General features: G+C 45.6%; 2 protein-coding genes across 2 annotated transcripts; both read right to left on the bottom strand.

Annotated features, from left to right (window-relative positions):
• Nucleotides 1-11,667: 11,667 nt before the first annotated feature.
• On the bottom strand, nt 11,668-12,339 carry LOC137824863 (uncharacterized). The gene has a single exon (XM_068630543.1). The coding sequence runs from the start codon at nt 12,337-12,339 to the stop codon at nt 11,668-11,670; it is 672 nt and encodes a 223-aa protein (XP_068486644.1).
• A 4,607-nt stretch (nt 12,340-16,946) lies between these two features.
• LOC137824861 (uncharacterized) lies at nt 16,947-30,298 on the bottom strand. The gene is made up of 2 exons (XM_068630541.1): nt 29,385-30,298; nt 16,947-17,091 (listed from the first exon to the last, which is right to left on the bottom strand). Exons 1-2 carry the CDS (start codon nt 30,296-30,298, stop codon nt 16,947-16,949), a joined length of 1,059 nt encoding a protein of 352 aa, XP_068486642.1.
• Between the last annotated feature and the right edge of the window lie 41,791 nt (nt 30,299-72,089).

The raw sequence follows: 72,089 nt of genomic DNA, 5'->3' as shown, positions 1-72,089 counted from the left end.
CTTCTCATTTTTCTCATGAAACTCAGCGAATCACAAAATGCAGCGGACAACACTTACTTCAGCGACGATTGAGTCAGCGATCAATCGGAAAAACTGTGCGAAACTCCGGGAGAAAACTCAAGAACACCATAAACCTTCAAAGAAATTTGTAACTTCACCAGCAACCACTGCTCTTTCCGCGGACAACCGAACGGATGAAAGAACTCAACTCCACCGAACAAATCGCGCGAAAACAGCAGGAAAACCCTCACTTCACCGATCGAAAACCCGAGCGAACGGTGTAAAACGCGAATTCACCGAACAAATTTCAAGCAAACAGCGAACGATGGTTGCACCAGCACACAACCACGCAGAAAACTTCGAAAACCTCCAAGAACTCACGCTGTGGATGGGAGCAAGTTTTACACGGCCCCACGGTGGGCGCCTGATGATCCTGCCTGTTGACCAGAACGCTGGAAACTGCCTCGTCAAAGGATCGACGTGTGCACCGCTTCACACCTCCGTTCCTCTTCGAGATCCACCTCAAGAACCTGCAAAGAAACAGAGCGGCGCCGCTGCGGCCGATCGCACTCCAACGCCCAAGTCAGTGACCGAATCACCAAATACTAAGAGAACAAGAACCGTGCAAATCCTCTCTCACAGTCAGCTCTATAACTCGCAAGCGTAAAGAGTATAATCTGAACGTGCGTACCTTAGAAAGTTCGTTGAGAACTCTTATATACCTGGTTACTTTCTCTCTCCTAGCAGTTACAGACTTGGACACGTGGCTCGTATCCAACTGTACATGTGCCATCATCTGGAGCCTCCTTGACTTGGGCGCTGCTTCTACTCTTGTTTTACTAAGTTACCTATGCATGGTACTGCCCAGTACATAGCCAACTTGGGAGTGCGATCTCTACTGGAACTGGCGAGTTAGGGTGCCTTCATATACCTTCCCTGTGGTCTCGCCGGCCGCCTTCATAATCTGCTTCTCCTTCATCTTCGGCGATGTGCTTTTTCTGGCGATCTCCAATCGCTTGGTCGCCTGAGTTTACATCTGGCGACTTCATCTTTAACCCGGTGATCGCCTATTCTGGTATGCTGGAGATCGGAACACGCCAACTTAATAACTGGCGACTTCACGAGCCCCCCGACTTCCTTCCCTTCTGCCAACCTGGCGCCTTGCCAACACGCCTATACTGTAGCGGGATGCCACGTCATCTCTCCCGACTACCAGGGCGGTACAGGTCTCCTCAGAACCAATTTTTTCCTTTCTGGGGCGGGTAGTACCCCAGAAGAAGTTGGACCTCGGGGAGGGGTCTTGCCTTGAGCAGCGGCGATCTCTACCACCGAGTTGGGCACAGTTTGGGAGCCTACCGCGAGCTTGTGAGATCGGGCGATCACCCTCAGTTCTGCCAGTTTCCCTTTGCCCAGCATGTTATCTGCACAAGGTAAAGAATAGGTGAGCAACCAAAACAGAAGCAGAAAATACAAGTATATTTATGCAGAAGAAACGCAAGTAGCACATGGATGAAAGATTAATGCCAATACAGAGTAATGGGATGCCAAAAATGGAGTGGTAAAAATTCTAAGTTAATTCTAATGCGAAGTGGGAGACTTGGTGTTGAGGTAGGGGCTGACCTATGTGAGCTTCGAGTTGGTCCTCAAGGAACTCGGAGGAAATTATTGAGGCGGTGGGGAAGGTGATGTTGGCAGCAGCCACACTCTTCCAGAAGAGACAGAGATCTTTGTCCAACTCCCCCATGTTGTCGGGACTTCTTGGCCTCCTGAAGCTTTCTTTAGAGTCTTTGTTCCCCTTGTTTACCCAATACAAGGGGAAGCCGTCGAGCAGGGAGGGGTCTTGGTCATTTTGGCACACCTTGATGAACTTTCCCTTCCAGTCTTTGTAAGATTGCTGAAAGATCGAGAGGATTGACCTTCCAGCAATCCCGTTCAAGCTGACCCACAGGCGATCTCCGGGATTCTTTGCCTCGAACAGAAAGAGGAAGACATCCACCGAAGCCGGTAGCCCCAAGTGTGCACAGATAATTTGGAACGCCCTCACGACGCCCAACTGTTGGGATGAAGCTGGGCAGGGGCGACGTTGAGCTCGGTCAGTAGCTCTCTCTCAAAGCGGGTAAAAGGAAGCCTAAGCTTCACTTTCTTGAAGAAGGTAGTGTAGATGAAGCAGAACAACTCGCCGTTGTTCCCCTTATTATCCGCGCAAATCGGTTCTCCCGGGAGGCAGGGCAGCACAATCATTTTGCTATCGTGCTCCTTGTGGAATGAGAGGTCGGATTGGTCTCCTTTCCTCAGTCGGTGCACGCCCAACTCAATATTTATAGAAGAGGTCTCTTTCAGAAGAGTTGGGGTGGCCCAGGGATAGAGTTCTTTATAGTCTTGTGGAAGAAGGGGGGCTCCTCCGGCGACTGGTGGAGTTGCCTGAGTAGGGTTGGCGTGAGAAGAGGTAGGCCTCTCAGCCTGATTAGAAGGAGCACCAGAGGCTTGTGAAGGGTTGCGCGCTGGTGGAGGATTTGTCCCAGGGGCAACCCTACGAGGCTTGAGTGAAGGGTTTCGCGATGAAGGAGGAGGGTTAGCAGTGGACTTCGTGTGAGCCATCGCAGGAACTGCAAAGGAAAGAGAAAGGGATGAAATGAGGATAACAGAGAACGACTCGATTGGGGACGAAGAAGACACAACGAACGAATAAGGGTTCGCTGGGATAGACACTATCAAGGGCGAAAACTTAGGTTACGAGAAAAAGAAAAACAGCCCACAACGTATGCTTCAGACAGATAATGCATGATGCAAATCGATTAAAATGCAACAAATACCCATGGGAGAAGTAAAAGGGTTACCTTTTTATGATCGGATGAGCGATGAAGAAAGTTGAAGATTGAGGAAGACGAAGAGCTTCGTGGTTCGCAGAGAAAACGTTCGGAATGCTTGAGAATGAAGGAAGATGATGGAACAGTGAAAAGCGCGAAAGAGTTTAAGGGTTTTCGAACGTTTTAGGAAGCGCAAACGTCGGTTAAAGACGACCGTTGATGAAGCCACGTGTCGTGTGATTGAAAAAGGGGTTGGTGGAGCGTCAGAAAGGCAGAGGGTACGAGCGTACGAAAATCTGTACCAGCGCCACGTAGATCGATGATGATGTGACCTCTTAGTCTTTTCGCTGGACAAGTCTCAGCTTAAGACTGGGGGGCTTGTGTACCGATCAGGTAATCGGAAGTGGTGACGTGGCAGCAAGCAATAATATAGGCGTGTTGAACGGGACACCTGGCTGACAGAAGGGAAGTACATCGGGAAGTTTGTGTAGTCGCCAATTGTTAGCTTGGCGTTCTCCGATCTCTAGCATGTATAACCGGTGGACACCAGGCTTGCGTCGTGGTCGCCGTATGAGAGTTTTAGGCGATCAAGTGGTTAGAGACCGCCTGAAGGGGACATCGCCGAAAGATCAGGAAGGCCTGCTCAAGGCTTTCAAGGGGTACGATTATGAAGGACGAGGTTATCAGATGATCATTCCCTAGCTAGAGGTCGAGGCAAGGGAACAGTTTACCAGAACATGCACAGTGTGCAAGTGAAGTAGATCGTGATAGCGGCAGGCAAGACCACAGAGAAGGTGTGCATGGTGACACCCCGTACTTGCCGCTTAAGGGGTCGCGCTCCAAGGAAGCTATGCACTGAGTTACTCCTCGCATGGACAACTTAGTCGAATAGCTTGAAGTGTAGAGGTGAAGCTCAAGTAGAAGGGGGCTCCAGATGGTGACACGTGTACAGCTGGATGCGAGCCACGTGTCCAGAGGTGTAACCATCAGGAGAGAGAAACGCTCAGGTATATAAGGAACTTTTAACAGATTTTGAGGTACGTTTTCCAGAACACTTGAGTACGCTGAGAGAATACTTGCACGGTTCCTTGAGTCAGATTTTCTCTCTTAGTATTTGGTGATTCCGTCACTGACTTGAGCGTCGGAGCGCGATCGGTCGTAGCGGCGCCACTCTGTCTTTTTCAGGTTCTTGCGGAGAATCGAGGTGTGAAGGACGGAAGCTAACGTGGTGCAAAGCTGATCCAGAAGGAGAAACCTTTGATGTGGCAAGGCTCTTGCACTCAGGTCAACCGGCAGGATTAGTTTGCATCCTTTCTCCTTGATGTCCATCATCAGCACTTGGTCCAGCATTTTGAAAATCTTTAGGTGGATTTTCATGTTGAACATCCATATCAGCAGCTTCATCTTGTTCAAGATTAGCAGCACCACTAGATGAGGCACCATGATCACCATCCTTGCTTATCCATTTTCCACCTACTTTTGTAAAACCCATCTTGCTGAGTGATCCATTGTTCAATTCTTGAGTTGACTTGACCAGCTCAGAAGTTTCATCTTCAAGATTAACTTCAAAATAGAGTAGAAATTTAGATATCAAAGCAGCATATGGATAGTTATAATCACCTAACCTCATGGCTTTTTGCATGTGTTCTTTGATTATATGAATCCAATTGATCTTTATTTTCTTGGTGATGCAGAAGATATAAACCAGATCTTCTTCAGTTAGCACAGGATGATTACTCCCCCTTGGAGTTAGAGTCCAAGTTATAATGAGAGCAAGCAATCTCTCATCAAGTTTCAAACCTCCAACCGAGCATGTACTAACTTGAGCATGATTATTCTTCAAGCAACTTTTGTAGAATTGGATTTTGTTAAAATCCTCCACCACACCAAGGTTTCCCTTGTTGATTCTTAGACCAGAGAACTTAAGTCCAGCAACAGCAGTCCATACTTCATGAGTTATCTCCATTTCTACACCTTTCACATGAGAAACTAAATTGTTTCCCTCAAACTTCAAGTTTGTGTAGAACACCCTCACCAAATATGGATAAATGTTTCCCTTCATCTCCAGGAACTTTCTGAGAGATTGATCCTTGAGCAGCCTTCTCACATTATCAAGCTTTTGACTTTTCAGCCAATCAAAACATACAACGTTGGGGTTGTTTATCTTCTTGATACTTGTTTCATACCTATACTTCTCAATGAGGTGGGAGGAGTTGATTCCATTACAGCAGAGACGAAAACAGAGGAGAGCACACTTCATAGATTTTTGCAAGAGATGTTGCAAGAGATATTGCAAGAGATGTTGCAATTGGTTGTTCTTGTGGAAGAAATCTGCACTAGATTTTATAGCAGTAAGAGAATCAATATGAATTTAATTTCATTAAATGGTACCTGATATTCAGAGAAAGGACTTGACTCTGCTCTGCACAGAAAATGTCAGAAAAAGCTGAAAATCACATGGTCTTCACATGTGATCTTTGACTAGTCATTAAGGCTCTTGAATTTTCAAGATTTTGGAATATATTCCTTTATAACTGTTGTAACTTCTTTCTGAACATAATCAGCTTTCAACACAAATCCTTTGACCAAGATTCTCTCTTTTAAATTTGATCCGATCGGTCATCGGTAGTCGATGACGTCAGCAGAGGACCACGTGGACCACTCGTAGGGTGACACGTGGACCAGGTGACAGATAGATCGGGGCGAACGTGATCGGTTGTCAGTAACCAAGTGACCACCGACAGATCAGGCGGCAGAGAAATCAGGGGACAGATCACCCAGAACGGTGATCGGTGGTCAGTAACCAAGTGGCCACCAACAGACCAGTTCCCAGATGAACGCCTGGGGGCAGAACGCGAGAAGCAATAGAGCACTGATCAGTCATCGGGTGCATGGTCATCGGGGTCTCGTGCTACACGCAGTTAAACTGGGTCTGAGGTTCCCAGCGAGAGCGTTACACATGAACCTCGCATGAGCACATCTCAGGGAGTCGTGCACGAGAGTGGCCTGAGGGAGCTAGTAAACCGGTCAATGATTGGTGATTCCCTCAACCCATTACGTGCGTGACACCGTGAAGGGTAAGTCGTTTACGCAGAGAGCAACGCTTGGTGAGTGTGCTTAGACCAGCCACACCTGGCGTTCTCCTAAGAGTGTGCGAGTTACCCAGAGGGAAGAAATATGCTAAGTTACTCCGCAAGGGAATAACTTAGGCACACAAAGAGAAGCGTTAGAGCCCTTCAAGTAGTGACACGTGTATGGTTAGATGTGAGTTGCATGCCTCCACGTGTCATCATCTGAGAAGGGCGCGGTCCAGATAAAGGTGCACTCCGTACCGCTAAGGGTACAGACAAGCGCAGCCAAGCGCAGACACGCACAGACACTCACACTCTACTGATTCTGGAGGTACGTTGTCGCAGAAAAGCATAACAGGGTTCTGACACATGCCAGAAAGCATAACAGAATTCTGTTAGGCCCAGATACAGGCAGTGGCATAAAACAGAATCAGGGGAGAAAAGAGAGAAAAGGGCAAGAGTTTTCACACACACTACTAGTTTTTCTCATTTGGTGGTTCTGTGATCTAACTTGATCGTCGGAGTGCAAACGGCCGCTAGAGGCGCCGTCTGTGTGTTTTGCAGGTCACGTTTGGAGATCCTAGAGAAGGTTCTGAGGGTGATTTTGCAGATAACACAGTCGCATAGACGGGGCAGAGAGAGCTGCGAAGCGATTTCTCCACGCTCGAGTTGTCGGCAGGATCAAAATTGATCTGGAACGGAGAGAAATTCAAAATAGCAATTAAAACAATTTCTTCATAGTGCTGTCAGACTCAAAACAATCGGTTGTTTCGAAGAAACAATCGGTTGTTTTTCTGCAGTAGTTAAAAACTTGATTTTGAATTTTTAACCATGAGCAAAAGCAGTTTAAAGTAGATGACATTGATTAAAAAAAAATTTAACCAAAAGAAAGAACTTTGAAACAGAAATTGGGAACAAATAAAGGAAAGTCTTATCCTTATGTTGAATTTTCAATGAGCCATGTGCTTTTTGATCAAGAAGCTTTTTTTCATTGTTGAGGACTTTTGCTTTGTATTGATTCAGCTTCAATGACTGCCTTTTTCTTCAACAGCTTGATCAGATGACTTAGTTCTTCTTTTTCTCTTTAATTTTCCTGCATAAACAGTTTCAAGTAGCAAGATTTGGTCCCCTTACAAATTTGGGTTCGTTTGACTTTTCTTTGCAGTTAGAAACATCACATCCCTTAGAAATCCATTTCATAAAACAACTTGGAACAGAATATTTTCTAATTTTACAGAACCTAACAGAGTGGCCTTTTTTCATGCAGTAAAAGCATGTAACAACCGGTTGTTTCGTCTCAACAATCGGTTGTTTTTCTGATTTTCTTGAAAAACTTTTTGAAAACCTATCTTGCTTGTTCTGTGGATTAAAGCCTAAACCAGCCTTTCCAAAAACACAGCTTTGAGATGCCAAGACATTCTCAAAGTTTGATTTCCCCTTTGAAAGCTTGTCCACAGTTTCAACAAGATAGTGAACATTTTCTCAAGATTTTCACAATTTGTGCAAATGAGAGTATCACACTTGCAAGAGGCATTTTTGAAATGATTTTCCAATTTTTCAAAATCACTTTTTGCTTTTTCCAGATCCTCTTCAAGTGATTTAACTTTCTTTTCAAGCCAACTGTTAAGATCTTTCAATCGGTTGTTTGAAAGAACCAATCTATTAGCTTCATCGTGTGTTTCTTGAAAAGCTTCAAGTAATTCACTATAATTTTGTTCATTTAAGGAAGCACATGAACTTACCTCACTTGAGCTGCAAGATTCATCATCATTTTCAGCTACCAAAAATATGTTTGCTTTTTCATCTTCACTTGATGAAGAACTTGATGATGACACCTCATTTTCATCCCAAGCTATGTAGGCTCTTTTTTTCTTGCCTTTCTTCTCCTTGTAACTAGTCTTTTTCTCTTTGCTCTTGTTGGGACAATCTGCCTTTATATGACCTTGCTCACCACAACCAAAACAAGAATAGTTATTTGAATTGAATTCATTATGATATGATTCCACTAGCACACTTAGAATGATTCTTGACATTCTTAGGAATCATCTTGAGTTGGATATGAGATAGGCACTTTATCATAGAATTGGATCAAGGTTCTATGAACAAGAACTCACCAAAACTAGTACCAAAACCCAAACTCATATTGAAGTTCCAATTATTGTCAAATTGAACCAATTAAAATGGAAGGGAAAACAAAAGCACCGAACAAAATGGAATAGAACTGAATTGAACCGAACATAAAGACTAGAAATGAAGAAGAAACAACATAAAACAACAAGGAAGCAAAAGAACCGAACCAAAACACATAAGAATTGAAACTGCCGAACAGAAAATTCAAGAGAAGCAAGCTAAGACATGAACAATTAAAAGAGAAGGAAGGAAGGAGAAGAGAAAGCTCATGAAGATGGAGGAATGGTTGGATGATCACGCCACTAGGAGGATGGAGACTCCAAGATAAGTGTGCAAGCCGCCACTTGAGGTAACCATTGAACTCTCAAGATAAGACTAGTGAAGAAGGCAGAAAGCTCTCCAATGCTCTCTCAAAAATTGAGTACAGTTTCTCTAATCAAAATTCAAATATGAAATGTACAAGGGCAACACCTTAATTTATAGCCTAGAGGTGCTGAAATGCAAGGCAAATTAAATTCAAAATTCCCCCCAAAAACTAATGAAAGTGGCGCCAACTATGGTCATGAAGAAGGTGTGACCTTCTCTCTCACTTTGGCACCTCCCTAGTTACTCCTACACCTATCTACTAACGCACCCCCCCTAATACTCCTAACTAAGGACCTAAAGATGCTTTAACAAAAGAGGTTTCTAATGTTTCCCTCTTAAGCACCTTCACACAAAGAAATTACAAAAAGAGAAAATAAACGTCCATTAGCTCCTAAAGCTTTGAACATGCTTCTTGTAAGCCTTTGAGGTGGGCTTTGACCTCCATGGGCGTCCTCCACTTGAGCCTCAACCTCTTCTTGCTCTTGATGATTGGCCTCCATGTCCACTTGAGCTTGATCTCCATTATACTCCCCGAGTTGGAGAGAATTCGACCACGAATTCTGGAGACCTACAGAAAAAGGAGTTAGATCGCTGACATTAAAAGTATGACTACCTAAGAATGTATCAGGCATATCTAACTCATAAGCATTGTCATTAATCCTTTTGAGGACTTGGAAAGGTCCATCCCCACGAGGCATTAGTTTGGACTTCCCTTGAGTAGGAAAACGATCCTTCCTCAAATGAAGCCAAACCCAATCGCCCTCATCAAACAACAATGCTTTTCTCCTTTTATTGGCAAGTTCAGCATACTTGCCAACCTTCTTCTCAATTCTCTTCTTGATGTCTTTATGCAAAGTTTTCACAAAAGAAGCTTTTTCATCCCCATCTTTGCACAAGACATCTCCAAGAAGGGGAATAGGAAGAAGATCAAGAGGTGTTAAGGGGTTAAACCCATAGACAACCTCAAAAGGAGAATGTGAGGTGGTAGAATTTACTACACGATTATATGCAAACTCAACATGGGGTAGTAAATTCTCCCACACTCTAGGATTCCCCGAAATAAAACATCTCAATAGTTGTCCCAAAGTTCTATTCACCACCTCGGTTTGACCATCAGTTTGTGGGTGGCAAGTGGTAGAAAATAAAAGCTTAGTCCCAAGCTTACCCCACAAGGTCTTCCAAAAGTGACTCAAGAACTTGGGATCTCTATCGGACACTATAGATCTAGGGATCCCATGCAAACGAACCACTTCTTGGAAGAAGAGGTTTGCAATGTGGCATGCGTCATCCACTTTATGGCAAGGAATAAAGTGAGCCATCTTTGAAAAACGATCCACTACCACAAAAATGGAGTCCTTTCCATTTGATATCTTGGGTAATCCTAAGATGAAATCCATAGATATATCATCCCAAGGCATTGAAGGGACAAGAAGAGGAGTATATAAACCATGGGGATGCATTTTAGACTTAGCTTTGCGGCAAGCTATGCATTTATCACACAAACTATTAACATGTTTATGCATATGAGGCCAAAAGAAATGTTCATGCAACATATCCAAAGTTTTAGCAACCCCAAAGTGACCCATTAAACCCTCCTCATGAGCTTCTCTAACAAGAGATAATCTAATAGAGCATTGAGGAACACAAAGACGTTTTCCTTTAAAAAGAAAGCCATCTTGTATAAAAAAGTCTTTGTGTCCTCCCTTAAGACACTCTTGATAGGTAAGAGAAAAATCAAGGTCATCATGATAAAGATCCTTAATGTGATCTAAACCAAAATATTGAGAGCTTAAAAGATTTAGCAAAGTGTATCTTCTAGAAAGTGCATCCGCAACAATGTTTACTTTGCCTTGCTTGTGTTTGATCACATAAGGAAATTGCTCAATGAATTCCACCCAATTAGCATGCCTCTTGTTAAGCTTGTTTTGGCTTTTCAAATACTTAAGAGATTCATGATCACTATGTATCACAAACTCTTTGGGAAAAAGATAGTGTTGCCAAGTAAACAAAGCCCTAACAAGTGCATATAATTCTTTATCATAAGTGGAATAATTGAGATGACTTCCTTTCAATTTCTCACTAAAATAGGCTATGGGGTGGCCCTCTTGAAGGAGAACAACCCCAATACCTATGCTTGAAGCATCACACTCAATCTCAAATGTCTTAGTGAAATTAGGAAGGGCCAAGATGGGAGCATTAGTCAATTTTACTTTCAAAGTTTCAAAAGCTTTTTGTTGTGCTTTCCCCCATTGAAAGACCACATTCTTTTCATTATGTCATTGAGAGGTGCGGCAATGGTACCAAAGTTTGGGACAAATCTTCTATAGAAAGAAGCAAGTCCATGGAAACTTCATACCTCATTCAAGGTTTTCGGTGTAGGCCAATTTTGAATGGCCATCACCTTTGTTTTGTCCACATGGACCCCTTTGTTCTCCAAGTGGTATGGGTGAGCTTTCCCCATAACTAGGTCGGCAACTTGGAACTGGCGGGGCTTTATCTTGGAGTTGTTATGGTGTTCCACCCTTCTCTTCACCGCTTCAGCTTTTATCCTCGCCTCCTCTCTGACCTCATCCAATAAGTCCAGGTTCACCTTTCTCTCCTCATTGGACTCCTCAGCCACAAAACTCTTGAAACGTGGCGATCTTTCTTGAATCTCAACTGGGATCATCGCATATGACCCATACACCAGGGTGAAGGGCGTGTCCTTCGTTGAGGACTGAGGTGTGGTGTGGTAAGCCCACACAATCCTGGGTACCTCTTATGCCCACGTTCCCTTAGCTTTCTCGAGCCTCCTCTTCAGTCCTCTGAGAAAAATTCTGTTGGCAGACTCCACCTACCCGTTCGTCTAGGGGTGCTCAACAGATGCGAACACCTGCTTTATGCCTACCTTCGCACATAGCTTACCCAACTGCTGATTTGCAAACTGCGTGCCATTGTCGGAGACAAGGCGCCTCGGCACACCGAAACGACACACGATGTTCTTCCACACAAAAGTGTTGTACTTTGTGGGCGGTGATCTACACCATCGGCTATGCTTCAATCCACTTCGTGAAGTACTCGATAGCAACTATCAAGTACTGTCTTATTGCCAACGGGATGGGAAGGGCCCCAGAATGTCAATTCCCCATGTGTGGAAAGGCCACGGGCTATAAATTGACCTCAACTCTTCTGGCGGCACCTTGTGTCAGTCGCCATGCAGTTGGCACTGCTTGCACCGCTGGGCGTATCTCACGCAGTCTTCTCTTAACGTTGGCCAGTAGTACCCTACGCGGAAAACCTTCAACGCCAAGTATCTACCACCATGACTCCCACCCACAGATCCCCTCGTGGAGCTCGGACATGATTTGGGTACACTGTTCTGCGCTCACGAACATCAAAATTGGGTGTGTGAACCCATGCCTGAACAGTTCTCCATCCATGAGGGTATATCTTGCAGAGTTCTTCTTTATCTTCTTGCCCTCCTCGGGCTCCACTGAAAGTATCCCATCGGCAAGGTAGCGCCTATAGGGCGTCATCCACGTGTCCCCCTTCTCCAGCACGCATACCTGCATGGGGTTTTCTCCTTCTAGTGAGTCCAGATATGCACTCACACTGGGCGCCCTCAACGTTTCCTGGGTTAGCGACTGATGACTCCTCACCCCTTTCCTTGACGAACCGACTTGGAGGACGCCTACCATATTATCCGCCACGAACGCTCGCGGGGTTTTGAGAGTTTCCTGTATAACTAACCTCTGCCTTCCCCCCTTGCCTGAGCTGGCGAGCTTGGCGAGCAGGTCAGCACGGGCATTCTGTTCCCCAGGGACATGTACTAGCTCAAACACTGCGAACACCCCTTTCAAAACCTGTTCCCCAGGGACATGCACTAGCTCAAACACTGCGAACACCCCTTTCAAAACCTGCACATAACTTAAGTACGCAACCATCTGTGGATCCTTGGCTTGGTACTCTCCGGTCACCTGACCCATCACTAGTTGAGAATCACTCTTTGCCAACAAAATTTGCGTACCCATCTCTTGGCCAAGAGCATCCTAACTATGAGGGCTTCATACTCCACCTGGTTGTTACTCGCCTTGAAGGCGAACCTTAGGGCTTGCGCGATCCACAACCCGTTCGGCACCTCCAAGATAATGCCAGCTCCGCTGCCCTGTTGATTGGAGGACCCATCAACAGAGAGCACCCACCTGAAGCTGATCTCCTCCTCAGACTGCTCATTCCCTGGGGAGATCTCTGCCACAAAGTCCGCATAAATTTGACCCTTTATGGGGCCCCGGGTCTCATACTGCACATCAAACTCAGAGAGCTCCACAGCCCAGCGCACCATTCTTCCAGCTACATCCGATTTCTGCAGCACTTTTCGGATGGGGAGGTCCGTCATTACTACCACTGTGAAGCTCTGGAAGTAATGGCGAACCCTCCTGGCCGAGAACACTACGGCCAAGGTCGCCTTCTCAATGACCTGATACCTTGCCTCTAGTCCTTGTAGCACCTTACTTACAAAGTAGATCGGTCTTTGTACCTGGTCATGCCGTTGGACGAGAACCAAGTTGATCGCCCGCTCCATTACAACAAAATACAACCGAAGCGGCACGCCAATTTGTGGCTTGCACAACACTGGGGGGCAGCCAGATACTCCTTCAACTTGAGGAACGCTGCCTCACACTCCTCGGTCCACACGAACCGGCTATTCCTTCGTAAGCACTGGAAGTAAGGATGACCCTTATCCCCTCCAGCAGACACAAACCTAGACAGGGCCGCCAACCACCCTGTCAGCTGTTGAACTTCCTTCACCGAGGCTGGGCTACTCAAGGCGAGGATTGCCGCACACTTGTCGGGATTTGCTTCTTTCCCACGCTCAATGAGTAGAAAACCCAAGAACTTACCCGCCTGGACCCCAAACACACATTTCTCAGGGTTCAACTTTAAACGGTATTTGGCTATCGTAAAGAATAGCTCCTACAAATCTGATACATGCTGACCCTTCCCCTGCGAGGTCACCACCATATCATCCACGTAGGCCTGCACATTCCTACCCAACATCGGTGCAAGGACCCTATCCATCAACCTCTGATAGGTGGCACTCGCGTTCTTCAACCGAACGACATCACCTTATAGCAATAACAGGTCGTCTCGGTCATAAACGCCGTTGTACACTCATCATGAGGGTGCATCTTGATCTGATTGTACCCCAAAAATGCATCCAAAAAGCTCAACACCTTGCACCCCGAGGCGTTGTCCACCAACGCGCTGATGCTGGGCAAGGGATATGAATCTTTCAGACACACATCCTCCATTTCCCATTGGCCTTCTTGATTAAGACCACGTTAGCCAACCACTCAGGGTATTGAATCTCCTTGATATGGCCGACATCCAACAACTTCTTGGTCTTTTCACGCACGACTTGTCGCCTTTCATCATTGAACTTCCTCCTACGCTGGCGGACAGGTCTTACCTTAGGATCCATGGTAAGGCGATGGCACAGGAAATCGGGGTCGATGCCTGGCATGTCCGAGGCGGACCATGCGAAGGCGTCCAAATGCTGGACGATCACCCCGGCCACTTGATCTTGCTCGAACGGGCCCAATGACTTTCCCAGCTTAAACGTTTTACCACCTATCTGTCTTTCCACGACATTCTCGGCTGGCTCGCGACACTTGTGAGGTCTTCCCTTTCCAGGAGTGGGCGTTCCAGCACCATGAACACCCTCCTCTGCATCTTGAGGCTGCTCTCATAGCACCTCTTAACTTCCTACTGATCGGACTTGATCACGATCACTTTCCCACTCAGGTTTGGGAACTTCATCTTCATGTGGCGGGTAGACGACACCTTAGCCGATTCAACACCGGTCTGCCCAACAAAATGTTGTACGCTGAATGGGCGTTCACCACCAGATACCTTATATTCTTTGTGCGAGACGCGGAGCCGTCCGTAAAAGTCGTTCTCAGCTCCAAATAGCCTCACACCTCTACTTGGTCTCCCGCAAAGCCATACAAACACCCCGTGTATGGCCTGAGTGAGTCAGGAGATAACTACAGCTTGTTGAACGTGGACCAGAACATAACATCCGCCAAACTCCCCTGGTCCACGAGCACTCTGTGCACTCTCCTCCCTACGGTTACAATAGAAATCACCACAGGGTCGTTGTCATGGGGGACGACGTCACGAAGGTCGTCCCTTGTAAACGTGAGGTCGACGTCGAGCAGATCATCTGCTGCTTGCTCCTCCACTGACAACACCGAACGCGCGTATCTCTTGCGCTGGGAGGAGGTGCAGGCTCCGCTTGACAATCCGCCCGCGATAGTGTGGATCTCCCCATGGATAGGCATCTCATGGGCTTCGTCGTTTGCTGGTGTAGCCGAGGCTTCAACACCTGCTGGCCCCGCCATGTAGTCTTTCAGGAAACTGGACTTCACTAGCTCATCCAGCTGATGCGCCAATGCCAAGCAGCTGTCGATCGTATGACTGAACCCCTGATGGAACTCGCATCATAAATCCTTACGCAGCCCCAAAACCCTGTCCGACTTAGCTGGCATCTTCAACCTGTCCGCTATGTTGGGCACGACATCAGGTCCTTCAACTCAACTACAAAGTTGTCCGTCACCGGCTTGTTGGCGATCGACCGTCCCTTAACCTGGGGCTTCCTCTGCTCGTAGGATTGCTTCCCTCCCTAACCCTTCTTTCCTATTGTTGTTTTGTTCACCCTCAAAGGGTATGAATGCGACGATGTTCTAGGGCGCGCTGGGATAACACTTGTGCGTTTCTCATTTACTTCGCATTCCGCTGCGATATGCGCTACCACACGATGCCTTATCTCAGCGAACGTCGTGGGGCGACTCCTGATAAGCGATTCGCTTAAAGGCCCAGGGCATATTCCCTTTCTGAAGGCATGGATGATCATCGAGTCATCCTTGGTGCTCAGTCTCACCACCTGAGCCCCAAAACGATTCACGAACTCCTTCAACATCTCCCCATGGTACTGCCTTACGTCGAAGAGATCGTAAAAATTGGGCGGGGGAGCACGATTTGCTATATACTGTTCCCTGAACAGTTTTGACAACTGTGCAAATGAGGTCACGTGGCCGTCTGGAAGGCTGATGAACCACTCCATTGCCGTCCCTACCAACGTGCTCATGAACAACTTGCACCTGACGCCATCAGAACCGCCAATCAGCATCATCTGAGTGTGGAATGTTGTGAGGTGTGCTTCTAGATCTTCCACTCCCGTGAACGTGGCTTTCGGCCCTACGAACGTAGCCGGGATCGCAACATCCATTATCTCTTGCGAGAAGGGCATTGGAAACTCCCTTGTACGTGTTGCGCAGTCATGCTCCTCCGCCTCACCACTCCCCCTGGCTGCACAACTCACGTCGCAACTCTTCATTCGCTCGATGCATCTCTTCATTCGCTCGATGCATCTCTTCATTTCTTGACTGAGATGCAGCCAAGTCCATCTGAATGCGCTCTTGATCAGCGCGCGACGCTGCCATCGCGTCCTGGAGACCTTGCATCATCTCCATGACGTGTTGTAAGGTCAAACTCCCCTTCGCCACCGGCGCGATGGAGCTTTGGCTAGTGGTTCTCATTTCTTGGTGATTCTTCAAGGATTTCAACGAATCTTTGAAAAATATAGTGAATCTTGAAGCTTATTGACGAACGTTCCAAGATTCTTGACGAACTTCACCAAATTCTTGAAAACCTCAACGAACTTCACAAACCTCTGCAACTTCTCTCGATCTTGAACCTCTCGCGGTGGGACAGATGTTTTAGAACGGGCCCCACAGTGGGCGCCAAATGTTCTGGTCGGCTGAGCAAAGAGGTACTTGTGCATCTTAACGATCCACGTCTCGAAAGCTCCTTCGTCTCCATTCAATCTGACTCTCCTTCCTTCTTCGTGGGCACCTGAAACAGAAGAGCAAAGGGCGCCCTCGCGGTCATTTGCACTCCGACGCTCAAGTCACTATGGCTGGAAACACCGTCGCGCTACCGTCGCGGAACACCTCAAGCTCAATGTTCTTGGCAGCGCGTAACTGAATGTAAGTATTTTCTAATAGAGTTCTCTCTCCCTTTCAAAGCTTGCCAAAAATGCCTAAGTCTCTAGAAAGGTGTGTGTAAGAAGTGAAAAAACGTACCTCACTTAGCCTTTAGCAAAGGCTTATATACCTTTGTTAAGTGTTTCTGCCACGTGTCTTCTTCTGTCCTAAGCATTACTGCAGGTGCGCCTTCACGACACTGTAACCCAAGCTTAGGGGAATTCTAGTGTGCGAGGCTGCCCTCTCGAAGTGCATCTGGCACGGGATGACCACTCAGGCGTCGACTCACACGCCCAAAATCAGAGGGGTCATCCATGCTGAGCGTACTCTGCCCCTTCACGTGTCGTCTATGCCGATCGCCCCTGGAACGAGACTCTGGCGAGTCGTATCGGTCCCAGTGGCTCTCTAACGGTGGGACATATTGCCACTTCCCTACACCTCAGGCACGGGTCCTCGTGATCTGGGCTTCTCTGTACTGATAGCTAATGTGTAGCTTTCAATCCACCTTTTTTCTGTGCCAAGGTCTGAGGCTTCCTCGGTTCCCCTTACTCGTGAGCCTGACGAGGCTCCTCCTTGGTCAACTGAATCTCCTCGTGGGCCCCACCTTTGGGGGTCCCACCTTGACATTGGTCAATGATCGAGGCCAAGACACGGACGGTACAGTTGTTTATACCAGTTAACAAGTATAAACTGAAATTAAAGAGTTTAAGGGATAGAGAGATTGCACACACAGGTTTATACTGGTTCACTCTTAAACCAAGAGCTACATCCAGTCTTCCCAGAAACCACTGGAGAATCCACTAAGTAACCAAACCTAGATTACTTACTACACCACCAAAGAAGTGACCTTGATCCCCTCAGGACACACATTTCCTTTGGCTCAGCACAAACACCACCAAGAATGTAGATCTTGACAACCTCAAGAGCACACAACACTTCTCAGCTTCACACACAGAGTTTACACAAAGTACAGAAGGATTACACTTGTTACAGAATGATCTGAAATCAACACAAATGAAAATCCTATTCCACACTCTCTTGATCAAAGCAATCTCAAAGCAATCTTCAACTCTTGAAAAGCAAAATCAGTGAAAAACTCAAATCTATTTTTCTATGATTAAATCTCAGTTCTTGTTTGTTACATAATCTGAAAAAACTATTTATTGCTTTCAAAGACTGGTCAAAGCATTTAAAACTGGAGTGCATTCAGTTATAAAATTATTTAAAGCTCAGTTAAAGCACAAAACAGTTTTTTGTTATGGTCCCTGTTAGAAAAGATGGCTTTAAACTAGAGGGGGGATGAATGGTTTAAAGGGGTTTTCGCAAACTTTTCAAAGCTAGAATGAATTTATTTCAGAAACCAATTGACTCAACAATTTAGTTAGCCAAAACAGCAAGCAAAAACTGTAATACTAGAAAAAACAATCGGTTGTTTCTTTGAAACAATCGGTGGTTTATACCAGCAAACAACAAACAAACTGAAATTAAAGAGTTAGAGATAGAGAGATTGTACACAGTTGTTTATACTGGTTCACTCCAAACTAGAGCTACATCCAGTCTTCTCAGAAACCCTGAGGATATCCACTAAGCAATCACCACTTGATCACTTACACCACAACCAAGAGAATGACCTTGAAAACCTCAAGAAAATCACTCTCCTTGGCCAACACTAAGATTGTTGATCTTGAACACCTCAAGAACACACAACCAATCTCAGCACAACACACAAACGAATTGTTCAGCAGTTTACAAAGATTACACTTGTTACAGATGAATATCTGAAATCAATACAAGTAGAATCCTATTCCAGCACCTTGATCAATCTCTAAACTCTTAAGCAATCTCAGAACTCTTTGAAAAACTCTTAGTCAAAACTTTGTTTCAAGATTCTTATCTCTTGAAAGCAGTTTTTCTGAATTTATACAAAGATATAGTTTGTTATCAAATCTTAACAAACTCATAATTTCATTTAAAATAGATTGGTCAAAGCATTTAATGACTCGAGCGTATTCAGTTAAAGCATTTAAAGCTCAGTCAAAGAAAACAGTTTTTCTGTTATGGTTACAAACAAAAAATCGGTTGTTTCCTCGAATCAATCGGTTGTTTTGTTACTTAACAGTTTTAACCATTCAAAAACAATTTTCAAACTTTCTCAAAACACCTAAGTGTAAACAATCGGTTGTTTCAACTTAGTTTGAAAAACATTTTACTTTAATAAAGATTGAGATGCTAATTGCTTGAGATTCAATCTAAGGGTGGATTACAACATTAAACTACCCCAGAACAAAGCTTAAACCAGCACAACAACAGCAAGCAGAGCAGAGGCTTCAACATCCTTCAAAGGATTTGGATTCTTCAAAACATTGAACACCACTTGGTTCAATAATCTCCCCCTATTTGATGAAGACAAATCCCTGATGCTTGTGTTGTACCTGATTAAATCGGAAGCAATTCCTGCAATAGAACTTTGAGCAATACATTGAACTTCTGATATTCTGTTAGCATACAGATAAACATTTAAAGCTTAAAACAGTTAATATCATAACCAAAATACATATTACCCCAAATTGTTTTTAACAACTTGAAAAATAGAAACTTAAACAAACTAGAAACACAACATATATCTCCCCCTATTTGTCTTCACAAATAGACAAAGATAAGAGATAAAACAAGATATTGTTTCCATTACATCAGAATAAACCAGCAACAGCAGAAGGAAAGAAATTTTAAAACCAGAAAAGAACAGCCAAAAACAATCGATTGTTTCGATGACCAATCGATTGTTTCGATGACCAATCGGTTGTTTTTCCTTCATTCTTCTTCATCAGCAAACTGAAGATCAAAGATTTGATTCTGGATAGCTTCAATCTGTTCATCCAGAGTCATAAACCTTGGATCCATGTTGTCAAACCTTGTGTTAATCCTCTGGAAGTTACTAACACACAGATCATGAAGGCTCCTTTGATTTTCAGCAAAGCTATCTAGCCTATCCATCATTTGTCTTTCAAAAGATGACATGGTTGACATTCTTTCTCTTTAATATCCATCAGCAGCACTGGGCCCTGCATCTTGAAAATCTCCAGTTGGATCTTCATGTTGAACATCCATATCAGCAGGTTCATCTTGTTCAAGATGAGCAGCACCACTAGATGAGGCACCATGATCACCATCCTCACTTATCCACTTTCCACCTACTTTTGTAAAGCCCATCTTGCTGAGTGATCCACTGTTCAACTCTTGAGTTGACTTGACCATCTCAGAAGTTTCATCTTCAAGATTAACTTCAAAATAGAGTAGAAACTTACATATTAAAACAGCATAGGGATAGTGGTAATCGCCTAACGTCATGGCTTTTTGCATATGTTCTTTGATTATGTGAATCCAATTGATCTTCACTTTCTTGGTGATGCAAAAGATGTAAACCAGATCTTCTTCAGTCAACACAGAGTGATTACTCCCCCTTGGAGTTAGAATCCAAGTTACAATGAGAGCAAGCAACCTCTCATCAAGCTTCAAACCTCCAACCGAGCATGTGCTAACTTGAGATTGATTGTTCTTCAAGCAACTTTTGTAGAACTGGATTTTGTTAAAATCTTCCACCACACCAAGGTTTCCCTTGTTGATTCTCAGACCAGATAACTTAAGCCCAACAACTGCAGCCCAAACCTCATGAGTTATCTCCATTTCCACACCTTTCACATGAGAAACTAGGTTGCTTCCCTCAAACTTCAAGTTGGTGTAGAATACCCTCACCAAATTTGGATAGATGTTCCCTTTTAGCTCTAGAAATTTTATGAGTGATTGGTCTCCTTGACAAGCCTCCTCACTTTGTCAAGCTTTTGACTTTTCAGCCAATCAAAGCACACAACCTTGGGGTTGTTTATCTTCTTGACACTTGTTTCATACCTATACTTCTCAATGAGATCGGTGTCACCAGAAAACCAGCTTTCAAGCCTTCCTCCAGACCTTACAGCTCTGGTTTTGACTCTTTTAGAGGTGGGAGGGGTTGATTCCATGACAGCATAGACGAAAACTCACTTCACAAAATTTTTGCAAGAGATGGTGCAAGAGATGTTGCAATTGGTTGTTCTTGTTGGAAGAAATCTGCACCTGATTTTATAGAAGTAAGAGAATCAAATTGAATTTAATTTCATTCAATGGGTACCTGATTTTCAGAGAGAGGACTTGACTCTGTTCTGCACAGAAAATGTCAGAAAAAGCTGAAAATCACATGGTCTTCACATGTGATCTTTGACTAGTCATTAAAGCTTTTGAATTTCCAAGATTTTGGAATATATTCCTTTATGACTGTTGTAACTTCTTTCTGATCACGATCAGCTTTCAACACAAATCCTTTGACCAAGATTCTCCCTTTGAAATTGATCTGCAACGGATAGAATTTCAAAAAGCAATTAAATTAATTTCTTCACAGTGCTGTCAGACTCAAAACAATCGATTGTTTCGAAGAGACAATCGGTTGTTTTTCTGCAACAGTTAAAAACTTGATTTTGAAATTTTTAACCATAAACAGAAACAGATTAAAGTACATGACATTGATTAAAAGAAAATTAATCATAAGAAAAAAATTTGAAATAGAAATTGAGAACAAATAAAGGAAGGTCTTATCCTTGTGTTGTTTCTTCAATGAGCCAATTGCTTGTTGATCAAGAAAACTTCTTTTCACTGTTTTGATCTTTTGCATAGCATTGATTCAGCTTCAATGACTGCCTTTTTCTTCAACAGCTTGATCAGATGGCTCAGTTCTTCTTTTTCTTTTTATTTTTCCTGCATAAACAAATTCAAGTTGCAAGATTTGGTCCCCTTACAAATTTGGGCCCACTTGGCTTTTCTTTACTGTTAGAAACATCACATCCCTTTGGAATCCATTTCATAAAAGCTTTAGGAACATAATATTTTCTAATTTTACAGAATCTAACAGAGTGGCCTTTCTTCAAGCAATAAAAGCATTGATCCGATCGGTCATCGGTAGTTGATGACGTCAGCAGTAGGGGACCACGTGGACCACTCGCAGAGCGACACGTGGACCAGGTGGCAGAGGGATCAGGAAGGCGATCGCCAAGAGCGGTGATCGGGGGTCAGTAACCAAGTGACCACCGACAGATCAGGCGGCAGAGAGGTCAGGGGACAGATCATCCAGAACGGTGATCGGTGATCAGTAGCCAAGTGGCCACCAACAGACCAGTTCTCAGACTAACGCCTGGGGCAGAACGCGAGAAGCAAATAAGCACTGATCAGTCATCGGGTGCATTGTCATCGGGGTCTCGTGTTACACGCAGTTAAACTGGGACTGAGGTTCCCATTGAGAGCGTTACGCATGGACCTCGCATGAGCACATCTCAGGGAATCATGCACGAGAGTGGCCTGAGGGAACTAGACGTGTCATCATCTGAGAGGGGTGCGGTCCAGACAAAAGTGCACTCCGTACCACTAAGGGTACAGACAGGCGCGGCCAAGCGCAGAGACGCGCAGACATGCACAGACTCTCACGCTCTCACTACTGATTCTGCAGGTACACTGTCTCTGAAAAGCATAACAGGGTTCTGACACATGCCAGAAAAGCATAACAGAATTCTGTTATGCCCAGAAACAGAGAGAGAGACATAAAAGAGGGGAATCAGGGAGAGATGAGGGGACGAGAAAAAAGAGAGCAAGAGTTTTTCACACACACTGCTAGTTTTCTCATCTTTGGTGGTTCTGTGGACTAACTTGATCGTCGGAGTGCAAACGGTCGCTAGAGGCGCCGTCTGTGTGTTTTGCAGGTCACGTTCGGAGATCCAATAGAAGGTTCTGAGGGTGATTGTGCAGGAGACGCAGTCGCGTAGACGGGACAGAGAGCGCTACACAGCGATTCCTCCACATTCGAGTTGCCGGCAGGATCAAGCATGTAACAACCGGTTGTTTTGTTTTAACAATCGGTTATTTTTCTGATTTTCTTAAAAAACTTTTTGAAAACCTATCTTGCTTGTTCTGTGGATTGAAGCCTAAACCAGCCTTTCCAAAAACACAGCTTTGAGATGCCAAGACATTCTCAAAGTTTGATTTCCCTTTTGAAAGCTTGTCCACAGTTTCAACAAGATAGTGAACCTTTTTCTCAAGATTTTCACAATTTGTGCAAATGAGAGTATCACACTTGCAAGAGGCATTTTTGAAATGATTTTCCAGTTTTTCAAAATCACTTTTTGCTTTTCTCAGATCCTCTTCAAGTGATTTAACTTTCTTTTCAAGCCCACTCTTAAGATCTTTCAATCGGTTGTTAGAAAGAACCAATCTATTAGCTTCATCATGTGTTTCTTGAAAAGCTTCAAGCAATTCATTATAGTTTTGTTCATTTAAGGAAGCACATGAACTTACCTCAGTTGAACTGCAAGAATCATCATCATCCTCAGCTACTAAGCATATGTTGGCCTTTTCTTCTTCACTTGATGAAGAACTTGATGATGACACCTCATTTTCATCCCAAGCAATGTAGGCTCTTTTTGTCTTGCCTTTCTTCTCCTTGTAGCTTGTCTTTTTCTCTTTGCTCTTGTTGGGACAATCTGCCTTTATGTGACCTTGCTCACCACAACCAAAACAAGTATAGTTATTTGAATTAAATTCATTGGGTTTCTTGTTTCCATACCTATCCTTGTTGTTGTCTTTGTTGCGGTTTCTCTTTAGAAATTTGCTGAATTTTCTTGACAGCAAACTTAGATTTTCCTCATCACTATCATCACTTGAATCTTGCTTTCCCTTATGTTTGGATGCTTTCAAGGCTATGCTCCTTGTGTGCTTATCTTCACTCTCTTGAACATTGAGTCTATTCATCTCTAGCTCATGTTCCCTAAGCTTTCCAAACAAAGAAGCAACACTTAATGATGTTAGATCTTTAGATTCAGAAATAGCAGTTACCTTTGGTTGACATGCTCTACCAAGACATTTCAAGATCTTGATGTTCAACTCTTCTTTCTCAAACGTCTTGTCTAGGCTCATAAGGTGATTGATGATGTGTGTAAACCTTTTCTGCACCTCAGCTATTGTTTCACCTTTTAGCATTCTAAACATCTCATACTCTTGGATGAGAGCATGCTTTCTAGCTCTTTTCACCTCATTTGTTCCTTCATGACTAACTTCCAAAGTATCCCACATTTCTTTTGATGATTTGCATTGTGAGACCCTGAAAAACTCATCAGAATTTAAAGCAGAGATTATAATATTTTGGGCAATGCAATCGAACTTGGCCTTTTTACTTTCTACATCAGTCCATTGAGACCATGGCTTCTCAATGACAGAACCATTTTTTCAAACTTTGGGATAAAAGGACCATTTTCAATTGCATCCCAAATTCCTTTGTCAAGAGATTCCATAAATATTTTCATTCTAACTTTCCAAAACTGGTAATTCAAACCACAAAACAAGGGTGCTCTGTTTATTGAGGCACCTTCCCCAAACTGTAGTCTATCAGCCATTTTAAAAAGATTTTAGGATGAACTTGAATGACTTTCAAGAACCAAGCTCTTGATGCCAATTGTTAGAAAAGATGGCTTTAAACTAGAGGGGGAGGGGGGTGAATGGTTTAAAGGGGTTTTCGCAAACTTTTCAAAGCTAGAATGAATTTATTTCAGAAACCAATTGACTCAGCAATTCAGTTAGCCAAAACAGCAAGCAACAACTGTAATACTAGAAAAAACAATCGGTTGTTTCTTCGAAACAATCAGTTGTTTAGAGATAGAGAGATAGAGAGATTGTACACAGTTGTTTATACTGGTTCACTCCAAACTAGAGCTACATCCAGTCTTCTCAGAAACCCTGAGGATATCCACTAAGCAATCACCACTTGATCACTTACACCACAACCAAGAGAATGACCTTGAAAACCTCAAGAAACACACTCTCGTTGGCCAACACTAAGATTGTTGATCTTGAACACCTCAAGAACACACAGCCAATCTCAGCAAAACACACAAACGAATTGTTCAGCAGTTTACAAAGATTACACTTGTTACAGATGAATATCTGAAATCAATACAAGTAGAATCCTATTCCAGCACCTTGATCAATCTCTAAACTCTAAAGCAATCTCAGAACTCTTTGAAAAACTCTTAGTCAAAATTTTGTTTCAAGATTCTTATCTCTTAAAAACAGTTTTTCTGAATTTATACAAAGATATAGTTTGTTATCAAATCTTAACAAACTCTTAATTGCATTTAAAATAGATTGGTCAAAGCATTTAAAGACTGGAGCGTATTCAGTTAAAGCATTTAAAGCTCAGTCAAAGAAAACAGTTTTTCTGTTATGGTTACAAAACAAACAATCGGTTGTTTCCTCGAATCAATCGATTGTTTTGTTACTTAACAGTTTTAACCATTCAAAAACAATTTTTAAACTTTCTCAAAACACCTAAGTGTAAACAATCGGTTGTTTCAACTTAGTTTGAAAAACATTTTACTTTGATAAAGATTGAGATGTTAATTGCTTGAGATTCAATCTAAAGGTGGATTACAACATTAAACTACCCAGAACAAAGCTTAAACCAGCACAGCAACAGCAAGCAGAGCAGAGGCTTCAACATCCTTCAAAGGATTTGGATTCTTCAAAACATTGAACACCACTTGGTTTAACAGTCCCAAAACAAACAATTGGTTGAATGCTCGAATCAATCGGTTGTTTTGGTTTGACAGCAAGTCAACCACCAAAAACAGTTTTCAACCTTTCTCAAAACACCTAAGTATAAAGCAATCAGTTGTTTCGACAAAACAACAAGTTGTTTTTCACTTAGTTTGAAAAACACTTTCAATTAAAAAGGTTTGAGAATACTTAACGTTGGATTCAATCATGATCCTGTCGGTTGACCTAGCGTAAGAGCGTTGCCTCGTCACGAACCTCCTCACCAGCTTGACTCCACGTGGTTCTCAATTTTGCACCACAAAAAACCTCTCTGAGAACCTGAAAACACAAGGTGGCACCTCTGCGGCCGGTGGCGCTCTGACACTCAAGTCAGTAACAAGAACACCCAAAACTCAGAGAATATGCTTTGTAGAACCGTACTAAAGGCACATAACCCTAGCAAAATGAGTCGTAATGAAAACGTACCTCTGCAAATTCTGTTACGTTTACCTTTATAGCTAGGTTTCTTCTCTCTCCAGGCCGTTATGCTTTTGGACGCGTGGCTCGCATCCAGCCTTGCACATGTCGTCATCTGGGCTGAGATAGCAGGTAGCGCCCAGCCCTACACGTGTCATCATCTGAGCTAGGATAGCTTGAGCGTCATTTCTCTATTGCATCCAACCTTACACGTGTCATCTTATGGGTTGGAATAACAGGTAGCATTCAACCCTACACATGTCGTCATCTAGGTTGAGGCAACTTGGGCGTCATTTCAGTGTAGTAACCAGTCGCGCGGCTAAGTCCTCTACTAAAGGAGTAAGCTAGCACGCGACATGCTCTAGAACACCACCCGACAAGGCCAGTATCGGGTGTTCCACGGAAGCAAACACCTGTTGTGTCCCGATGTCCTCGCACAGCTTCTTCAATAGGTGGCTTGCGTACTGAGTCCCGTTGTCTGATACTAGACGCTTGGGCACACCAAAACGACACACAATGTTCTTCCACACGAAACTCTGGATTTTGTGTGCGGTGATCTGGCTATTGGTTCTGCCTTGATCCATTTTGTGAAGTATTCGATCGCCACAACCAAATACTTCATTTTCCTGATCGCTAACGAGAAGGGCCCTAGAATGTCGATTCCCCACGTGTGGAACGGCCAGGGGCTGTAGATTGACCTTAACTCTTCTGGGGGTGCCTTGTGCCAGTCGGCGTACTGCTGGCATTGCTTGCAGCGCTGGGCGTATCTCTTGCAATCTTCCCTCATTTGTGGGCCAGTAATAACCTGCACGGACAGTTCTTGTCGCCAGAGATCGACCTCCAATGTGGCTCCCACAAATCCCTTCATGGAGCTCAGCCATAATTCTCGTGCACTTCTCTCCGTGTACACATACAAGGAGAGGGTGTGTAAATCCGAACCTGTAGAGCTCACCATCAATGAGGGTAAACTTGCTGGAGCTTTTCTTCATCATTCTGGCTTCTGTTGAATCCATCAGGAGCACGCCATCTGCCAAGTAGCGCTGGTATGGCGTTATCCACGTATCAGGCTCGTGGATAGCGCAAACTTGCGTCGTTCTCACCTCTTCTGCTGTGCGCACTCTGACCCTCGGCGTCCTCAAAGTTTCCTGCGTTAGGGATCTATGGCTCCTCGCCGTTCTTTCCGTCGACCTGCAAACATGAAGAACTCGGTGGTCTGCCATGAATGCTCGAGGAGTCTTCAAAGTTTCTTGAATGACGGTCCTCTGTCTGCCCCCTTGCCCGAACTGGCAAGCTTGGCTAGCAAGTCAGCTCGGGCATTCTTCTCTCTTGGCACGTGTACCACTTCAAACAAAGCGAAAGATCTCCTTAGCTCTTGCACGTACTCTAGGTAGGCTGCCATCTGCGGCTTGGAACTCACTAGTTACTTGTCCAGTGACCAACAGCGAATCGCTCTTGGCCATCAGCACCTTCGCCCCCATTTCCTTTGCCAACAAGATTCCGGCGATCAAAGCGTCATACTCTGCTTGATTGTTGCTTGCTTTGAAAGCAAACCTCAATGATTGCTCTATCAACACGCCGTTGGGTCCCTCCAAAATGACCCCAGCCCCGCTGCCCAGCTGGTGAGACGACCCATCCACCGAGAGTACCCAACGAAAGTCATCCTTGGCGTTTTGAGCTGTTTTGGAAGACAGCTCGACCACGAAATCAGCGAAGATTTGCCCCTTGATCGATCCCCGGGGCTCGTACTTGATGTCGAATTCCGACAGTTCCACCGCCCACTTCACCATTCTTCCAGCTACATCCGATTTCTTCAAAACCTTCTGGATGGGCAAGTCAATTATTACCAACACCGTAAAGCTCTGGAAGTAATGGCCCAGCCTCCTCGCCGAAAATACAACCACTAACGCCGCCTTTTCTAAGGCCTGATACCTCACTTCTGGGCCTTAAAGCACCTTGCTAACAAAATAGATGGGTTTTTGGACCTGATCTTGATCCTGGACGAGCACTCCGCTTATTGCCCTCTCAGTTATGGAAAAATACAGCCTGAGTGGCGTTGCTGCTTGGGGTTTGCATAGAACTGGCGGGCTCGCCAAATATTCTTTGAGCTTTATGAAGGCCTCCTCACACTTCTTCGTCCAGACAAACCTGTTGTTCCTCTTCAAGCACTGGAAGTATGGGTGGCCCTTCTCCCCACTGACCGATACAAATCGAGACAGGGCGGCCATTCGCCCCGTGAGCTGCTGCACCTCCTTCACAGTGGCGGGGCTCCTCATCGCCAAAATGGCGGCACACTTCTCGGGGTTAGCCTCGATTCCCCTCTCAGACAGGAGAAATCCCAGAAATTTCCCTGCTTCCACACCAAAGACACACTTCTCTGGATTTAGTTTCAGCTTGTACCTGGCGATGGTGACGAACAACTCTTCTAAATCGGCGACATGCTTGCTTTTCTCCAGGGACGTCACGACCATGTCGTCAACATATGCCTGCACATTCCTCCCGAGCATAGGTGCAAGCACCTTGTCCATCAGCTTTTGGTATGTGGCTCCCGCATTCTTCAGCCCGAAGAGCATCACCTTGTAGCAGTAGCATGACCTTTCCGTCATGAAGGAAGTCTTCTCTTCATCCATGGGGTGCATTTTGATTTGGTTGTACCCTGAGAAGGTTTCCAGAAAACTGAGTAGCTTGCACCCTGATGCACTGTCTACCAGGGCGTCTATACTCGGCAAAGGATAAGAATCCTTTGGATAGGCCTTATTCAGGTCTGTGAAATCAACACACATTCGCCATTTTCCGCTACTCTTCTTGACCATAACGACATTGGCGAGCCATTCTGGGTATTGGATCTCCCTGATGTGGCCTGCTGCAAGGAGTTCTTGCGTTTCTTCCTTGATCGCCTGCCTTTTTTCCTCGTTGAACTTTCTCTTTCTTTGGTGGATGGGCCTGACTTGGGAATCCATTGCTAAGCGAAGGCACAAGAAATCGGGGTCGATCCCCGGCATGTCCGAAGCAGACCACGCAAATGATCCAGGTGTCTACTTATTACCTGGGCGATTTGATCTTGCGTCTCGCTGTCTAAGGTTCTCCCCAGCTTAAACATCTTGCCGTTGATCTCCTTCTCGAGCCATTCTTCCACTGGCTGAGGCTTCTTTTGGCTGGCGATCAATGCCCTCGCGATACCTGTTTCCCTGGCGGTCTCCGAGCAGCTTCTTTCTCCCTCCAACCGAGCGACGCTCTCGTTCCTCGCCTCTATATCCTCCATAGGCACATCGCCCTCGGCGGCCACCTCCAACACCGTATCTAAAACTCGCCGGGTTTCCTGCGCAGGCTCCGCGCCAAAGGGAGGCGTTGTGGTTACGTGGCACACAGACCTCTTGTTCTTGAGGCTGTTTTCGTAACACTTCTTCGCCTCCTTTTGGTCAGAGCAAATGGTGAGGATCAAACCCTCCATAGACGGTAGTTTGACCTTCATGTGCCTTGTCGAAGGCACAACTCCCGTTCTGTTGAGCGTTCGCCTTCCCAACAGTATATTGTATGCCGACGGAGCGTTTACAACAAGATACCTGATCTTATCTATTTGTGAGGCCAAACCATCTGTGAAGGTCGTCCTCAAGTCAATATGCCCCCTTACCTCCACTTGATCGCCGACGAAACCGTACAGGCAGCCCCCATATGGCCTCAGCTGATCGGGGGACAGTTGTAATTTTTCAAAAGTCGGCCAAAACATTACATCTGCCGAGCTCCCTTGGTCGATCAGCACCCGGTGGACAGTCCTTCCCGCCGTGACAAGTGAGATCACAATAGGGTCGTTGTCATGAGGTACAACGTCCCTAAGGTCTCCTTTGGTGAATGTGATGTCCACGTCGGGTGAGTGGTCCTCAAAAACTTCCACTGACATCACCGACCTCGCGTACTTCTTGCGCTGAGATGCAGTGCACCCTCCACCTGAGAATCCACCAGCTATGGTGTGGATCTCGCCGTGGACGGGCACCTCGTGTTGCTGTCCTTCGTTGCCCGCTGGTTGGGAACCTGCTGATTGGCCCGCTTGCTTTTCCAGCAAGTAATCTTTCAGGAATCCGCACTTGACCAACTCGGCGAGTTGGTAACCCAAAGCCAAACACGAGTTGATGTTGTGGCCAAAGCTCTTGTGGAACTCACACCACGTGTCTGGTTTTGGACCCAAAACCTTCTCTGTCATCTTCTCAGGCACTTTGAGCCTGGCAGCGATATTCGGGATGGCGATCAGATCAGCCAACCCCATCACGAACTCATACCTTGGCGGGCGATTAGTCTCTCTGGGCCGCCCCAGCCCCTTCCCCTTACTCTTCTTAGGGTCATAAGGATGACGCATCCTCTGGTCCCTCTTTCCCGCCGATGCCTCCATTACTCTTTGCGGCTGGACCCTCTTCTGGGCGCGCGGCTTAGCTAGGGCCACGTTTCCCTTTTTCTCGGAGACTTCGCTTTCAGCACCGATGTGAGCCACAGCACGTCGCCGGATTTCAGCGAACGTGGCGGGGTGACTCCTGATAAGTGACTCGCTAAAGGGCCCAGGTAACACACCCTTTTTGAAGGCGTGCACAAACATTTCTTCGTCTTTACCTGGCAAGCGGACTATCTGAGCTCCGAATCTGTTCAGGAAATCCTTCAAGGACTCCCCTTGGTACTGCCTTACGTCAAACAGGTCGTAAGACACCAATGGTGGTGCCTTGTTCACTATATATTGTTCAAGAAACATCTTGGAAAACTGTTGAAACGTGGTAATGTGGCCAGTAGGTATACTGACGAACCAGTCTAACGCTGTTCCACTAAGAGTGCTCATGAACATCTTACAGTAGACCGCGTCCGACCCCCCGAGAGCATCATCTGGGTATGAAACACCGTGAGATGGGCCTCAGGGTCCTCCACAGTATTAGTCGGGACCACCGAGTCCATGATTTCCTGAGAAAATGGCATGGGAAAACTGCGCGGTGGGGATGGGGGTGCAGATCTGTCCCCGACCGCACGCTCCTCCCGCTCTTGAAGGGCTTTACGCAACTCCTCGTTAACCCTGTTGAGCTCCTCATTTCTAGCTTGCGAGGCCACCAGCGCCTCGTGCATTCTTTCTTGCTCAGAACGTGATGCAGCCACGTTCTCCTGCAGCATCCTCATCATATCCATCACCTGCATCATGGACACAGCATCCTCATCTATCGACGGCGCGACTGAACTAGATCGCGTTGTCCTCATCCTTTCTCAGCAGATTCAGCAGCTCAAAGAAACTCCAAACAAATGGTGAAAACTGCAGAAATCGACTGCGACAGCGAGCAGTCGAACAGAAAGCACCAAAAACTCAACAAACACGAACTATGGTTGGGAATCACCTTTTATATGGCCCCACGGTGGGCGCCAGATGATCCTGCTGGTTGACCTAGCGTAAGAGAGTTGCCTCGTCACGAACCTCCTCACCAGCTTGACTCCACGTGGCTCTCAAGTTCGCAGCACAGAAAACCTCACTGGGAACCTGAAAACACAAGGTGGCGCCTGTGCGGCCGGTGGCGCCCCGACGCTCAAGTCAGTAACAAGAACACCCAAAACTCAGAGAAAATATGCTCTGTAGAACCGTACTAAAGGCACACAACCCTAGCAAAATGAGCCGTAATGAAAACGTACCTCTGCAAATTTTGTTAAGTTTACCTTTATAGCTAGGTTTCTTCTCTCTCCAGGCCGTTATGCTTTTAGACGCGTGGCTCGCATCCAGCCTTGCACGTGTCATCATTTGGGCTGAGATAGCAGGTAGCGCCCAGCCCTACACGTGTCATGATCTGAGCTAGGATAGCTTGAGCGTCATTTCTCTATTGCATCTAACCTTACACGTGTCATCATCTGGGTTGGAATAACAGGTAGCATTCAACCCTACATGTGTCGTCATCTAGGTTGAGGCAACTTGAACGTCATTTCTGTGTAGTAACCAGTCGCACGGCTAAGTCCTCTACTCAAGGAGTAAGCTAGCACGCGACATGCTTTAGAACACCACCCGACAAGGCCAGTATCGGGTGCAGCAAAGTGCACCATCTTTGTCATATCGCTTGTCGCTAATGGCACCCTCCTTATCGCCGCGCCATGCATGTTTTGGCTGAGGAAACCTTGCCATCAACGAATGTCCACTCTGGGAATCCCGTCGCTGATAGGCAAGATGTTCCCTTCAACCCACACGCCCTTCACGCCCTATGCTGGCACAGCAATCACCTTACTGAAATTATACGCTTGAACTTACTCTTCTGAGCCTTCAGTAGCTTCAACTGAGTTTACTGGGAAATCCGGCGATGTGCTCCTCACGGCGGCGTCAGACCACCTGATCTCCCATTGCCAAACACGTCGATGACAGATAAACCCGACGACAACCGACCATATTCACTACAGAACGCCAGTTCTATGAACCGACGACTATGCTCACCTCTGAACCATCCATCTTTCTCTTGCCCACGTGTTCCGCTGAGCACGCCCCACGTAGTCACGTGCTAGACACGTCATCACACCCGATGACCTGGTCGGTACAAATCAATAGTGGATTTACATAGATAATCTACCGCAGATCCTATTCTAAAACACCTGAGCAACAACAAGCACATCCAGCCTTCCATCAAACTCAAACGAGTTGGATTCTGCAAAGCTTGAACACACTTGATTCAACAATCTCCCCCTATTTGATGAAGACAAATCCCTGGTTGATTGTGTTGGATTTTGATCCTGCCGGTTGACCAGAACGCAAGAGTCTTGCCACGTCAAAGGTATCTTCCTCTGGATTGGCTTTGCACCACGCTAGCTTCCGTCCATCACACCTCGATTCTCCTCAAGAACCTAAAAAAGACAGAGTGGCGCCAGTGCGGCCGATCGCGCTCCGACGCTCAAGTCAGTGACGGAATCACCAAAACTCTAAGAGAGAAAGCTAAAAACTCAAGGAACCGTGCAAAAACTCTCTCAGTGTACTCAAGTATTCTTAAAGCGTAAAGAATTGTTCTAAACGCGCATACCTCAGAATCTGTTAAGAGTTCCTTATATACCTGTGCGTTTTCTCTCTCCTGACGGTTACACCACTGGACACGTGGCTCGCATCCAGCTGTACACGTGTCACCATCTGGAACGTCTTATGCTTGAGCGCCATTTCTACTCTTCAGGCTGTTCGACTAAGTTACTCAGGTGAGGAGAAACTCGGTGCATAGCTGCCTTGGAGCGCGATCTCTTCTAATGGCGAGCACGGGGTGTCACCATGCACACCTTCTCTGTGGTCTCGCCTGCCGCTATCACGATCTGCATTACTTGCTCATCGTGCATGTTCTGGTAAACTGTTCCCTGGCCTCAACCTCTGGCTAGGGAATGATCATCTGATAACTTCATCCTTCGTACTCGTGCCCCTTGAAGGCCTTAAACAAGCTTTCCTGATCTTTCGGCGATGTCCCCCTCTCGGTGATCTCTGACCATTTGGTCGCCTAAGCTCACATACGGCGACTACTACACAAGCCTGGTGACCGCCGGTTTAGATACGCTAGAGATCGGAGCACGCCAACTTAACGATTGGCGACTACACAGACTTCCCGATGTCCTTCCCTTCTGTCAGCCAGGTGTTCCGTTCAACACGCCTATATTATCGCTCGCTGCCACGTCATCACTCTCGACTACCTGGTCAGTACAAATTTGATTGAATCTGAAGCAGTTACTGTAAAAACAGCATATATACAATCAATGTTTCCTACAACAGCAGGTTAAATTTTCACATGTTGAAAACAATATTCCAGACAAACAATAAGTTGTTTACACGAAACAATCGGTTGTTTCTATCAGCAGAAGCAGAAACAATTATGATATCAGAGATTTCAACAGTTTTAAACAATTCCAGAGAAAGATACACAAGAACCAATCAATTTTCCCTTATTTGTCTTCACAAATAGACTATAACAGGTATTAAAACAGATTTAGGAAATATTTTGAAGGTCAAGGATACCTAACTCTTTTCGCAAAAAGAAGAACCTCTCTTTTGGTAGTGGTTTTGTGAAGATATCAGCTAGTTGTAGCTTTGTCTCAATAAACTTCACTTCACAGTCCCCATTGCTCACGTGATCCCTGATGAAATGATGGCGTATCTCAATATGCTTAGTTCTTAGGTGCTGAATTTGATTTTTGGTAAGATTGATAGAACTTGTATTGTCACACATCAAAGGGACCTTGTTGATTTGCAATCCAAAGTTTGCAAGTTGCTGTTTGAGCCATAGGATTTGTGCACAACAGCTTCCAGCAACTATGTATTCAGCCTCAATAGTAGAGAGAGCCACACAAGCTTGCTTCTTGCTATGCCATGAGATGAGGCTTGAACCAAGAAGGTGGCAAGTGCCACTTGTGCTTTTCCTATCTAACTTGCATCCTGCAAAATCAGAATCTGAATAGCCAATTAAATGAATGGGAGAGTGAGAAGGATACCATAACCCAACAGTTGATGTTCCTTTGAGATATTTCAAAATTCTCTTTGCAGCTTTGAAGTGGGATTCCGTTGGATTTGCTTGATATCTTGCACAAAGACATACCGCAAACATAATGTCCGGTCTACTTGTTGTTAGATAGAGCAAAGAGCCAATCAAACCTCTGTATTTTGTTTGATCTACTCCTTTTCCAACAGCATCTGCATCCATGTAGCAGCTTGATGGCATATGTGTACTTGCTTCCTTGCAACTCTCCATTTCAAATTTCTTGAGAATCTCTTTACAATACTTTGAATGGCATAGAAAGATTCCATCCTTTGTTTTCTTAACCAGCAATCCAAGAAATAAAGACAGTTCTCCCATCATAGACATTTCAAACTCACCTTTCATAGCAGCCACAAATTCTTCACACAAAATATCTTGTGTAGCACCAAAGATGATGTCATCAACATAGATTTGCACAAGCACTAGTGCAGAAATGTAAAACAAATGCGGCTATTTTAAATTTACAAATGCGGTCATAGAACTGCATTTGATCAGCACGCATTCGTAAATCTGGCATTTACAAATGCGGTCATAGGACCACATTCATAAATCACATTTACAAATGCGGTTATTTTAAGTAACCGCATTTGTATATTATTCTTGATCCTGCCTGTTGACTGGGACGCAAGAACCTTGCCTCGTCAAACCTGGATCGACTTCTGCGCAGTGTTAGCCTCCGTCCTTCACCGTGATTCACCTCAAGAACCTGCAAAAGACAGAACGGCGCCGCTGCGGCCGATCACGCTCCGACGCCCAAGTCAGCGACTGAACCACCAAATACTAAGAGAAAACTCAAGAACTCTAAAGGACCGTGCAAAATTCTCTCTCAGCATACTCAAGACTCGCAAGCGTAAAGAAGTAATCTAAACGTGCGTACCTCAGAAGTTCGTTAGAATCTCTTATATACCTGCGCACTTTCTCTCTCCAGACAGTTACACATCTGGACACGTGGCTCGCATCCAGATGTACACGTGTCACCATCTAGAGCATCCTTGACTTGGGCGCCACTTCTTACTCTTCAGGCTTTTGGCTAAGTTACTTATGCATGACACAACTCAGTGCATAGCTGCCTTGGAGCGTGATCTCTTCTGAGTGGCGAGTTCGGGTGCCTTCGTACACACCTTCCCTGTGGTCTCGCCGACCGCCTTCATGATCTACTTTACTTGCTTCACCGTGTATGTTCAGGTAAGCTGTCTCCCGACCTCATCCTCTGGCTAGCTAGGAAATGACTATCTAACTTCATCTTCAGCGATGTCCTCCTTTCGGCGATCTCTGATCATTTGGTCGCCTGGGTTTGCATCCGGCGACATCATCGTAAACCTAGTGACCGCCGGTTTAGGTATGCTAGAGACCGGGGCACGCCAACTTAATAACTGGCGACCACACGAGCCCCCCGACTTCCTTCCCTTCTGCCAGCCATGGGCCCTGCTCAACACGCTTACATAATAGCTCGCTGCCACGTCATCACTTCCGACTACCAGGACGGTACAATTCTGAATGAGGGATGTGGGTTTGGGGATTAGGATTTATGAATGCGGTCTTGGTAAAAACCGCATTCATAAATCACTATTTACAAATGCGGTCATTTACCAAGACCGTATTTGTAAATAGAGTTTTTTTTTTTAAAGTTCAGTTTGTTTTGTGCAGAAACCATATATTTGAATAACCTGCATAATGATTGATCCTGCCTGTTGACCAAAACGCTGGAGCTTTGCCTCGTCAAACTTGGATCGACGTATGCGCCGTGTCAGCCTCCGTCCTTCACCGCGATCCACCTCAAGAACCTGCAAAAGACGAAACGGCGTCGCTGCGGCCGATCGCGCTCCAACGCCCAAGTCAGCGACTCAACCACCAATTACTCAAGAGTAAAACTCAAGAACTCTAAGGAACCGTAACCAGTTCTCTCTCAGTGTACTCTCGTTCTCGCAGTTGTAAAGAAGTAATCTAAACACGTGCGTACCTCAGAAATTCGTTGGAAACTCTTATATACCTGGATACTTTCTCTCTCCTGGCAGTTACACATCTGGACACGTGGCTCGCATCCAGCTGTACACGTGCCTTCATCTGGAGCATCCTCGACTTGGGCGCTACTTCTGACTCTTCTTTGGCTAAGTTACTTATGCATGATACTACTCAGTGCATAGTTGCCTTGGAGCGTGATCTCTTCTGGATGGCGAGTTCGGGTGCCTTCGTACACACCTTCCCTGTGGTCTCGTCGGCCGCCTTCATGATCTGCCCTACCTGCTTCACCGTGTATGTTCAAGTATGCTATCTCCCGAGCTCGTTCTCTGGCCAGCTGGGAAATGACCATCTGCCTTCATCTTCGGCGATGTCCTTGTTTCGGCGATCTCTAACTACGAGGTCACCTGGGTTCGCATCTGGCGACTTCATCTTCAACCCGGTGACCGCCGGTTCTGGTGTGCCGGAGATCGGAGCACGCCAACTTAATAACTGGCGACTACACGAGCCCCCCGACTTCCTTCCCTTCTGCCAGCCAGGCGTCCCATCAACACGCCTATACAATAGCTTGATGCCACGTCATCACTTCCGACTACCAGGGTGGTACAATGATCAAACCCAGCCAGACAAATACAGAAATATAGTAATCAATTGAAATCATCAAAATGTACATTTACAAGTGATCAAATTACATATAATAAAACCACTATTGTTTACCTATGCTAGAGTTATAAAAATTAATGAAATGTGTGGACCAAGAATCTCTAACATATGAAATGCCTTCCTCATTCATTGGTGTTTCTTCTGTGAATAACTGCATTGCAAAGTTGACATAAATTAGTATTTAGATATATATATATATATGTTCAAGAATTATGAAAATTATTTAACATATATAGTACCTCTTTCCAACCAGTTTTAACACCTAGTCTTATAATGGTAATTATCCATTGCATAATGTAATAGCCACACTCATAGCTTCCTGGTTGTTTATTACACTATAATTCAATAAAAAGTAATATGTCAGTATATTGATAAACAATGATAATAGAGAAAGAAAAAAAATTACAAACCTTTACTCTTATGTAGTTCAAATTATTTGAATTGGATCGACCTTTTAGGATGTTATATCCACGCCATGAACTGGTTAATACAAAAAACCTCGTTAGTAGATGGTTAATTAGTAACATATTTAAAGTTAAGTTTATACTATACTTACGTATCAATGATATCCTTAAATTTTGTGGGAATCTTCTTGTGTCGGGAACAGAACCACACAGCAGTCTTATCAACCATTGATAAGACAAGTAACTGCCAATGATGCTTATATGATCAATGAAAAGAGTTAGTAAATATTTAAAACATGAAATAATAATTGATCCGATCGGTCATCGGTAGTCGATGACGTCAGCAGCAGAGAACCACGTGGACCACTCGCAGGGTGACACGTGGACCAGGTGGCAGAGAGGTCAGGGAGACGATCGCCAAGAGCGGTGATCGGTGGTTAGTAACCAAGTGACCACCGACGGATCAGGCGACAGAGAGGTCGGGGGACAGATCATCCAGAATGATGATCGGTGGTCAGTAGCCAAGTGGCCACCAACAGACCAGTTCTCAGACTAACGCCTGAAGGCAGAACGCGAGAAGCAAATAAACACTGATCAGTCATCGGGTCTATTGTCATCGGGGTCTCGTGTTACACGCAGTTAAACTGGGACTGAGGTTCCCAGCGAGAGCGTTACGCATGGATCTCGCATGAGCACACCTCAGGGAATCATGCACGAGAGTGGCCTGAGGGAACTAGTAAACCAGTCAGTGATCGGTGATTCCCTCAACCCATTACGTGCGTGACATCGTGAAGGGTAAGCTGTATACGCAGAGAGCAACGTCTGGTGAGTGTGCCTAGACCAGCCACACCCGACGTTCTCCTAAGAGTATGCGACTTACCCAGATGAGAGAAATATCCTAAGTTACTCTGCAAGGGCGTAACTTAGGCACACAAAGAGAAGCGCTAGAGCCCTTCCAGTAAGTGACACGTGTGTGGTTAGATGTGAGTTGCGGGCCTCCACGTGTCACCATCTGAGAGGGGTGCGGTCCAGACAAAAGTGCACTCCGTACCATTAAGGGTACAGATAGGCGCAGCCCAGCGCAGAGACGCGCGAACACGCACAGACACCCACACTCTCTGATTCTGCAGGTACACTGTCTCTGAAAAGCATAACAGGGTTCTGACACATGCCAGGAAAGCATAATAGAATTCTGTTATGCCCAGAAAACAGAGAGAGAGAGAGATAAAAAGAAGGAATCAGGGAGAGAAGGGGGATACGAAAAACAGAGAGCAAGAGTTTTTCACACACACTACTAGTTTTCTCATTGGTGGTTCTGTGGATTAACTTGATCGTCGGAGTGCAAACGGCCGCTAGAGGCGCCGTCTGTGTGTTTTGCAGGTCACGTTTGGAGATCCAAGAGAAGGTTCTGAGGGTGATTCTGTAGAAAACGCAGTCGCGTAGACGGGACAGAGTGTGCTACAGAGCGATTCCTCCACGTTCGAGTTGCCGGCAGGATCATTTGGCACCCACCGTGGGGCTCGAGTGAATCGTTGTCCCATATACACCACAGTTTTTGAAGCTCACCAGTGTTTTATCAGTTTCTTTGATAGAGAAAGATGCCTAGAAACAGACAACCATCACCTGCGCCATCTGCTGACGAAGGAGCTGTGAAATGGCACAGGTCCTGGAAATGGTGCGCACGCTGCAGGATAACGCCGCAGCGTCGAAAGTGGAACAAGAAAGGATGCAGACGGAGTTGGCTGCGTCGCAAAGCAGGAACGACGAGCTGAATCGCGTCAACGAAGAGTTGAGAAGGACGTTGCAGGCGCAGAGGGAACGCATTGTTGACGAAAGGGTGTCTAGGCAGCCCTCACCTCCAAGAGCATTCCCCATGCCATTCTCCCTTGAGATCATGGGAACCATGGTGCCTCCCAACCTGGTGGGGGTGAAGGCATCGTTCAAGGGGGTAGAAGTCCCGGAGGCGCATCTGACGGCGTTCCACACCCAGATGATGTTGTTTGGGGGCTCAGACGCTGTGTACTGCAAGATGTTCATGAGCACGTTGAGCGGAATCGCCATGGAGTGGTTCGTGAGTTTACCAGAAGGACATATCACGTCTTTCTCTCAGTTTTCAAAGCTCTTCACTGAGCAATATATCGTCAACAAAGCACCTTTGCAGTGGTGTCATACGACTTGTTCGACGTGCGTCAATACCAAGGTGAGTCGCTGAAAGACTACCTCAACCGCTTTGGGGCACAAGTGGTTAGATTGCCCAGCAAAGATGAAGATATGCTGGTGCACACGTTTAAGAAGGGGGTGCTGCCTGGCCCCTTCAGCGAGTCTCTCATCAGGAGTCATCCCAGCACCTTTGCAGACATCCGACGACGGGCGGTGGCGCACATAGTGGCAGAAACAGAGGTTTCTGAGAAGAGGGGAAGTGCTGCACCACCAAGACCGCGTGGAGGGCAAGGAAAGCCACAGCAAACAAGGGTGCATGAGGCCAAAGAGGGGAAGAAGGTGCGGGAAAAACCTCGTCCCTATGCACCAGGCAAAGATCAGAGCAGGGGGCGTGCAAGGGAGAATAACGCACCCCCGAGATACAACTTCATGGTGGGATTGGCGGATCTCATCGCCCTTCCTGCTGTAGCAGCTAGACTACGAGTACCAGAGAAGACAGATAAGGTACTTGGAAGGAAGAAGAATGAATGGTGCGAGTTTCACCAGGCCTTTGGCCATACACTTCACTCCTGTTTGGCACTGGGACACCAACTGGCAGAGTTGGTGAAGTCTGGTTTTCTAGCAGATTACCTGCGTGAGCCGCAGGGTGATCGCGCGTCAGGATCCCAGACTGGAGAACAGCAGCATGAAGTCCCTGTGCATGGGGAAGTGCAGACGATCGCAGGAGGCTTATCTGGTGGGGGATGCACAGCTTCACAGAGAAGGAGATACGCTCGATCGGTGATGGCGGTAGATGCGGTAAATGAGAGTCTCTACCCTGAAGTGGACATTATCTTCAGGAAAGCTGATCTACGGGACATTGTCCCGCACGACAACGACCCTGTGGTCATTTCTCTCATCACAGCGGGAAGACGAGTGCATAGAGTACTCGTAGATCAAGGAAGCTCGGCAGACGTCATGTTCTGGCCAACATTCAACAAGTTACAGTTGTCCCCTGATCAGCTAAGACCGTATACCGGGTGTCTCTACGGTTTTGCAGGAGATCAGGTAGAGGTGCGGGGATACATCGAGCTGAGGACAACGTTCACTGACGGAGCGACAGCCCGCACTGAAAAGATAAAGTACCTGGTGGTGAACGCCCCTTCTGCGTACAACGTCTTGTTGGGGAGGCCAACACTCAATAGATTGGGCGCAATACCATCGACGAGGCACATGAAGTTGAAGCTGCCGTCGATGGAGGGGACCGTGATAACCATCAAGTCAGATCAGGCTGAGGCAAGACGCTGTTATGAGAACAGCTTGAAGCAAAAGAGAAGTGTGTGCCACGTCACCACGAAACCACCACCAGGCGTGCGCGAAGAGCGACCAGTGGTCAGGGAGACACAGGGCGCTCAGAGGATGGAGGATGCTGCGGTAGGGGGCTCCCAGGTAGCCCAAGTTGAAGAAGAAGAGGGAGACGCGATCGCTCCTCGCGAGTCAGGGATCGCGAGGGCGGTCATCGCCAATGAGAGAAGACCCCACCCAGCTGAAGGATGGGTTGAAGTGGACATCGGGGGAAGAAAGTTCAAGTTAGGGGGATCCCTCGTTGAAGAAGAGCAAAGGCTGATCATGGGTGTGATTGAGAAGCACATGAATGCCTTTGCATGGTCAGCATCCGACATGCCAGGAATCGACCCCGATTTCCTCTGCCATCGTCTGTCGATGGACCCTATGGTTCGACCTGTGCGACAGAGGCGAAGGAAATTCAACGAGGAGAAGAGGAAGGTCATCCTCGCAGGGCACATCAGAGAAATCCAGTACCCCGAGTGGCTAGCGAATGTGGTACTGGTTCAGAAGGCAAGCGACAAGTGGAGAATGTGCGTGGACTTCACTGACCTCAACAAGGCGTGCCCCAAGGATTCTTACCCCTTACCCAGTATAGATGCTCTAGTTGATAGCGCATCCGGGGGAAAGCTACTCAGCTTCTTGGACGCTTTCTCGGGGTACAACCAGATCAGGATGCACCCCATGGATGAGTGCAAGACTGCGTTTATGACGGAACGGTCTTGCTATTGCTACAAGGTCATGCCATTTGGGTTAAAGAATGCGGGGGCTACCTACCAGCGGCTCATGGATAGGGTGCTCTCGCCCATGCTGGGAAGGAACGTACACGCCTATGTAGATGACATGGTGGTTACGTCCCAAGAGAAGAAGCATCATGCAGCTGATCTGGAAGAGCTATTCACCACCATTGCCAAGTACAGGCTGAAGCTCAACCCTGAGAAATGCATTTTTGGTGTGGAGGCTGGGAAGTTCTTGGGTTTCCTCTTAACAGAGCGGGGAATCGAAGCTAACCCAGAGAAGTGTGCGGCGATCGTGGCAATGAGGAGCCCAACGACGGTGAAGGAAGTGCAGCAGCTTACCGGTCGCTTGGCGGCTTTGTCCCGGTTTATGTCCGCTGGAGGGGAGAAAGGTCACCCATACTTCCAGTGTCTCAAACGCAACAACAGATTTCTCTGGACGCAAGAGTGTGAGGAGGCCTTCATCAAGTTAAAGGGGTATCTGGCGAGCCCACCAGTCTTGCGGAAACCTTAGGTAGGCATCCCTCTTCGTCTATACTTTGCTGTGACGGAGAGAGCAGTCAGCTCAGTCCTGGTGCAAGAACAAGACCAGACCCAGAGGCCTGTTTACTTTGTGAGTAAGGCGCTGCAAGGCCCTGAAACAAGGTACTAGGCCCTCGAGAAGGCTGCTCTGGCGGTGGTGTTTTCAGCCAGAAGACTCAGGCATTACTTCCACAGCTTCACAGTGGTGGTGATGACTGATCTGCCTATCCAGAACGTATTGAAGAAACCTGATGTAGCAGGAAGGATGGTCAAATGGGCGGTGGAATTGTCAGAATTTGACATCCAGTACGAGCCCCGAGGACCGATCAAGGGGCCGGTGTTCGCGGACTTTGTCGTCGAGCTGTCGTCGATCGCGACACCTGCGGAAGGATTAGACTTCCGATGGGTATTATCGTTGGATGGCTCCTCTAATCAGGAGGGGAGCGGCGCGGGAGTCATCCTGGAGGGACCAAACAGGGTACTGATTGAGCAGTCCCTCCGCTTCGCCTTCAAAGCTAGCAACAATCAGGCGGAGTATGAAGCCCTGATCGCAGGAATGTTGCTAGCAAGAGAAATGGGAGCAAGAAATCTGCTGGCCAAAAGCGACTCTTTGCTGGTCACCGAGCAGGTTACAGGGGAGTTCCAAGCAAAAGATCCCCAGATGGCAGCCTACCTGGAGTATGTGCGGCTCCTGAAGACGTCCTTCGCCGAGTTTGAATTAGTGCACGTGCCAAGAGAGCAAAATGCCAGGGCAGACCTGCTTGCCAAGCTGGCCAGCTCAGGCAAAGGGGGGAAGCAGAGGACCGTCATTCAGGAGACCCTGAAGGTGCCGCGCGCGTTCGTGTCAGACAACCAGGTACTTCATGTATACAAGTCGATGGAGCGTCTAACGATCGGTCATCGGTCATTTGACCCAAGAAACGCTGAGAGCACCAAGGGTGAGATCGGGACCGTCAAAGACTGATGAGTAGATGGAGGTCCATGCGGGGAAGGAACCCGACACCTGGATAACGCCATACCAGCTGATCCTGCCTGTTGACCGGAGCGCTGGAGAATGCCTCGTCAAAGGATCGACGTGCGCGCCGATTCTCACTTCCGTTCCTCCTCTGGATCTATCTCAAGAACCTGCAAAGAAACGACACGGCGCCGCTGCGGCCGATCGCACTCCGACGCTCAAGTCAGTGACGGTATCACCAAATACTAAGAACTGGAACCGTGCAAACTCTCTCTCACAAACAGCTCTGTCACTCGCAAGCGTAAAGTGTATGAACTGAACGCGCGTACCTTAGAAAATCTGTTAAGAACTCTTATATACCTGGTGGTTTTCTCTCTCCTGGCAGTTACAGACTTGGACACGTGGCTCGCATCCAACTGTACACGTGCCATCATCTGGAGGCTCCCTGACCTGGCGCTGCTTCTACTCTTATTTTGGCTAAGTTACTTATGCATGGTACTGCCCAGTGCATAGCTAACTTAGGAGTGCGATCTCTACTGAAACTGGCGAGTTAGGGCCTTCATACACCTTCCCTGTGGTCTCGCCGGCCGCCTTCATAATCTGCTTCTCCTTCGTCTTCGGCGATGTGCTTATTCTGGCGATCTCCGACTGCCTGGTCGCCTGAGTCTACATCTGGCGACTTCATCTTCAACCTGGCGATCGCCTATTCTGGTAAGCTGGAGATCGGAACACGCCAACTTAACAATCGGCGACTACACGCGCCTCCCGACTTCCTTCCTAACTGCCAACCTGGCGCCTTGTCAACACGCCTACACTGTAGCAGGGTGCCACGTCATCGCACCCGACCACCAGGGCGGTACACCAGCTATACTTAGAAGATGGTGTACTCCCGCTCGATGCGGCAGAGGCCAAAAGGATAAAGAGGAGTTCAAGTAAGTTCACTCTTATAGATGGAAACCTCTTTAGATTTGGATTTTCTCACCCTGTGCAGATCTGTGTGCACGGCGAGCAATGCACCAGACTCATGACTGAGCTGCACGAGGGGGTGTGCGGAAGCCACGTAGGTGGTCGCGCTTTGGCAAGTAGAGTACTCCGCGCGGGGTACTACTGGCCAAAGTTGAAGGAAGACTGCATAAGGTTTGCTCAGCGTTGCAAACAGTGTCAACTGCATGCAGACTGGCACAAGGCACCCCCTGAGGAGTTGAGGTCCATCCATAGCCCGTGGCCATTCCATACATGGGGGATTGACATCCTAGGACCCTTTCCCCTGGCGGTGAGGCAGATGAAGTTCCTCATCGTGGCCATCGAGTATTTCACCAAGTGGGTGGAGGCAGAGCCAGTCGCACACATCACCGCACAGAAAGTCGAGCACTTCGTCTGGAAGAACATTGTCTGCCGCTTCGGAATATCCAAGAGGCTGGTTTCCGACAATGGCACCCAGTTCACAAGTCATCAGCTGAGGAAGATGTGTGAAGAGTTAAAGATACAACAGGTTTTCGCTTCAGTGGAACACCCACAAACCAATGGGCAGGTGGAGTCAGCAAATCGAGTACTGCTCAGGGGGCTGAAGCGAAGACTAGACAAGGCCAAAGGAAGCTGGGCAGAGGAGGTCCCCAGAATTGTATGGTCTTATCACACCACCCCACAGTCCAACACCCATGAGACACCTTTCAGCCTTGTCTATGGGACAGACGCCATGATTCCTGTGGAGATACAGGAGAGCTCCCCAGATTCTTGAACTTCGTTGCTGAAGAGTCCAATGAAGAGCGTAAGGTGAATCTGGACCTGCTAGACGAAGAGCGAGAAGAGACCAGAGTCAGTGCTGAAGCTGTGAAGAGAAGAGTAGAGCGGAGGCACAACTCTAAAGTGAGGCCCAGGCGCTTCCAGGAAGGTGATCTGGTGATGAGAAAGGCGCATCAGAACGACATGCAGAACAAGTTGTCCCCAAAGTGGACAGGCCCGTACAGAGTGGTGGAGACATTGGAGAACGAAGCCTATCGCCTAGAGACTTTGGAGGGAGGAGCAATCCCCAGAACGTGGAACGCCACCCATTTAAAATTTTATTTCAGTTAAAACTGTACAGTAATGGCGTTCTCGCGCTAAAAGATACATGTTTTGTATGTGATGGAAACAGTTGAACAGACAAGGGGGCACTCTTTTCCCTAAGGAGGGTTTTTAACGAGGCCACCCAATTAAAGAAAAATTTCCAGCATATCAAGTGTGCTCAAGTATTAAAGTTAAAGTCCTCCTTGCCCCAGGTGCAAGTGCAGGTGATTGGTTAGGCCCTACTTGCCCTAGGAGCAAGTACTGGCACCGATCCAAGTCTTCCTCACCCCAGGTGTGAGCGCAAGCAGTTAAGGGTTTGAAAAGCCAGGGGTGCTAGTAAGACTAAGGGAGGGAAAGGGAAGGTTTTGACGAAATGTCCTTACCCGCTTGGCATGCACCAATATTGGCCCAGTAAAGCTCTTAGTCTGAAACCCTTCTCACCCCAGGAGTGAGGCAGGGAATGAACGACTCAACGCCCCGAAGGGTGATGACCTTGGGGAAAGTAAGAGGGGTTAGCGAGAAACACTTTTATTTCCCCAAAGCAAGGCATCACCTCGAGCGATCGATGCCAAGGTTCTCTATGCACTTAGCGCTAGAGCGACAGAGAAGCTAGGTGAAGATCGAGGAACGATCACTGATGAGTCATCAGTGATTGGTTAGTGGTGTAAAGCAGCGCACGAGGACTGTCAAACACCAAGCTAAGGGAATAGCCAGTCGTGATCAAGTAGAAGCGAAAGAATAAGAGAAGCAGATCGCGCTAAGCCTAAGCTGGTTAACACTTAGTCGTGCGCAAAGTGAAAGACAAAGCTCAAGATCGCGCTAAGCCTAAGCTGGTTAACACTTAGTCATGTGCGAAAGGAAAGATAAAGCCCAAGATCGCGCTGAACCTAAGCTAGCTAACAGTTAGTCGTGCGCATAAAGATAAGTGAAGCTCAAAGAAAATACAAGGGAAGAAACTTATGCAAGAAAAGAAGCATTGAGAGTTTGTATTCACAGTCAAGTCTTATACAAATTTTGGGAGTAATAAGAAAAATTGTGCAGAAGTTAAATTTACAGAGAAGAGAAAAGATTAAGGGGCAGGAGGGATGAGCTTTCCATCTACCACTTCATGATAGATGCTGAACTGCGAGAGGTCCAGGTCCGGGAGAACGCATCTGATTTGCTCGAGTGCTAGCTCGAATCCATCAGTAAGGGCATCAGCACCCACGTTCATCAAATCAGCATTCTCCGCCTCCAGTTTTTGCTTTGAGGCCTCCGCAGCATCTCTCTCGGTGGTAACGGCAGCAAGGGAGGAGGCAGCTTCAGACAGTTTGCCCACCACCTCCTCAAGTCTCTTCTCCCCAGCAGCAGCTGCTTCTTTGGTGGACTCGAGCTCCCCCACTAATTGAGAATTCAGTTGGCGTAGGGAGGAGGTCTCGGCCCGCAGCTCCACCACCGTGCAGTCCAAAGAGCTAACAGCTTGCCCCATCAAGATCTCTGTCTTGATGGTCTCTTGGACCTGCGCCAGGTACTCCCTCCTAGCTTTCTCCACCATGCCCCGCATCAACTCTACGGATTCTTGGGCAGCTTCGAAGTCACTTCGCAGTGACTCCTTGTCGTGCTCCAGATCCTTCACCCTCTTCTCCAGGGCTAGTTGCTTGCGATGCTGGGTGGAAAATTCCAGAGAGAGCACTACCTGCTTGGCCAAGTGCATATCCACCTCATCACCATTCCATTCGACAAGCTCCCGGTTGCTTATGAGCTGTCGAACCAGGGTGATGACCCTGCTGAAGTTTTCGTGGTTGGCCCCAGAAGTGCTTGGGCGCGAGCTGGACACCCCACCTTCAGCAGTGGCGGTGGGAATTGGCAGTGGTGGTTGTGGACCCCCAGCAGGATGAGCAGGTGGACCAGGTGATGGGCCTGCTGGGGGGGAAGATGGCAGTTGAGAAGTTGGAGGCAACTGCTGGCATGGAGAAGGAAGACCGGTGGGCTCTGAGGCAGGTTGAGCACAGGGAGGTGGGGGAGACCCTTCCTCTACTTCCACTACCTCGATCTCTCCAGGTTGGAGAGACGAAGCCCCCTCAACTGCTGGCTTCTTCCTCTGACGGTGTATAAGGGGAGCCAGAGCTCTCCTCTTCAGTTGAGGCCACGGTAGCAGCAGCAGCAAGTGAAGTGGAAGCCTTCACCAGCCTTTTCCTTTTCTTTCCTAGCTCGGGGCCTTCAGCTGGCGCGACCGAGAGTGGAGGGGCTGCGATGGGCTCAGTCGTAGAAGAGGAGGACCCAGTGCCCTTGGTTCCCCGACGCTTGGCAAGCTCTAGCAAGGCCAGCCTCCTGTCTTTCCCCGTCATTGAGTCTGCATAGACGAGAAAAGGAAGGGTTAGTTGGCCAAGTTATGCAAGTAAGTCAAAAAGCACATAAAAACATGCATGAGAAGAGACAAGTATCCTAAGAAGTGCAAGAAGAGCTACCTATATATTTTTTCAGAGCCACCACATCAAATTCATCCTTGATGAGGTGGGCGAAGTTGTACTTGGCCCCCAGGAGCAGCCCACATAGCTCGCGCTCGTAGGGGGCCATAGCTTCGAGGTCCCTGGACTTCTTGAATTCAACTCCAGGAACCCAGTAGAGGGGGTATCCCTCGAGCAGATTTGGACTTTGAGGGGTAGCAGATATCATGTAGAATCTGCCCTTCCATTCTTTGAAGGATTGCTGGTACAGGCCCAGGAGCACCCGCCCAGCAACCCCGTTCAGGCTAACCCAGGACCTGTCCCCAGGGTTCTTCGCTTCGAAGAAGTAGAGGAACACGTCCACGGAGGCGTTGTGCCCGAAATGACTGCAGAGGATCTGAAATGCCCGGATGAAGGCCCAGGCATTTGGATGGAGTTGACAAGGCGCGACGTTTAACTCCATCATCAGCTCCTTTTCGAAGAAGGTGAAAGGGAGGCGCAGCTTCAACCTCTTGAAGATAGCGGAGTAGGTGAAGACGAAGGGCACCCCATTGGTGGCCCTGTCATCCGCGCAGATGGGCATTCCTCGAGGAGGAATGCGAATTCGGATATTGAAGTCATTCTCCCTGTCGATGGCGCAGGAAGGCTCATCAGGATTGTGGCTCAGCAAGGACGTGAGGTGGACCTAGGGCAGTAGAGTGGAGGTTTCAGCGAGCAACGCCAGGGAGGCCCATTCGTAGACCCTGGCGTTGTCATGGAAGGAAGTAGCAACAGGCGGTGGTGGAGCTGGCGCACTCGCGGAAGGCTGTGCACCAGAGGATGAGGCAACTATGTGCGCAGTTTGTTTCAAGCGAGCCATCGCGAGATAGCTGCAAATGGAGGAAAAACGAAAGTCAAAATGAATGGAAGAAGAGGGAATGATGAATGTTTCGGTGAAAACAGAAAGGGGAAAGGAGAAGGAGGTGCCCAGGTGAAAAGAGGAAGAAGAAGAAGCAGAAGCCAGAGTGAGAACGTGAAAAAACCCTAGCGCGGGTTCGAGAGAGGGAAATAGAGAAGATGAATGCATGATAACCAGAATGATAAATGCAATCGGTAAAGATGACCAAAAAGGGGCCAGGGAGAAGAAAAACCATACCTTTGGATGATCGCAAGAGATTTGGCAGCAGAGAATTTGAGGAAAGAAAGGTGCGCAGAGGAAAAGTTCGCAGAGAGTCTGGGAGTCGAATGAAGAAGATGAAAGAACAGTAAAGGAGCGTGCCAATTTGAATAAGAGAAGCACTAGCGACGCACAGCGCTGGCCGTCGATGGGGCCACGTGTCGCGAGATTAAGAGAGGAAGTCCAAACGTTAAAGAAGCAGCACGTGAGGTGGCACGTGAGACGGCCCCACTTGCCACGTGGACTGAGGGCACGACCACTCAGTCTCTTCGCTGAGAACGAGTTCTTGACTCGAGACTGGGGGGCTTGTGATCCGATCGGTCATCGGTAGTCGATGACGTCAGCAGCAGAGAACCACGTGGACCACTCGCAGGGTGACACGTGGACCAGGTGGCAGAGAGGTCAGGGAGACAATCGCCAAGAGCGGTGATCGGTGGTCAGTAACCAAGTGACCACCGACGGATCAGGCGGCACAGAGGTCGGGGGACAGATCATCCAGAATGGTGATCGGTGGTCAGTAGCCAAGTAGCCACCAACAGACCAGTTCTCAGACTAACGCCTGAAGGCAGAACGAGAGAAGCAAATAAACACTGATCAGTCATCGGGTGTATTGTCATCGGGGTCTCGTGTTACACGCAGTTAAACTGGGACTGAGGTTCCTAGCGAGAGCGTTACGCATGGATCTCGCATGAGCACACCTCAGGGAATCATGCACGAGAGTGGCCTGAGGGAACTAGTAAACCAGTCAGTGATTGGTGATTCCCTCAACCCATTACGTTCGTGACATCGTGAAGGGTAAGCTGTATACGCAGAGAGCAACGTCTGGTGAGTGTGCCTAGACCAGCCACACCCGACGTTCTCCTAAGAGTATGCGACTTACCCAAATGAGAGAAATATCCTAAGTTACTCTGCAAGGGCGTAACTTAGGCACACAAAGAGAAGCGCTAGAGCCCTTCCAGTAAGTGACACGTGTGTGGTTAGATGTGAGTTGCAGGCCTCCACGTGTCACCATCTGAGAGAGGTGCGGTCCAGACAAAAGTGCACTCCGTACCATTAAGGGTACAGACAGGCGCAGCCCAGCGCAGAGATGCGCGGACACGCACAGACACCCACACTCTCTGATTCTGCAGGTACACTGTCTCTGAAAAGCATAACAGGGTTCTGACACATGCCAGGAAAGCATAACAGAATTCTGTTATGCCCAGAAAACAGAGAGAGAGAGATAAAAAGAAGGAATCAGGGAGAGAAGGGGGATACGAAAAACAGAGAGCAAGAGTTTTTCACACACACTACTAGTTTTCTCATTTGGTGGTTCTGTGGACTAACTTGATCGTCAGAGTGCAAATGGCCGCTAGAGGCGCCGTCTGTGTGTTTTGCAGGCCACGTTTGGAGATCCAAGAGAAGGTTCTGAGGGTGATTCTGTAGAAAACGCAGTCGCGTAGACGGGACAGAGTGTGCTACAGAGTGATTCCTCCACGTTCGAGTTGCCGGCAGGATCAATAATAATTGATGACATATAATTAAACTTACTCATTAATATAAGGGCATAAATAAATTTGTTTTCCCTCTTTTTCCAGGGTGTTAGTGATGTATGCTTGAGTCTCAGTTGAGTTTGGTCCAACGGGATTAGTATATGCAGGATCTAAGAATCCATACATATTTTCCTTCCCCTCAGTGATACAGACTCTATGCAAAAACCTACAAGTTTTTAGTTAAAGCATAATCAATAATAATTTAACATAAAGTAAATTGAATAATAGTTAAAGATACTTACATCATAAAAAATTGAATTATACTTATATTGAGCTCCTGTTTCCCATATATAAATTCTGATAAATCTGTGTTGTAAATCATCAGTGGCAGTTCAGTGTTTATTTGAAAAAATGTATTATCCCACGGAACTGGAAAAGGATCATTGCCAATCTGACTAGCAATGAGACGTAGGGAAGCTATAGGATCGTCAACTGGAACCTCACGCTTCTTTTCCGGACTTGGTGGCTGAAAAGGTTTCTACAAGATAAACAACATTTGTATTAAATTATATGTAATATATAAATATAAATAAAAAATAATATAATGAAACGAAATTATTACATGAGGTTCGGGCATAGATCGAATGAGCTCTCTGGGCCAGGCAACGAATGTCTGAAATGCATCGGCCACAGTGGTTACCTCATCTGAAGGTAGTGGAACACGAGCATCAGGAAATCGTACTTTTTCAACTGTTACCTTCGCCACATCAGGGGAGAGAGGAACGTTATGTAAGGTGGTGGCGTTTTTATAGACTTTTCCAAGTGCCACCACCCGAGGAAGTTTGCCGCCCACTACCAGTAGCTCACAATCCTCTGTCTGCCCATTGATATCATCCCCTGATGTTGGAGGAGCCGCACAACTCCCCTTTGTGCTCTTGGGAGTGGGACTAACAAGGGGTTCAATCGGCTCAGCACAAACTTGTTGGGATAGAAACTCTTGTCGCATTCAATCATTCTCCTTTTTCATCTCCAGCCACATCAAATCAATCTCCTTTCTCATCTCCTCCATTATTTCTTCACGTAACTTAGTCTTCATTTGAGTTTCCTTCTAGGAGGAGGAGGATGGCTGTCGTTCTGAAACTCCAAAATAAAGTTTAATTCCGACCCCTTGTCCAGTTGCACGAACACGACCAGAGTGTTCAGGTCGTCCAATTGCTTGAACCAGGATATCGTGACGACCTTCAACAACAAATTTATCGTCGGATTCCAAGGAATTCTGCAAGAGTACACAAAAATCATATTTTCAATCATTAATATAATTAATGCTTTAAAAAAAATGAAAATAACAAAAATAACTTACAATTTTTTCGATTATAACCCCGGATTGCTCAGAACTTGGTGCACCCGACTTTTTAATTCTGGCCCTCTTCCATTTTACATGGCGAAAAGGTGGTGATGGAGGAGAAGTGACCCCTGTTTCCACATTCTCAAACAACGTCCCCTGTTGAGATTTCTCCTTTTCCACCATCAGTGTTTGCTCAAGTTTTCGATACCCCAAACGAGACATAACGTGCGGGGTAAGATTCTTTAAAGCTATCTCTTGAGCTTTCTTCCGACGATCCTGTCATAATTGAAATAAACAAACTGAAGTAAATAAGATAAACTTATTAATGTTATATAAACAAAAAAGTTACTTCACTTACCATCCAAGCCTCATTTTCACGGCTTTCTCTAAAAAGACGCCATGTCTCTTCATCAATATGTTGGTACTTTAAACATGGATTTTCGTCTTTAAGGTCGCCAAAAATGTATCTCGAAGTCAGTCTTGACTTAAAGGTACGAAATTTGAGTCCGATATTGGATATAATCTTTGATCGAAGCGGTTCCACATCAGGAATTTCAAAGTTTGCCTGCAAAATAACATCAGAAAATTAAAATTAATCAATGAATATTAAAAAACATTATATCAAAATGTAAAGCTTACCAGAACATCCTCCCAGATCATGTTCCGGTCGGCCTCTGACACCTCATCCCATGAATTAATCAGAATGGAGAGCCTCTCACGAGAAACAACTCCAAGATAGCTCATAAACTCATTTGCCTTAGGACCAAAAGCCACTCCAGTGTTGACGTCAATGTCAACACGTGTCTTCTCACCAGCAGCTCGTCTCAATGCGAGGCGCTTCAATCTAGTAGGTCCTCTGCTGCCTCGTCCGGATCGAGGTTTGTTTGGGGTCTGATCGTCATCCATGTCTCTGTTAAAAAAATTAGGTAATAAACATTAGTTAATCTGCATCGAATTAAAATCTTATAAAAATAATACATAAAAATGTAAATAAAAAATGCTTATTTACAGGTTGCATGGAGGTTGAAAGTTCATATGTAAATTCCTTCACTGTGGTCTTTACGGGTTGCATGTACATCATCAACTACATCGTCATCTTTATTAATTATCTTTGGTGTGAATGAACAGGGGTCACCATTTTCAATATCATCTATGGTCTCCCCTTGTTTTTTGCCGTGTAAAACGACATACCAATGTTCTGACGTAGGATCTTTCACGTAGAAAACTTGAGATGCTTGTTGAACCATTATAAATGGCTCATCTCGATACCCTATCTTTCGAAAGTCCACTAGTGTGAATCCTGAATCATCAATTTTAACCCCACTTTTATTGTCAACCCATTTACACTTGAAAACTGGAACGGAAAACTTAGTGTAGTCAATCTCCCACATCTCTTCTATAAACCCATAGTATGCCATTGATCCAAGTACTGGATTTGTATCTTTCGAAGTCGAAAACTGCATTGACTCGGCTTCAAGAGTAACACCAGAATTTTGAACTGTACTCTTTTCATCCATGGACTTCGTGTAAAATATACAATTATTCACTTCGTATGCTGTACATGAGATGACATCAAACTTCAATCCAGTAGCCAACCATGTCAAGGTCTCTGATGCCGTTGAATCCTTGAACACCTCGTCTTTAAACCAAGGCATGAAAGTTCTATTATGTTCCATCAAGACCCATTTCTCTGCTTGTCTTGGGTTATTTGCCTTCACAATGGCTTTATGAGCTTCTATGTATGGTACAACTTCATCTGTGTTATTCAATATGTACAAATGTGCTTGCAAGACTTCTGATCGAGATTTGCTTACAATATTCACACCACGTAAACATTTACTTGTAGAACGCCTGTGGTGCCATGAATTAGCTGGAACACCTATTGGATTTGCTTTTGTCATGTACTCTGAACAAAATTCAATACTTTCTTCAGCTATGTACCTTTCAATCATTGAAGCCTCTGGACGATAATGATTTTTCACATAACCTTTCAAAATTTTCATATACCGCTCAACAGGATACATCCATCTTAAGTACACTGGTCCACACAATCTAACCTCTCTTACCATATGCACAACTAGATGAACCATGATGTCAAAAAAGACGGAGGTAAAAACATCTCCAATTCACACAAGATAACAACAATTTCATTTTGAAGTTCATCTAGTTTTGAGGGATCAATGACTTTACAACAGATGGAAGAGAAGAATGAGCACAAACGGGTTATGGTATGTCTAACATTTTTTGGTAAGATCCCACGGATAGCTACCGGCAACAACTGTTGCATCAAGATGTGACAATCATGAGACTTCAACCCAATTAACTTCAAATCTTGCATTGACACTAGGCTCTTCACATTTGAGGAATGTCTTTGTGGCACTTTCACACCTTTTAGACATTGACAAAAACTAATTTTTTCATCTTTTGACATTGTGTAACAGGCTGGGGGCAAATATGTACGCTTACCCATTTCTATGGGTGCCAACTCGTCGCGTATGTTCATCTCAATCAAATCTAAACGAGCATTTAGACCATCCTTCGTCTTCCCATTAATGTTAAGAAGTGTACCAATTAAGCTATCACACACATTCTTCTCAACATGCATTACATCTATACAATGTCTAACTTCTAACCTCGACCAGTACGGAAGATCAAAGAAGATTGATTTCTTCTTCCAAATATTTGTCACAGATGACTTTTTTTTTTACTTACCAAAGGTGTGGTCTATGTTATTTACCTTTTCGTAAACCTCAACACCGGTTAATGGAGTTGGTGGACCACTACCCTCTTGGTGTCCATTAAAGGCTTTTTTCAACCTCCGGTAAGGATGATGACTTTTAAGAAACCTCCGATGCCGAAGATATACTGTTTTCCTTCCATGTTTCAATTGTTGAGAAGCAGTGTCTTCTTCGCATATTGGACACGCTTTGTGACCCTTAACACTATAACCTGATAAGTTACCATATGCCGGAAAGTCATTGATGGTGCAAAATAACATGGCATGAAGCTTGAAAGTTTCATTAGCAAATCCGTCAAATACTTCGACACCCTGGTCCCACATTAACTTCAAATCTTCAATTAGAGGACTTAGATAAACATCAATATCATTCCCTGGTTGTTTCAGGCCGGATATCATCATAGACAACATCATGTATTTTCGCTTCATGCACAATCCAGGAGGTAAGTTGTAAATAACTAGTAATACAGGCCATGAACTGTGATTTGTACTCATATTACCAAACGGATTCATTCCGTCTGTAGCTAAACCAAGTCGGATATTTCTTGATTCTTTACCAAATTCTGGAAAGTCATCATCAAATTTCTTCCATTGAATAGAATCAGCTGGATGTCGGTACATGCCATCGCATTTCTTCTCATCTGCATGCCATCTAAGATTCTTAGCATCGTCTGGGTTTGCAAACAAACGCTTCATCCTTGGAATGATGGGAAGATACCACATAACCTTCATTGGGGGTCCATGCTTTTCCATGTCATCAATAGAATCATCATCTTTTTGTTTCAACTTATAACGTGATAACCCACACCTCGGACAACTTTTCAACAATTCAAAATCTTTCCGGTATAATATACAATCATTAGGACATGCATGTATCTTTTTGTACTCCATACCCATTGGACAAAGAATCTTTTTGGCCTCGTAATTACGATTAGGTAGACTATTTCCCTCTGGAAGCATATCCTTCAACAGCTGGAGCAATTCCGTGAAGCTTTTATCAGTCCATCCGTTTATTGCCTTCAAATTCATCAATCTTAACACCGCCGACAACCGTGTGAAGTTAGTTGATCCAGGATACAAAGGAGTCTCTGCATCTTTTGACATACTTTCATATCCATGCGCTTTTGCAAAACACTCAGCTCCCACATCACGAATCATGTCCTCCAATCGATCATCATCTCCATCATCGTGTACTGCTTCATCCATGGTAGAACCCACATATTCTTCAGTTACGGAAACACGTGGTAAATTTAATAATTCACCATGCCATGTCCAAGTTGTATAAGATCGAAGAAACCCATCACATAGCAGGTGTTCCCTCATGATATTCACATCCAGTATCCTTCCATTCAAACAGTTAACGCACGGACACCTGATCTTTGCTCCATCATGACCACTAATAATCGCGTTACGCTGCGCAAATTGTATAAATTCCTCTACTCCCCTTTCGTACTCATCACTTATACGAACAATATTAATCCAACTTCGATCCATTATATATTCTGGAATATAGTTAGGATTTTCTAATAATTAGTATTCTATTCAATCTCACACATTTGCCGAGGGTCGAACACCCCCGGACTCAATCCAAACACGATATTTCTATTCTAAAAGTAACAATAACTAACATAAAATAAAACTTTTATTAAAATGTAATTAACAACTGTACCGCCCTGACAGTCGGAAGTGATGACGTGGCATCCAGCTACAGTATAGGCGTGTTGACAAGGCACCAGGTTGGCAGAAGAGGAGGAAGTCGGGGGGCTCGTGAAGTCGCCAGTTATTAAGTTGGCGTGTTCCGATCTCCAGCATACCAGAACCGGTGATCACCGAGTTAAAGATGAAGTCGCCAGATGTAAACTCAGGCGACCAAATGATTGGAGATCGCCAGAGCAAGCACATCGCCAGAGATGAAGGTGGTGCAGATTATGAAGGCGGCCGGCGAGATAACAGGGAAGGTGTACGAAGGCACCCTAACTCGCCAGTTCCAGTAGAGATCGCACTCCCAAGTTAGCTATGCACTGGGCAATACCATGCATAAGTAACTTAGCCAGGGTTGTGTAGACAAAGCAGAAGGGTCCGCCGTTGTAAAGGTATTTTACACTAACCTTCTTTTTTATGGTGACTCACTTGTTTCACATGTCAAAGGTGTAGATATGGTTATCACAAGTGAAGTATGGTCTGCTGTGACTGGTCTTAAATCTTCTGGACTGAGAATCAATAGGGGAAACCTTGGAGTAGGGGAAGATTTCAACAAAATCCAGTTTTACAAAGGGTGTCTCAAGAATCCCCACTCCAAAGTGAGGAATTCTTCAGTTGGTGGGTTGAAGCTTGATGAAAGGCTTGTGGCTTTCATAGTTTCATGGATTCTCACACCTTGGGGGAGCAATCATTCAACTCTTTTTGAAGAAGATCTTCTCTTGATCTACTATATTATGAACAAAGTGAAGATCAACTAGATTCACACAATCAAAGAGAACATGCAAAATGTTATGAGGTTATGTGACTTTCATTATCCCTATGCCATTTTGATTTCTAAGCTTCTTCATTATTTTGAAGTGGACATAGAAGGAGAGCTAGCTGAGGTAATCAAGCCCTCCATTAGTAAGATGGGATTTACTAAGATTGGTGGAAGATGGGTAAGCAAGGATTGTGATCAAGCTGGCCCAAGTGGAACTAATGAAGGTGATGAACCTGAAGAGGCAGTAATGCAAGATGAACCTGTTGCTTAAACTCAAGAAGATGAACATCATGACATCAATATGGGTGAAAGGATGCCTACCATGTCATCTTTTGAAAGTATCATGCTCAATCGTATGGACACCTTTACTGACAATCAGAGGAACCTACACGATATGTGCGAGTCAAGGTTCAACAACATGGATACACGTTTTTCAACTCTGGATGAACAAATTGAGGAAGTACAAAGACAGATTTTGGAACCGCAATTTCAAAGAGAGGATAGTCCTTCGTTCTATCTTAATTGTTTTAAATTTTCTCTTTTCCTTATGTTGTTTTTAATCCTACCTTTTGTCTATTTGATGAGACAAATAGAGGGAGAAGTATTGTTGGGATTTGTAATTTCTTAATTGTGTTTGTGGTTTACTATGTTTTGAACATTGCTTTTATAAACTGTTTTAAATTGATTTACGTTTTATATGCTATTTCTGGTTTACAGTATTTTAACTGGTTATCTCTGCGAAATAACCGACTATTAGTATTCATTCTTGTATAAGTGCTGGTTTCTCATCTGATTGTGGCTGATATTCCTTCTGGAAATCACCTAGTGAGAACTAGCGTATGGTGTACATCTGTTTTGGATTGAATTACCCTGTGTTTGTTCAATGAATGCAGGATTCAATAGATTCTAAACAAAGAACATTCCTAAAAGCATCCCAAGGATTTGTCTCCATCAAATAGGGGGAGATTGTTGAAGATGGGAAGTTTTGATCTATCAAATCCTCATGGAACCTGAAGCTGTGTTGTGTTTTAGGTTTGAGTTTAGTTATGGGTTTTATAATCTTTGTAAGGTCAATCTTGATTCCTACAGAAAGCTTGTTTCAATCTTTTTTAAAGAACTAAGTGTTTTTTCCATACAAAGGGAAAAACAAACAATTAAAGTTTCGAGACAATCGGTTGTTTGTCACTTAGCTGGCAAAGGAGTTTTGAATCTTTTTTTTTTTGAATCAGTTGTGTAACTGCTGAAACCATTCAACCGGTTAATTCGTAGTTTCAACCGATTAAAAGTAAGTTTTCATAACAGTATTTTGAAAACCTGTTTTAACTGATTCAGTTGTTCAAATCTGCCTTAAACGGTAGTTTTTCAAAGGTTATAAATATAGCCTTCTTTCAAAAGTTTAACGTGAGAGAAACATAGAAGTTTTACACTCTGATTTGAGATCAAAAAGAGAGATTACAATCTGTTTGTGAAAAGGAGTTTTTTAAGTTTAGCAAGATTGCTTTTGAGCTTTGTTGTGATTTAAGAACTGATCATAGGGCTTCTAGTTTACTGATTCCAAGTGTTTTCTACCCTGTCTTAGTTTGTTGTAATTGGTCATATTATATTCTGTAAACGTGTTTGTAAAATCCTGTAAAGTCAGTGTGATCTAGCTTGAGGTGTGTGTTATGTTCAAAGAGGTTGAGTAGGTCTTGTGGTTTCAGGATCACCTCTTTGTGGGTGTTTGTAATCTGTGTTTGGTTACATAGTGGAATACTCAGTGGTTTGACTGAGGACTGGATGTAGCTCAGGGATTGATTGAATCAGTATAAACCTTGTGTGTAAATCTCTCTCTCTAAACTCTCTAACTGTTTGATATTTTCGCTGCCATAAACAACCGATTAAATCGTGTTTTAACCGATTGAAATTTTGATATCTGTTTCTGTTAGACTGTTTAATTGACTTGTTGGAATGCTTATCTTAGTTGATTGATAAAGGTTCATTCTAAAGTAAAGTAATTGTGAAAATCTTTTAGAAACAATTCACCCCCCCCTCTCTTGTTTTAGCCATCAATTCTAACATACATGGCCCATGGAAATGCCCCAAATACAAGCCCAAAACAAAGCCTATATACTATGTATAATTTTTAAAAAACTAGATTAAGAAATGGAAGAGCAGACACCAATTAGTTCTCCCTGATATGAGAGTCTTCTGAGATCCTTTTTCTGCTTCCAATCTTCTTAGCCAAATGTTTCAAGGTTGGATGGGTTCTCAAATATTTTGTTCTTCATATTTCCATATTGTTTACATGTTATTTTTCATGTCTTGATTAAGTTTTTGTTTTAGTTTTACCATTTTGTTTGTAAGTTTAAGAAAGAGTGGTTGTAATTTTGGTAGGCATACGATAGGTTTGTAAAATTATTTATGTGTAAGGAGAATGAGCTTGTGTGTTGCGATGAATCCTCGGACCTCGAGGGTCCATTCTGCTTCTTTTATGCTACTATCTTTAAAAAAGTCCTCATGCGTCTGCCCTGTCAATTTTTGAAAAAGAATTACTAACTGAGTTCAACGTAGCTCCTACCCAGCTACACCCAAATAGTTAGGCATTCGTTCGTGCCTTTACCATTTTGTTTTCACAACTCGGTCTTTTGCTGACTGTAGAAGTTTTTCTTTATTTCTTTGAGGCCAAACATTTGGGCCACCAACTATGGGTGTCTTTAAACAGTGCCCCTGGAAGAGCCTTGCATATTCTTTTCCAGTCTTCCTACAAAAAATTCAAAGACAAATTCCTCAAAATCCGAGCTAACAAGGGAGATCTGACCCTTTTCGACGGGTTTCCTTTGTATTGGACCCTGGAACCCAGATTCCAGAGCGTTCGACGCTTGGATGACCTACCCCAATCAGATCAGGAGATCTGCAAATTCTTGATGAACCTGAAGGTCACCTTTGACACCTCCTTCCTTTTGAGCAAAGAGTACACTCCCGGTTCTCTGAAGGCTTATACTGGTACTCTCCATTCCCTATCCTTGGTGTGACTAACTTCACTATTGTTATTAACCATTTACTTGTTTTCTTTGCAGAAAGGATGTTGTCCAAAATCAACAAGAAAGAACTTGAAGAAATGGCAAAGAGGATGAGGGCAGCTGCCAAGATGCTCGATGAATCTCTTAAACCAAAGAAAGTCCCAAAGATAGTCACCGAAACTTCAACCGAACAAGACGAGGAGACCGCCTCCGGGTTGGTCTTTAAGAGAAAAAGAAGGGCGACTACTCCCCCTGTTGAGCACTCACGCTCTGATGGCCATCAAGATGTAATCATTGTTCAAGAGTGCGAAGATGGGAGCTCCAAGGGGAAGAGCCTGTGGGATCCAACCCTTGACATTCCTACGTACTTTGAGAAGGCCTTCCTGCCCAACGAAGATAGAGAAAGACTTATGACTTTCGGTGAAGACCACTTGGTTCGTGATGCCATGAAATAAATTGGGCAAGCCTTCGCCACGAGTTGCTTGACTGTAACCAAGATGAAAAATTGGAGTGTGGCAGAGGACTTGATGGCCCAAGAGAATTGATGTGAGTTGATTTTATATTTATCCATTTTAAGAGTGACACTTTATTATGATTTGGATTAGAAAATATAAGGTGAGACCTAGGGAAGATCCTCACTGGACACAAACTTAACCAAGTGGTTAAGTAAGTGTTAAGGTTCACTTCCAAAGGTAAAAGGAAAAACACATTATATGCTGAGGATGATGCATATTGCGAAATTGAAAGACATAAAAGAAACAAATATGATGAAGGAAGCCGAATAGAAATTGGAAGAACAAAACAAGAACATAAACACAAAGAACAAAGGTGTAATGGAAAATGGAAGAAAAGATGAAGTAAAGAAAGGTTATGTGATAGACAAGAGAAGAACACGCCACTTAGAGTGTGAATACTCCAAGATAAGTGTGGAGGGTCGCCACTTGAAGAGCTCTAAACTCTCACAAGGTAAGACCAAAGCTAAGAGAACACAAGTCTCGCACAAATTGTGCAGAGTTTTCCTTCTATATCAAAATTCAGCATGAAAATACATGGAGTAAGGCACCCTATTTATAGGAATGGGTGCCTTGGTAAACAAGAAGAGCAAGGATATGATGGTAAATGTGTGAGAGGCTGCCTTTAGGGTTTGAATAAGTCAAAACCGCACCTTAGGCTTGTTCTTCTAGAAGCTAGGTCAACTTCCCTTCCCAAAGGGCTAGGCACAAGCTAAAATGATAACTACACCCCCTTATTATTCTAAAGGCACCTATTTTAGCCTATCTTGCTATTTGGACCCCTAAAGTGAACCCAAATTATTTACAATATGTTTTATTTTTAAGAAGACCAGAAGAAAGAACATTTGGTGTTTTGGTATATGTCACTTCTTCTTCTTGTGAGGTCCGCTAGATCTATGGTGGGGTCTTGATCTGATTGTTGAGATGACTTCTCATAGTGTGAATGGTCTTCTGAGGCCTTGCTCATCTTCTTGTTTACTTTGATTGTATCATGTTCCCCGAGTTTGAGAGAATTCAACCTTTATTTAGAACTCCTGTAGATAACATAGTTAGTTTGTTCACATATAAGATATTGCAAGGAATGGTATGTGAAGTAAACTTATGTTCCTTAAGTTTGGAAAGAATATTTAAGGATGAAAATACTTGTTGATAAAAATCCTATTAAAAGGTGAGAACCCTTAGGAGGTGTTTGATTTTCATCCCAAAACTTCTTTGTCCAAGATGTCAAGTATTTAGATTTATTTGGTAATGAAAAAGACAAGGAAGAAGGACACCTTAGAGGTGCAGTTTGCAGCACAACACGGGTCAACATGATTGTTTTAGTAGTGTAAGATGATATTTTGTGACCCAGTTTATCTTTTCTGTCTTTCACTTTTGTTTTTCATTTTTATTGTTCTTCATGGACCTCCCTCGAAGAAAGAGACTTTAAAGTGATCTTATGCCCTTGGAAGGTAAAAGAAATGTGGTTAGTAAGGCCATCATGTAAAGTTTTTCTATCAAATTTCCATGGCCTTCCTAAAAGAATGTGGGTGGCTTCCATTGGCACAACATCACACAAGACCTCATCTCTATATTTTCCAATGGTAAAAGTTACGAGGACTTCTTTATTAACCATGATTTCTCCCTCTTTACTAAGCCATTAGAGCTTGTAGGGCTCTGCATGAGAGATGGTAGGTAACCCAACTTTTTCCACCACTCTTGTACTTGCCACATTGGTGCAACTACCCACATCCACAATTAAGGAACACAATTTGCCATTGATAAGGCACCTTGTGTGAAAAATGTTTTCCCTTTTGACTTTCATCAAAAGGTTTTTGAACTTGACCAAGCCTGCACCTTATCACTAACAAATCTCCCTCACAAGGTACTCACACTCTTCCTCACTTTGGCTTCTTGAAGAGGTAGGGGACCTAGACGTTTGAGAGCTATGGTCACTCACAACAACCTATGTCTCTAAGAAGGACAATTGGCAACTATGTGCCCAAAACCTAAGCATTTAAAACATTTTTAGTTTGAGGGTTTGGTGGGTGACTTAGGTGTAGAGGTTGAGGGTTGAGAAACTCTAGGATTGTAAGTGGTATCTTTCACAAAATTTGAAGGAAAAGTTTATGAAGAAGTTTTAATTTTGTGCTTCCATGATGTTTTGTAGAAGCCATCATTCTGAGCAGTTTTGAAATTGGTTTTCTTTAGAAGTTGTGATTCAACCTTGATGGCTAGGTGAACCAATTTTTTCAAAGAGGAGTGCTCATATAACTCTACCACATCTTGAATTTCTATTCTTAAGCCACTTACAAACCTAGCTATCTTTGACTCCTCATTTTCATGCAAAACAATTTTAGTCAAAGTAGTTTCTAAATCTTTATAGTACTCATCTACACTCCTAGGTCCTTGTTGAAGTCGTTGGAGCTTCAACAAGAGTTCCTTCCTATAATGAGGAGAAACAAATCGCGCGCACACGAATTCTTTCAAATCATACCAAGAGACCACAACTGGCCTCTTCTTTAGCCTAATGTCCATTATAGTTTGGTGCCACCATTGCATGGCATAGTCTAAGAACCCTAGGAAGGCTAGTTTAACCTTTTGGTCCTCTTGGATCTCATACACATTGAATATTTGCTCAACCTTAGCCTCCCATCTTAAGTAAATATTGGGATTACTTTCTCTTCTAAAGCTAGGCAATTTTACATATGGAAAAGAAGGTTTAGAAGGATGGTGTTGGTGGCGCCTTTCAACATATTGGTGCATCCTCCAATCTTGATCTTCCTTTTGGCTACCGTAATGGGTGTAACTCCTTAAAGCTCTCCTTTGATTCCACCTCCTTCCTCTAGGTTGCCTTTCTTGTTCCACTTCAAGTCTTTGTAGTCTTTCCACCAAGTGCCACATCTCTTCATCCTTTTGGGTTAATGATCTCTTAGCTTCCGCAAGCTCACCCAAAAAAAAAGCCTTTTGGTGAGATTGTGATTTGGATTATTCCCATGAAGATAAATGAGCCATAATATTTTGCACAAAAAGAAACAAAAATTAGTGAAAAGATTAACAATTCCCTCCTCTCTTGAATCTCTTGTTTATGTAGTAAAGAGGAGAAGAAGCAAAACACTCAAGAACAAAATTTCTCTCAAACAAAGGTCTATCTTTAGGTTGCAATCTCTTCAAATAAAAAAGGACAAAGCCGTTACATTTGATCCCAAAAGATCTCACAACAAAACTTAAAGAATTTTGAAAGACAAACAAGAAAAGTTTAAAATCAATAAAGTTAAACCTAGTTGGAAAATAGATAATGACAAAACTTTTAAAGGGGACAAGCAAGAAAAACACACAAGAAGACTCAAAGGCACTTTCATAACTTTTTAACTATGAAGTTTTACTCTTTTTAGAAATTGTAAAAGAAAAAGGATAAAATTCCACAATGATGAAATCAATTGGCCAAATAAAATGAATCCTCTTTTAGAATTGTTGAACTTGAAAAAGGAAAGTGAAATGGCGCAAACCTTTGTGTTTTTTATCCTTGTTTTTGGTTTATGGAGTTAAAGGTGTCCATAATCTTGTCATGCATATTTTCCATTCATTTCCACTTGTCACAAAAAATGTTTAGGATTCAAATTAAATGAACACTTGAAATCTATGTTTGGAACTCACTGAACTTCTACTTAAACAAATTTCTATTGACAATTAAAAGCAAAGTAAGTAGAAGGAATGAAAGACTCCTAGAAACACTAAGAACATATGACTCAAGCAAAAAGAGGTAAGAACAAAAAAGGACACAAAATAAACATTCAAAAGTGAAAAAGAAATGATAATGAATAAAAAGTGCCGAAATGTAAAGACAAGAAAGTAAAGGCTGAATTGTAAATTGCTTGAAAGTAAAAGCAAGAATTTAAAGGTGCAAGAAAGTAAAGTGCCGAAATCAACTCAAAGAAAATAAGCATAAAATAACCTTGCTCTGAATACCACATCATGTGAGAAGGCCTTCCTGCCCAGCGAAGATAGAGAAAGACTCTTGGATTTCGACGAAGACCACTTTGTTTGTGATGCCGTGAAACAAATTGGGCAAGACTTCGCCACGGGTTGCTTGGCTGTAACCAAGATGAAAAATCAGAGGGTGGCAGAGGACCTAACGGCCCAAGACAATTGATGCGGGTTGATTTTATATTTATCCATTTCAAGAGTGACCCTTTGTTTATGATTTGGATTTTAGCAAATATAAGGTGTTCCGGCCGGTTGACCGGGATCGTCTTTGCGCGTGGCTTGTCCTTGCGAGCTAGGGCACCTTCGTTTGCTCCGCCAAAGAAACCTGAAAAGAGAAGTGAACAAAGGGGCGCCCTCGCGGCCGTTTGCACTCCGACGATCAAGTCAGCTAGCGAGAAACATCAAAAAACTGCACTGAATGACTGAAACGGTGTAACTAGAACTGTGTTGCCTTAATTGCCTTGTGCTCACTGTGAGTGTGCCGCGAAGACAACTAGGGTTTTCTCTCTGTATCTCTCTGTGTGTATTAGGTTAAAACTCGGTCCCTTTTCCAATGCCCCAAGGTCCCTTTTTATACACCTCTAATCTTTAAAGCGCGTTAAAGCGCATTGAAGGCGTATCAAAACATTCCTTGGAACATTCGAATCTTAACTGAATTAACGCGTACCTTGGCAAACTTTCCCTGAAACTTTTTATGAGCACGTGGGTATTGCCACGTACCCTTTTGACTTGATCGTTTATTCTGTGCAGAGGGTCCCACAGCGCCGCCACCCAACTTAGGGTTTTTCCATCGTGTGAGCCCTCTTTTCTGCGAAGTGCTTCTGTCACGTGGGTTGACTTTTTGGGTGCCAACTCATGCGTCCCAATTACTAGTCACTCGCCCTGGGAGTGTATCTACCTTTCTCTCGTACCATGCACGTGGTTCTCTCCTGGTCGTGGCCCTCTCATGGGTCGTATCTGTCCCAGGGTCTCCCAGCAGTGGCGTGGGTACTTCACGAGTCAGGTTTACCCCCTACTGGTACTAGAACTTATGGCCTCGAAGCCAGCTTTCTCTTCCCTTTGTCACTGTTCCGAACTGTCGAGGCCCGAAGCCTCCTTGCGATGTCCTAGCTTGGCAATGCTTTAACCTGGCGGTACCCTTCTGATCCTGCCGGTTGACTTAGCGCCAAAGCGTTGCCTCGTCACGAACCTCCTCACCAGCTTGACTCCACGTGCCCTTCAAGTTCACACCACAAGAGCTTCCTCAGGGAACCTGAAAACACAAGGTGGCGCCTCTGCGGCCGGTGGCGCTCCGACGCTCAAGTCAATAACAAGAACACCCAAAACTCAGAGAAAATATGCTCTGAAGAATCGTACTAAAGGCACACAACCCTAGCAGAATGAGCCGTAATGAAAACGTACCTCTGCAAATTCTGTTAAGTTTACCTTTATAGCTAGGTTTCTTCTCTCTTCAGCCCGTTATGCTTTTGGACACGTGGCTCGCATCCAACCCTGCACGTGTCGCCATCTGGGCTGGGGTAGTAGGTAGCACCCAGCCCTACACGTGTCATCAACTGAGCTAGGGTAACTCGAGCGTCATTTCTCTATTGCACCCAGCCCTACACGTGTCGTCATCTGGGTTGGAATAACGGATAGCATCCAACCCTACACGTGTCGTCATCTGGGTTGGGGCAACTTGAACGTTATTTCTGTGTAGTAACCAGCCGCGCAGCTAAGTCATCTACCCATGGAGCAAGCTAACACGCAATGTGCCTTAGAACACTACCTGACCAGGCGAGTATCGGGTGCAGCACAATGCACCATCTTTGTGATACCGCCTGTTTGTTAATGGCACCCTCCTTAACACTGCGCCATGAGTGTTCTTGGGCTGAGGGGACCTTGTCACCAATGAATGTCCACTCTGGGTATCCTGTCGCTGATAGGCAAGCTGTCCCCTTCAACCCACACGCCCTTCACGCCCTATGTTGGCGCGACAATCGCCTCACTGGAGTTGTACACTTGAACTTACACTTCTGAACCTTCATCAGCTTCAACTGAGCTTGTCGGGAAATCCGGCGACGTGCTTCCTGCGGCGATATCAAGCTACCTGGTCGCCAATCGCCAAACACGTCGATGACAGACAAACCCGGCGACAACCGACCATGTTCATCGCAGAACGCCAGCTCCATGAACCGGCGACTACCCTCACCTCTGAACCATCCATCTTTCTCTTGCCCACGTGCTCCGCTGAGCACGCCCCACATAGTCACGTGCAAGCCACGTCATCATACCCGATGACCTGGTCGGTACACAAGTCCCCCAGTCTCGAGCTACGACTTGTTCAGCGAGGAGACTAAAGAGGTTTAAATCTAGCGGCTTACGTGGCTTTGCGCGTTGGCGCTAATACTGTTCACTGACTTGACAATTCACCAACTTATTCGATCATTCGCCACGTGGACTCATCAACAGCCATTATTCACTGTCGTTTGCGCTTCCCGCAACGTTCGAAACCCTTCAAATCTCTTAAACACTTCGCGCCATTTCACTGTTTCATTATCTTCTACCTTTCTTCGAACTCTCAAAACGCTCCAGCGAACGCTCCGATTCTCCCAACCTCCATCTTTCTGACTACTCTTCTGATCATCTAAAGGTAACTTTTTTATCATTTCTACTGATATTTGCTGCATTTTAATCGGTTTGCATCATCCATTACTTCTCTGGAGCATACATTGTGGGATGTTTCTCTTCTTTGTTTTTCTCTTCTCTGCGTTTAGGGTTTCTGAACCTTTCTCCGCGAGCCCCTCTCGCTCTTCCCTCTTCTCTTCTTCTGTCGAGTCTTTCTGTTTACGAACACTCATACCTTTTCGTCTTCTTGCAGCTTCCTCGATGACTCGTTCAAAAATCACACCAAACCCTCCTCCATCTCCTCGCAACCCTCCGGCGAAAACCCGTAGGGCAAACCACTCTTCTTCCCGTGACTCCCCAAGGGGTCCCAACGTCCCCTCCGACCGAGTCGCGAGACCCGCGTCCTCTCATTGTAGCCAACCACAACACAAACCCACCACAAACCAGCGCGATGGTAAAACCTCTTCCATATTACAAACGGCTACACCTGTGGGCCTCCGCAACCTTGCTGGGTGAGACCTCATCCGTCAACTCCGATCTCGACATCTTTCGCCTCAAGAAAGGTGATAAGGAAAACCTTTCTTTCAGTAAAGAGCACGACGACAAAGTAGTCGTGCGGCCTTGTCCTCCCGGTGAGCCAATCTGCACCGACGATCAGGGGAGCGACGACACCCCCTTCTGCTTCATATACACCACTATGTTCAAGAAGGTCAAACTCCGGTTTCCCTTCACACGCTTTGAGAGGGAGCTCCTGACCGAGCTCGACATAGCCCCCGCCCAGCTCCATCCCAACAGCTGGGCGTTCGTACGAGTTTACCAGATTCTCTGCGCACACTTGGGACTCCCGACCTCTGTGGACGTATTCCTATACTTGTTCGAGGCGAAGAACCCGGGCGATCGTCTATGGGTGAGCCTTAATGGGATCGTCGGGAGGTCCATTCTTTCTATCTTCATTCTTTCTATCTTCCAGCAATCCTATAAGGATTGGAAGGGGAAGTTCGTGCGTGTATGCTGCAGCGATCAAGACCCTTCTCTTCTCGACGGGTTCCCCTTGTACTGGGTGAACAAGGGGAAGAAGGAGTCAAGCTTCAGGAAGGCCAGGGGGCCAGAAAAGATGGGGGCCCTCGACAAGGACTTGTGCGATTTTTGGAAAAGAGTCGCCTCCTCCAACGTGGTTCTTCCCACTTCCTCCATCATTTCCTACGAGTTTCTCGAAAGCAAGCTAGACGTCCATATAGGTTCGTCCTTGAGTTCCCTTAGCTTATACTTGTATCGTCCGGCCTTTGCCTTGACGACGTTGTTCTGACTTGTGTGTAGTTTTAGCTTTCCCCATGCATTGTCTTATACTGCTTGTCTTTCCGTGCATTGTTAAACACCGAATTTTTGTGTTGTTTGGTAACTGTGGGCCAATAATGCAGATATGATGCTGGGGAAAGATAGAATGGCTGAGCTACGCGCCATAGCCAAGTCCCACAAGCTGGTGGCGGGCTCCCAAACGGTCCCGAACTCTGTTGCGGAGATCGCCGCTGCCCAGGGCCAATCTCCACCAGCTGGTCCACCCGCAACTGCCGCTCTTCCAGCCCCCCAACGCAAAAAAACTACCCCTCAAGAAGGCCAAGAGGAAGGCCCCCAGGGTAGTATCTGACGAAGAAACGGATGAAGCCACTGAGGATGGGTTAATCTGCAAAAGGAAAAGGGTGGCGGTGACTGAGCCCCCAGCAATTGAGAGCGCCGCTCCAAACTTCATCGAGAACCCCCCCAGCGCCTCCACACCATTCGAGTCCGGTGGGGATGTTCTCGTTTCAAACGCTTCAGTTGCTGAGGCCGCTCTTGAGCAACTCGCCGATACGCAAGCCTCCTCACAAGCCGCCGAGAACCTCCCTGCCTCAACACCGCGCCTCGAAGCTCCCCCGCCGTCCAACCTTGTGAGGGTGGTGGTGAGCACCAACCGTCGACTCCTCCAGCAACCTCAAACCTCCCAGCCGCTCTTCAAGAAGCTTTGAAGTCCTTTACCGTGCGCCTGAGTGCCATGGTCGACGATTGCCTTCCCCAGATCGTCGTCGAAGGGCTCAAGGACTCTTTGGAGAAGTTTGAGCTCAATAACAGGATCAACCAGGAGGTGGCAAGTACCGCGAAAGCTAAAGCTGAGAAGACCAAATGCGATATGATGATGCAAGGCTTGGAGCTTTCGCGAGTTGAAAATGCCCTCAAGGACGAGCTCAAGAGCGTGCGGCAAGACAACAAAGAGCTGCGCAAGAAGCTTCGTGACAAGCTGCAAGACGCCGTCGAGCTGGAGTGCAAGATCGTCCCTCTGAGGGAGAAAATTTCCGCGCTGGAGGAGGCAAAGAAAACTGACGCCCAGAAGATGGTCAACTTGGAGAAGAGGTCAGTCGAGAGAGAGACCCTTCTGGGAAAGGTTCAGCTAGATCGGGATAAGGCCTCCCAGGAACTTACTGAAGCTGCTGCTGAGCTTGCCCGAGTTCGCGAGGAGAACAGCGGGCTCAAGAAGAAGGCCGACAAGCTCGAGCTTGAAGTCACCCAGGTTCGTGAAGAGAACAGTGAGTTCAAGACGAAGATCGACGAGCTTCAGCTTGAGGCTACCCAGGTTCTAACTTCTGGCTTTGGCGCTGCTTTGGAGCAGTTTGCTTGCAAATATCCTGACCTTGATCTTTTTGAGTTCTCAGTATACAACGAGGTGGTGGACGGCAAGATCGTGCCCCCGATTGACTTATCTCCTTGAGAACTCTTATGCTTTACCTTGGTCTGTAATAATTTTCATTCTGTTCGAACTATTCGATACTTATGTGCACATACATATATATATATATATATATACATACATATATATATATATATATATATATATATATATATATATACATATACATATATATATATATATGATCTTCTAATTTATCTACTGTGCAATCAACTGGTTTAACTGGATGGTTTTTTCTTAATTCAACGTATTTTGTACCAACCGGTACTTAACTTTTCTCAACTCAACGTACTTTGCACCAATCGGTAGTTAACTTTCTGCAAACCACCTTAACTTAAACAAACGATTAATTCGAAGCAATAACGCTTAATACGAAATCACTTACTTAGCACCTGGAACTTCTCTTGGCCGACCCGCCGAGCGCCAAAGGCATCTCTGCATCGCCGCTCAGAACTTCGCAGACGCGGTCCCCGCCTGCGGTTCTCCTTCTGTTCCAATCTCAAACCACGGGCTTCTGGCGACGTCATCTTCCATTTAACTAAAAGCGTTCCTCGTGGGACCACCTTCTGATTTCATTTTTGCTCACTTGGGAGGAGAGTCGTCTTTCGAATCGCTCTTTGCCTTCCCCGAGCCTTTATCCTGGGATAACTTACACTATTGTTCCCTCATCTGGGGGTAGAGTCGCCTTTCGGATCCTTCCCTACCTTCCTGAGTTTCAGAACAATGATTTGGGTGGTGGGGTGTCCTCTGCGAACCTTCCCCGACTACCCTTCACCTCCGATTCAACTGGTCCTACTAAGTCAACATTGGTGTCTCTCTCAAGGGGGAAAGAGTCCATCTCCAACCCTCCTCTCCCGCACTTGAGATCGTTAGCACCCCTGACTTTTCGGTTTAATCTTGCCTGAACTCACTCGAGGGTGACAAGGACTTTTTCTGATGCCTCAACTTGCCCAGGGGTTACATCTCCTCCTCCCCCGGATGCACTGAGGGCTTTCAACTTGCCTCCATTTGCTCACACAAAGAGGTCTTGTGATCTGTTCTTGCCTACGCTCGCTCAAGACGAGGAGGTCTTTTAAATCTCTTTCTCGCCGGGAGGAAATCTGATACTTGGGCCTCCGATCGCAAGGAGGCGGTGAGGACTTAAAAAACTTTATTCTTGTGCCTCCGATCGCCATATGGCGATGAGGACTTAAAAAACTTTATTCCCGTGCCTCCGATTGCCATATGGCGATGAGGGCTTAAAGAACTTATGTTTCCGAAAATTTGTACTGGATGCATGCAGTTCGGATTTTCCGTTTTTCTTTAAAACTACACAAGGGCGATAGGGTCTCCCCCCACAAACTTGGCAAACAGACAGCATGCAAATTTAATAGATGGGAAACTTTGATAAACTTCGAAACCTTCTTTACTGGGTGGCCTCGTTAAAACCCTCCTTAGGGAAAAAGAGTGCCCCCTTGAAAAATTTGTTTAAATCGATACATCTTAAATTGTTCTAGTTAATTGCTACTTACAAAGACTTAACTGTAGTAAAACTTGAGATGGGTGGCGTTCCAAGTGCGAGGAATCGCCCCTCCCTCCAGCGTCTCCAAGCGGTAGGCGCCGTTCCCGAGTGCTTCAGTTATTCTGAACGGTCCTGTCCACTTGGGTGACAATTTGTTTTCCATCTCGTACTGGTGGGCCTTCCTCATCACCAGGTCACCATCCTTGAAATGCCTTGGCTTTATCTTGGAGTTGTACTTACGCTCAACTCTTCTCTTTACCGCCTCAGCCTTCACCCGCGCTTCCTCCCTGACTTCGTCCAGCAAATCCAAGTTCATTCTCCTTTCTTCGTTCGAGTCTTCCGCCACGAAGTTCTGGAATCTCGGCGAGCTTTCCTGGATTTCGACTGGAATCATCGCGTCGCATCCATACACTAAGCTAAACCGGGTTTCGTGGGTTCCCGATTGCTCAGTGGTATGATATGACCATACTATACGGGGAACTTCCTCAGCCCAAGACCCCTTGGCCTTTTCCAGCCTCCTCTTCAATCCTCTCAGCAGAACCCGGTTAGTGGACTCCACCTACCCATTCGTTTGCGGGTGTTCCACGGAAGCAAACACTTGTTGCGTCCCGATGTCCTCGCACAGCTTCTTCAACAGGTGGCTTGCGAACTGAGTCCCATTGTCTAATACTAGACCCTTGGGCACACCAAAATGGCACACAATATTTTTCCACGCGAAACTCTGGATTTTGTGTGCAGTGATCTGGGCTACTGGTTCTGCCTCGATCCATTTGGTGAAGTATTCGATTGCCACAACCAAATACTTCATTTTCCTGATCGCTAGCGGGAAGGGTCCCAAAATGTCGATTCCCCACGTGTGGAACGGCCAGGGGCTGTAGATTGACCTCAACTCTTCTAGGGGCGCCTTGTGCCAGTCGACGTGCTGCAGACACTGCTTGCAGCGTTGGGCATATCTCTTGCAATCTTCCCTCATCGTCGGCCAGTAATAACCTGCGCGGACAGTTCTTCTTGCCAACGATCGACCCCCAATGTGGCTCCCACAAATCCCTTCATGGAGCTCAGCCATAATTCTCATGCACTTCTCTCCGTGTACACATACAAGAAGAGGGTGTGTAAATCCGAACATGTACAGCTCGCCATCAATAAGGGTAAACTTGCTGGAGCTTTTCTTCATCTTTCTAGCTTTTGTTGAATCTATTGGGAGCACGCCATCTGCCAAGTAGCGCTGGTATGGCGTTATCCACGTATCAGGCTCGTGGACAGCGCAAACTTGCGTCGTGCTCACTTCTCTCGCTGGGTGCGCCCTGACCCTTGGCGTCCTCAAGGTCTCCTGCATTAGGGATCTATGGCTCCTCGCCGCTCTTTCCGTCGACCTGCAAACATGAAGAACCTGGTGGTCTGCCACGAATGCTCGGGGAGTCTTCAAAGTTTCTTGAATGACAGTCCTC

The sequence above is a fragment of the Phaseolus vulgaris genome, chromosome 8, assembly GCF_000499845.2.
Source record: "Phaseolus vulgaris cultivar G19833 chromosome 8, P. vulgaris v2.0, whole genome shotgun sequence".
NCBI classification, from domain to species: domain Eukaryota; kingdom Viridiplantae; phylum Streptophyta; class Magnoliopsida; order Fabales; family Fabaceae; genus Phaseolus; species Phaseolus vulgaris.
Note: the sequence above shows the minus strand (reverse complement) of the source record. Positions and strands in the feature narration are given on the sequence as shown.

Bases quoted from the DNA above. Each gene is read 5' to 3' on its own strand.
- LOC137824863 (XM_068630543.1), bottom strand. From the start codon at position 12,339: ATGGGTCAGGTGACCGGAGAGTACCAAGCCAAGGATCCACAGATGGTT.
- LOC137824861 (XM_068630541.1), bottom strand. From the start codon at position 30,298: ATGAGCACTCTTAGTGGAACAGCGTTAGACTGGTTCGTCAGTATACCT. The intron at 17,092-29,384 runs GTCGGTGATGTC...CTTTAATTTCAG, and splicing joins CAGCGCAAGAAGTACGCGAG to TTTATACTTGTTAACTGGTA.